Source organism: Panthera tigris, chromosome B3 (genome assembly GCF_018350195.1).
Source record: "Panthera tigris isolate Pti1 chromosome B3, P.tigris_Pti1_mat1.1, whole genome shotgun sequence".
Lineage (NCBI taxonomy): Eukaryota > Metazoa > Chordata > Mammalia > Carnivora > Felidae > Panthera > Panthera tigris.
The window spans coordinates 146,493,861-146,565,949 of NC_056665.1; the positions used below are offsets into that span (position 1 = coordinate 146,493,861).

The 72,089-nt window shown below is 42.4% G+C and overlaps 1 protein-coding gene, 2 pseudogenes and 2 gene segments (V, D, J or C); all 5 read right to left on the reverse strand.

The window, feature by feature from the left end:
* Positions 1-4,162: 4,162 nt before the first annotated feature.
* Positions 4,163-6,187, reverse strand: LOC122239540 (annotated as a pseudogene).
* A 32,176-nt stretch (positions 6,188-38,363) lies between these two features.
* On the reverse strand, positions 38,364-39,183 carry LOC122239743. The segment is given in 2 exon segments: positions 38,364-38,902; positions 39,003-39,183. Coding segments are annotated over 2 exon segments (570 nt in total).
* Positions 39,184-49,193: 10,010 nt separating this feature from the next.
* On the reverse strand, positions 49,194-49,904 carry LOC122239748. The segment is given in 2 exon segments: positions 49,194-49,604; positions 49,690-49,904. Coding segments are annotated over 2 exon segments (360 nt in total).
* Positions 49,905-67,293: 17,389 nt separating this feature from the next.
* LOC122239741 (disintegrin and metalloproteinase domain-containing protein 21-like) lies at positions 67,294-69,838 on the reverse strand. The gene has a single exon (XM_042990762.1). The coding sequence runs from the start codon at positions 69,717-69,719 to the stop codon at positions 67,494-67,496; it is 2,226 nt and encodes a 741-aa protein (XP_042846696.1). The 5' UTR covers positions 69,720-69,838; the 3' UTR covers positions 67,294-67,493.
* A 2,213-nt stretch (positions 69,839-72,051) lies between these two features.
* LOC122239541 overlaps positions 72,052-72,089 on the reverse strand; it is a 689-nt pseudogene continuing 651 nt past the window's right edge.

The following is a 72,089-nucleotide window of genomic DNA, read 5'->3' on the forward strand; positions in this document are numbered from 1 at the left end:
AATAAAAATAATTTTTTCTGTTTCTACATTCAAGAAAAAGAAAAGCGTAAAAGAGAGAAAGAAAAGAAAAATTGACTAGATGAATCGGCTAACAGATTGAAGTAGGACTGAAATTACTTCCTTATCCCCTAGATGTCAGTCTATGTAGCTCTTTATAGTCCATAAAGTAAGTGGCAGTGAGACTTGTATTCCTGAAGAGCCCTGTTGGCCCAGTTGGGCGGGGTTCAGTGTAATGGCTCTGCTGTCCACTAGATGGCGCTTTTAGGCTCCTGGGGTGGATTGTTGCGGTGCTTGTAGGTGCGAATGCACATGCGCGGGAGAAGTGAAAATGGCGCCACTCAGGTACCCAGTCTGTTCTCCTGGATCAGCAATCGCGCACCCATCCTCTGTCTTCAGCCCTTGTCCACTCCTCGCTCCTTCACTCTCCGTGACCAGGCCCCAGGCCGCACCTCTCTCCCAAGTTTTGTCACAGACGTGGCTGTTTTCCCCGGTCCCTTACGTCCAAAGGACCGCAGCTTTGACCTGTTCTGCCCCTCTGTGGGAGGGTCTCACCAGGCAATGTCCGAATGAGCAATGGCCGAGTATCAGCAGCACCTAGGAACGCTTGCTGGACCCTGTTGTTGTCAGTGCCCCGAGACTTTGGCCAGGTGCCAGCCCACCCCAGAAAAAGTTCATGAGAGAGTGTAGCAGCAGCGTTTCATGGATTATGGAAAATCACAACACACGTCTGGCATCAGGCTTCACCCTAAACGACCTTGTTCCAGCAGCAGCGAATGTGGCCGTTTTCCGGGGTCTGCTGGGACCAGAGGGCTTTGGCAGTCTCCTCCAAATGTCCTTCCAGCAGTGCAACTGCCTCTCCCCGTGTGGCCTGAGAACATCCCGGACCCCACTCTGTTCCTGGGATTCTCCCTTCCCACCAGAGCACCTCCAGGTATCGAGCTGTGGAGTTGCAGCCTTTGCATTCCCCTTGTTTACAGTCTTAGTGGAATTTACATACTCTCCTTTCTCCTTTCTCCCTTTTTAGTTGAGTCCCTGTGGCTGTTTCCAATTTTCCACTTTCTCTCCAGCTGCTTTTGGGGAGGGGTGCTTTTCCTTTATTCTCCCCCACTCCCCAGTCTCCGTCCTCTCTCCGCCTGCAAAAGCACCTCCCTTCCTGCAGCTTCGTGCTCCCCAAGGTCCCCTCTCCACGCCACGTACTTGTTGAATTCTGTGGTTCAGGTTGTGCCGATTGTTGTGTTAATCCTCAATCAGTTTTCTAGGTGTGTAGGATGGTTTAGTGTTGGTCTGGCTGTATTTCATGGACGCGAGACACACAAAAGTCTTCCATGTTGTTCCGCCATCTTGTCTCCTCCCCCATTGACTGCCTGATTTTCATTTGAACATTTGAGGATATTATGCCACTTCCTTCTTTCCTGCAGGTTTCTGTGGACACTTCTGCCATAATCTTTTATCTTCCTGTATTCATTAGCAAACTCTTTTGTCTTCATGTTTATAGGTTTTTTTAATCTGTGTATTTTGTGAGTTTTACTATGTTATGTCTCAGAGTCAGCCTGCTTTTTTTTTTTTAATTTTAATGGGAGTTCTCTGTGACTCATAGATGTGGACGTCTGTTTCCTTCACCATTTAGTGGAAATTTTCCACTCTAATGCACTCAGACAAAACTTCTCCCCTTTTTCTCCCTCTCTTCTTCTTCTGGGACTCCTTTGAAAATAATTTTATTACACTTTATGGAGTTGCTGATTCCCTAAGTATACGTATGTGATGCAATGTTTTAATTTTCCTCTTCTTTCCTGCTTCATTTCTCACAAAATTTTATCTTCCATGTCATTTACTCATTCATCTGCTTCTTTCTGCCTTGGGTTCATTATATCCAATCAGGTTCACGTCTCGGTTACAGCATTTTAAAAATTTCAGCCTGACTGGGTTTTAGGTCTTTTCCATCTGTAGTCAGGGTATTCTCATGTCTTCTAGGCTTTCTCAAGCATAGCTAGTATCCTTATGATAGTTTTTAAAAGTTCAGTTTCCTTATGATAGGTATTAAATTTTGTTTGAGGCTTATTATTTATATGTGTTTTAATTATATCCCTGGCAATGTCCTTTATGGCTTTTTCTTTTGGCATGAATTCCTCCATCACTCTGTATGTCCATGTCTCCGCTTTTTTTTTTTTTTAACGTTTTATTTTTATTTTTGAGACAGAGAGAGACAGAGCATGAATGGGGGAGGGTCAGAGAGAGGGAAACACAGAATCTGAAACAGGCTCCAGGCTCTGAGCTGTTAGCACAGAGTCCGACGCGGGGCTCGAACTCACGGACCGCGAGATCATGACCTGAGCCGAAGTCGGCCGCTTAACCGACTGAGCCACCCAGGTGCCCCTCTCCGCTTTCTTAAGTGTTTTAGTAAAATCCTTTTATGTTTTCTGCTTCTAGAGTAGTGTCTTTTTTGAGAAATGTTTACATACTGTTGACAACCTGACATTCTGGAAGCATTTCTTGCATGTGCTGTGTGCACTGTGCTGTCATGTATTGGCTGCTCTGTCCCTCAGGTCAGTCCTCTGCAGAGTTCTCCTTGCCTCCAGGGGAGAGTTTTTCAACTTTGTCCATAGTGTTGTGAGTTTTAACTAGGTGAGTTTGGTCTCCTTATTAAAAGAGGCTAATTCCTATTTCCCCTAGAGGTGAAGCTATGCCTCACTCTATGGTCAGTAGACTTGGTGCCTGTGGGGGTATATGGTGGTCTTTGGAGGGAGGGGTGCAATGGTGGTCTGGGTTCTAGGCACTCTTTCCCTTGTAAGGAAGCACCTGAGGAAGGAAAGGTGGGTATGGCTTGGTGTCAGTGGCTCAGTATCTACTGGGGGGTGTTGTGCTGCTCACTGAATTCTGTCCATGATAATTGGTGGGAGGAAATATTGGCATCAGCTCCTTCTCTAGTCCCTGCAGTTGGAGTTTCCAACCACCCCTGTTCAGGAAGCCCTCACATAGAACAATCTGTACTCATGGGTCCCAGGCTTCCTTCAGAACCCGGCCTTCACCCTGCCTTTGTCCAATCCATTGGCACACCTGGCAGCTCAGGGCTCTTCTGTTTTATCTCAGGAGCTCTAGCTGGGTGTGAGTACACCAAATTGTATGTACTCAATGCGACAGGGACCCCACTGATCCTCTGGGACAGTGTCTTGGTGTGATGTGGTTGGAGCTGGTTATCCCAGAAGGGCAGTTGCATGAACACTAGGAGCTTGGAGTTCATGGTGAGGAAGAACAAGAAGGCAGCATTCAGTTAGCTTCTCTCAGCAGAGGCTCCTATGCTAATGACCAGGGCAGTGCAATGGTGCCTGTCAGCTCTCCTGCCCCATGAGGGGCAATGCCCTGTCTCCCAAATGCACTCCAAGAAGGTAACTGTCTCACCCAATATGACCCAGGGGATCCTCAAACCGCAGCAGTCCCTATGGGCCTTGGGGCTCCTTCTCCCCAGGAGCACTGCTATACCCACCAGCGTCCACCCCAGTGATGGCATGGAGTTCTAAATCTTCAGTTTTTGAACTCGACATTTACAGCAGGCTGACTTGTCATGATTACGTTTATGTGTCATCTTCACTGCGTCATGGGTGTCCAGATTCACGACTGTTTCTGTGTATGTCTGTGATGAGTTTCCAGAAGAGATTGGCATTTCCATCCATGGTTTCTTTCTGCCTGGGCATCACCCATTCCATCATAGTTCTGAGTAGAATCTGATGCAGAGGGAGGAAGATTTCCCTCATTTTTACTTCCCATGTGCTTGTTTGAACTGGAACAATTGGAATTGGTCTCCTCCTGCCCTTGTTCTTAGAGTTACATCATAGGCTCTGCAGGTTCTGAGACTACACACTAGTTCAGAATCAGGTGAGAATTATACCACAGGTTTTCCTGGCTCCCCAACTTGTGACAGTAGATCATGGGATTTCTCCACATATTTTGTCATGGAAACCAATGTGCCTTGGGTTCTGTTGCTCGAGGGAATCCTGACTAATACATGCAGATGATTTATCTCTTGTTTAGAGGAATTGAATAAAGCTGTAGCTCATTTAAAGTCCTGAGTAGCAAAGTGTCATGAAGGAAGTGTCACGTTGTTTGATTGGGACAAGGGCTGGGTGAAGATAATGGGGAGCTGTGGGAGCTTGTGGTCCTGGCTGCACAGGGAGTGCATCTGGGACTCATGTAAAGGTGCAGCTGTTGTGCCTCAGGAAATCTGTAATTCACTCATGTTGAGGGACAGGAGTAAGGAATGCAAACAACTGTGTCTTTGTGCATGTTAGGGTAGTTTTCCTAGGAAAACAATGATCTAATTCACACAGGTAATACGTAAACACAGAATCCTGTGTCCAGAGAGGCTCCCTGGAGAAACTGCTGTGTGGAGAGGAAGCCCCAGACCCTGACAGGAAACCTGCCTGTAACCTCCATCTTCACCTGCTCCTGGCAACACAAAGCAGAATTGTACATAGTGTGCGCCCCCCGGTGGTGCTGATCCCCTCCTGCAGGGAGGTTTGTGTCTGGGCTCCCAGCGAGGTCCCCTCACCCTGTCTCTTGCACAGTAATATGTGGCCTTGTCCTCGGCCTGCAGGTTGTTCATTTGCAGATACAGCGTGTTCTTGGAGTTGTCTCTGGAGATGGGGAGTCGGCCCTTTACTGAGTCTGCGTAGTACGTGCTACTTCCATCATCATAAATATATGTGAGCCACTACACCCCTTCCCTGGAGCCTGGCGAACCCAGCTCATTGCATATCTACTGCAGGTGAATCCAGAGGCTACACAGGTGAGTCTCAGGGACCCCCCAGGCTGCACCAGGTCTCGTCCAGACTCCGTCAGCTGCACGTCACAACAGAAACCTGCAGACACCAGACATCTTGGTCAGGAAACTGTCACACATCCACTGTTTCTCACTCTTATCCACTCACAGACTCAGTGTCTCCCATTCACCATGAATTACCTTTAAAAGGGCAACCAGGAACACCCAGCCCAGCACAAACTCCATGGTGAGATGTCTGTTCTGTCCTGATCAGAGAATGGGAACACCTGGGACTCCCGGGGCTGGGGCTCCTCTCCCAGCTGCAGAGTCTGGGATGGGCTGGTTTTATCTCCATAGAGAGGACCCCATTTGCATGTGCTCTGACATATATATCAAGCTCCAGTCCTAGATTTGATTCTTTAAAAGTGAACTACAGGGTTAGGGACGCACTTGTAGTTTAGTTTGTGTAGATGGTGTTTGACAATATGAATAATTGTATTCAGTGAGTACAGGTGTATTTGCAGTCCTGTGTGCATTTTTACAGGTCTTTCATCAACATAGATCATTTTCACTCTACAAGTATTTGACATACTTTTTGAAGTTTAACCCAAAATACTTTATTCTGTCATTTTCACTTGTATAATTTTGTTATTTATTTTGCATGTATTTTCATGCTGGTGTGTAGAATCACAGCTGGTTTCTTTTTATTTATTTTCTTTGTTCATTTTGCATCCTGCTCTTTTCCTCATTTAAAAAAACTGGTTCTAATATTTTTTGTGGAATCTCTAGGGTTTTGTTATGTTCAAGATCAATGTCACCTGCAAACAAGTAGTTTTCCTTCCACCTTACTGATTTAAATGTCTTTTATTTTTTTTATTCCATATTTTTTTTTCTGGTTACGTCTTCCAGTTGTAGGAGAAGAAAGCTTTCCCTTTTTTCTTCTGGGATTTAGCCAGTGTAAGGATTCAATTGACATAAGACCTATCTACAGGAGAGAATAAATTTCATTTTGTAAGTGCATGGCCTTCCTAATGACATGACACCCAGAGAAAGGACAAAGCAGGTGGCACTTGTGTCTTTCAGACAACAAAACATTGGATTTGGCAAGAGTTAAGTTTGGGGTATTATGTTAGTCACCAAGTAAGTAGGTTTGTTTGCATAGCCTTCTTGTCCCTGTATTCTTTATTGTGGTGCTAACGATGGTTCTTCCCTCTTGGTACACGGGAGGGAGATTTATATCCTGCTGTCAAGGGACGATGGAGAGTCTGAGTGTACTTGGACTCTGTCTCAAGTGACTTTCACCCAAATAAGCAGTGTGACAAGATGACATAGTTTGAGGTGGCATATGTATTCTTCACGTTATCATGGGGAACACTTATGTTAGGGGTGACCATCATTACCTGGCTCCTGATTTGACAGGAAATCCTTCAGCATTTTACCGTTCAATATGCTGTCAGGTGTGGGCTTTTCATAGTGGCCATGATCATGTGGAGGTAATTTCCTTCAGTTCCTTTTTAATTGGGTTCTTTTTAAATGATGAACATGTGTTGATTTTTGTCTAATGTTTTTTTGAATCAATTAATGATGGCTTTGATTCATTCATTCCCTTTGTTAATGGAGGATATCACCTTTATGCATCTGTGTATGTTGAAGGATCCTTGCATCCCTGGAGTGAATCCCACTGGATTATGTTGTATGATCCTTTCAATGTTCTGTTGAATTCAGTATGCTCAGATTTTGTGAAGGAATTTTGCATGTATGTTCATTTGAGATAGTGACCTGTAGTTTCCCTTCTTGTGGTGTCTTCCTTTGGTTTTGGTGTGTAAACAATGCTGTCCTCACAAATTTCATTTGGGACTGCTGTTTTTTTATCAGTGTTCTGTAATAGTTTGAGAAATATTAGCATTAATTCCTCTTTAAATACTTAGTAGAAGTTTTAATAAAGCCATGGACTCCTAGGCAGATTTTTTGGAGGGTGAGGTTTTAGATAGAGAAATCTTATTAATTTTTCTTTTGTTCATTTTGTATTTTTCCATGATACAGTCTTGGTGGCCTACATTATGGCATAAAATATGTAATTTGTTCCTGGTGATCTAATTGTTGGCCTATAAATACCTAAGTTTTTCTTTAATGATCCTTTTCATGTCTTTATTTCAGTTTTGTCTCCATTTTCAATTCTGATTGCATTTGTTTGAGTCTTCCTTATTTCCCCAGGCTACCTATTTGTTTCAAATTTTACATACTTTTCAAAATACAAATTTTTATGTAATTGATTTGTTTTCTGTATTTGTGATAGTCTCTATTTTCTGTCTGCTTTATGTTGTTATGGTATTTTCATGTTTATCTTGTTATGTCAATAAAAATGCCAATGAGTTTTTTAAGGAATCTGAAAAATATACAATTCATATGAAAGCACACAACACATGGAAGCAACAAAACAATCATGACGTCGAGAGAACCTGGAGACATCACACTTCTCTCTTTCTAAAGATATTGCAGAGGTACATTAACCACAACAGTGTGCTGCTGGCATCAAATGAGACATTTAGACCAGTGGAGCTCATTACGGAGCCCAGAAGTAGAAGTTTGCAGATGCAGTGAGCAAATCCTGCACGAGATTTCCAACAATGCACAGTGGGGGGAGGATAGTGTCTCTTAAACGTGGTGTTGACTAGGGGCACCTGTGTGGCTCGGTAAGTTAAGCAACCCACTTCCACCCCGGTCATGATCCACGGTTTGTGGTTTCGAGTCTCACATCAGGCTCCTGCTGACAGCTCAGGGCCTGGATTCTGTTTCTGCCTCTATCTCTGTGCCTCCCTACTCATGATCTGTCCCTCTCCCTCAAAAACAAAGTAAAAAGTAAAAAATAGTATTGATATATACATGCAAAATAATAACATTTGGCCATAATCTTGCTTCATACATATACGTCGACACAAAAAAATCTTAAAATGGATGAAGGATTAAGAAGAACACTTGAACCTAAATGCCTTCAAAGAAAACATGAAAGATAAATATGACATTCACTTGAGAACGATTGATTTGATATAAAAGCAAAGTCACAGAGAACAAAGCAGGCCAGGGGGACTACATCATACCAGAAAAGGGGCAAGCAAATATTTGCAGAGCTAGAAGGCAGTCTATGGGAGGGTAGACATTACAATAAAAAATATTGAAAAGGAGTTAATATCCAAAATGCAGGAGAGACAATAAGGAGTTCTCATTTCCCTGCCATCAGACCACACCTCAAGCTTCCCCCTTTCCCTAATGGAGACCCACCTCCTTTCAAAGTGCTCCTCAGAGGATGAGTCTTAAAAGATGTGCCCGCTAGTGTCTGGGCCTCACATGCACAAGAGGATGGATTGCCCCCAGTGCAGAGCCTGTGCTCAGGGGGCCTGAGAAAGGAACTGCCCCCACCCATCAGTAGCCAGATGCCCTGTCTTGCTGCAGAGGGAGGACCTGACCCTGTGATAGAATCTGTTACCGCAGGATGTTCTTGCTTTACCTCCTCACCGTGTAACACCCCGATATTGTGAGTAAAGAAAGAACAGAATTTGATTCAGAAGACAAAGCTACTGATTTGTACAATGTAGGAACCATAAAGTCTTTTGTCATCTATTACACCCCCCCACCATCTTTTGTCCCTAACTGGGCTGCCACTCATGTCTCAATTCCTGGTGATGAAGATGCATCCCTGGAATGAACATCTGCTCAACTTTCTTGTCAATGCCATTGCACTCTGATTCACAAGTTCTCTTTTCATGTATGCTTGGGGAAGGCAACTAAGTTGGGCTCAATAGTACTCCAAGTTCTTGAAGCCAACTTACATTCTGTGCCTTCACCCAAGGCTGCACTCTTGTTTCGTATGTCCGTGACTTGTCACTGTATTACCAAAGGAGCCAGAGAGCCCTTGCAGACTCCCCCACCCTCCTAAAGCACCAGCCGGTCAGGGCCATACACCCTCCTGTCTTCTTAATGTCCATGGTTGCAAACAGCTACTGCCAACGAGGACTATGTCACAGTGCTTCAAAACTCCCCACAAAGTGTCTTGTCAGTTTTTCACATCCCTCTCACCGGTACAAAAATGCAGTTGCATAAGCTTCTAAGAAAACCTGGCTACTGCTTCCCAAGGACCCCTAACTTCACTGCCTTTGCTCTGTCTCTGTGAGCCCCTCACCCCTACCTGATGCTGCCACAGATTTCTTTTCGTGGCTTTCAGAGTCATTGACCTACTTTAAAGTGTTAATATTAGCTCTGTGCACACCCCAAACTCTCATCTGTCTGAATATCAATAACATGTTTCACCTTTCATTCCATGGAAATGGAGTGGCTGCAGGTATCCTGCGACAACCTGTGCCTCTCGGATATGTCCTCTAACTTTCTTCCCATGAAAATTAGACCTTGGGCCATCAGGCCCCACTGCATGCTTGTACCCCCACAGCTGCTGTCTGGATACATTAGGATCCCACTCACCTCTGTATTACTCTCTGACAAGTTTGTAATTTCCAGGCCCACCACCTACCTACCAGCAGGCCACTGACCAACCCCTCCATCATCTTGTGTCATGTTAACAGTTTAAATTGGGCTATCCCACTCCCCTCCCTAAAAAGGGAGACCCAGGGCACCTGGGTGGCTCAGTTGGTGGGCTTCCTAGTTCAGCTCAGGTCATGATTTCGCAGATTGTGAGTTTGAGCACTGCATCGGACTCTGTGCTGTCAGCTCAGAGCCTGGAGCCTGCTTCAGATTCTGTGTCCCCCTCTCTCTCTGCTCCTCCCAACTCACACTCTTTCTCTCAAAAATAAATAGACTTTAAAAAAATTTAAAAGGGGAGACCCTACTTCATTCCACACGATTGCCCTCAGCTACAGGAATGGTTTCTGGGACATCTGGTGGTCAACCCTGAGTTCTATTTAAAAAAAAAAAATTAACATTTATTTCTTATTGAAAGACAGAGACACAGGGTGTGAGCAGGTGAGGGGTAGATATAGTGGGAGACATAGAATCTGAAGTAGGCTCCAGGCTCTGAGCTGTCAGTACAGAGCCCGATGTGGGGCTTGAGCTCACAAACTGCGAGATCATGACCTGGGCTGAGGTCCATAGCTTAACCAACTGAGCCACCCAGGTGCCCCACCCTGACTTCTGTTTTGTGACAGCTTCTGTATGTGGGGAAACATAGGAGCCACTCAGGCCAGTGTCCCTACTAGAAGTACTCCAGGCGTCCTCTCTGCCTGCTGTAAAATCAGTCTAAGCCACTGCGCTCCCAGGTTTTCCCAAGCTTGCACATCTGCAAAGGGAAAGACCGCCACTATTCACAGGCATTCCAGACCTGCCCTGGAGTCTTCAGGGCTGTTGGCACCCTCTGGAAATCCCATAGGTCCTAACCGTCATGAGTACCAGAGGACAGAGGACATTTTTCCAGCAGGCCTATAATTGCTGCCCTATTATACGCAACTGATCTTTCTGCTAAAATTGCTAACAGTCACTCTCCAGCCAAAACCGTGAGGAGACTGTCACTATCTCTCCAGCGACTGACAGAGCTCACAAGACTGTCAAATACGCAGCCAAGATCAGAGGTCCCTGTCCTTTACTTCACTTTAGAAGCCTTCCTTTTTCCTTGACTTGGACTATTGTTTATCATGTAAGTTCCTCACAATGGGAAAAGACAGGTGGACAGATAATGATCAGATGGGGTGTACATCGGGGTTGAGTGGGCCTCCTGAGACCCCTTTCTTCTCTCCTTTGGTCTTGCACCAACCCCATCAGATGGGATAATTAAGAAACTGAGAGACAGTGGGTTCTTCCCAGGCATCCACTAAACCTCTGACTAAATTATTTCCCAGGGCACTACTTGTAAATCTCTCCAAGTTTTGTATAATATCAGCAGGCCCCAGGGAGTCCCTCTATCCCCTCCCTGCCCATGGGGCTCTCCAGATGGATTTGACAAATTGGCTTCCTGTTTGGTTAATGGCTGCATGTTTGGTGGATGGACTGATGCTGTCTGACTGGACATGCCAATGCCACGACTGTGGTGAAGAATGTAATGCCTGAAATGGTTCCTGGATTTGCCATTCCATTATGGATTTAGCCAGACCAAGGAACTCACTTCAGCACATAGACAAACTACGTACTTGCAAACTTGGGGGTGATAATTAGAATTTCATACCCCACATCATCCTTAATCATCACAGAAGAGGATGATGAGGATATGTGGATTAGGGGAACAGATATGGAACATGAAAAACTAGACACAAAATTCCTTCAGGGAAAATCTGCCTGGAAACTGGCCTGGAACATCCAGAATAATTGTCCTTGGCCCTTAATGAGATTTGGAATGCTCCAAATAGCAGGCAGGGACTGACCCCCTTTGCAACAGTATTTTCGAAAGGAATCCTTAACCCTTTCTTTACTGATTGGGTGAACTTCATGATAACTTATATGACCAAGTTGATGCCATGCATAGCCATGTCCAAGAACTAACAGGTACACTTGGGTCATATCATCCACAGACAATAAGAACATGGCCTCTGCCACTGACTAGCCTTGCCACCCTTTCTACAGAATATGGGACGCTCATCAGGTCTTCAGAGAGCACCCAGTGCCGCCTCGCTGAGAGGGACCTTATGACGAACTCCTAACCGACTACACTGCCATCAGAATAAGGGAAAGATTCTTCTGGATTCACGCAAGCTGCACAAAATAGTTCCAGATCGCCATTGTCAATACCGTGGATGACCATCCCCATGATGACCATAGGTAAGGATTCCCAGAGCCAATTCCCAGGCTTCAGAAGCACATGGCATCACATACTAGGTCACGGATCAAAAAACTGCATTTGCACCTAGTTTTATTTTCTGGCTCTTTCCTGTCAGGAAAAAAAAAAAAACTTTTTAAAATGGTGCCTACCCTTTCCCCCACTATTAAAATACTGACTACATTTCCTGCTCTCCCTCTGAACCTCTATGACTGTCTGTCTTCAGACTGCATCTGCCCCATTCACCTGCGTAGTTATCTCAGCAGGTCAGACACAGACCCTTACACCAGTTTTCCAAGTCCCATCTACAGTAAGTAATCAGTCTGATTGTCAATTGTTTTGACATCGGGATAGCAAGTAAGCCCCCAAAGTAATGTTATTTCCTGCCAATGTAAGCAGGTGAATGCACCATGTGGATGGACAAATGGAAGGGTGTGGTATCCACAACCAGAACAACAATGTCACTCTGCCTTTCCTTCCACTGCATTGATTGGGACCACAACTTTGATGGAAGCTTCAGGATGGTCCTTTGCTCAGGTGAAGTATTGGGAGAGAATATTTCCCTTTGTATGAAGACAGTCATGGTGCTAGGTTCTCTCTCTCGGTGACATAGCAAGGCAATCTGGTGCCAGATGGTCACTAGGTACTCCAGCATAACCCCCATGGCACAAACACTTTCCAGATCCCAAAATGTTTCATTGGCACTCAGACTACCTGTGCATCAAGTGGCATAGCTCAGCCATTTCCAGGTAAGGCTGCCTAACAGCACAAGTCATATGAAAGTAGACCGAAAATCTGGAGTAGCTCAGTCAGGTGACAAAACCCACCTTATAGCTGCTGAAGGACTGCAGGCCTCCCATGTCTCACAAACTTTCAGGAATGTATGATAATTGACCAGTGACAGTGACCATCAATTGCCCAGACCAGTGGGAACTCATGACAGGCTCTACATGAGCTGGTCAGCCTAACATCTTGGCACTCTTTGGACTGTTAGGAATTCCCAAGGCAGCAGGGTAGAGATGTACAGGTTGAGAGCAGACTGTGGCTGGGACTCCTTGGTCATCGATGCTGAATGGGACATACTGGCTAGCTCAGTCATGACAGAGTCTCCCCTGTGGCCCTTGAGATACCCTCAACTGCCTAGACAGTTGGGAATCTGAGCCATCTTATGGACAGCTGGGAGTTTACATTTCGGTAGTCAACTGTAAAGCGCCACCTGTTAGGAGGGGGATTTAATGCCCGTCAAGTGGGCAGACTGAAAGGAGAAATGGTGTGTTTAATGTCCCCGCTCCTTCAGCAAATCTTGAATTATGGGGTGCAATTACTCTGTCCTCTATTGCACACAATATGGATGTGCATATACTGTCTTAATTGGATGTAGGGGGGTGCAATATGCAGTCCTACAGACTCCTGATATATAGTTCCCCCCAGGAAAGCCAGGCACTGGGTTTGTTCCCACTGGCCTTGATGGCATGTGAGGGCATCCACATCATTAACAAGACGATGCAGGGTCAAAGGGGCCATCATTGCTAAAAGGGATTCAGTAAAGATTCTTCCAATAGTGACATTAAAGGGATGTTGAGACCCTTCTACTATCCCTCCCTTTATACCTTGTAAGCTAAAGGGCACCACACTTATATTTGGAGGGGTTCCTGGGAAGCACTGTACCTTGGCTTCAGGGTCAATGAGAGAAATAAAGTGTTGTCTGTGTCTGTGTCCTACACGGTAATTATAGAAGTATATAGGCAATTGTCCCAGGAGGAAGGACATACACCACAAACCTCCGGGTCCCTAGGCAGGGGCTTGGCATCTCCCCACCCACTGGGATCCCAGCACCCCACTATCAGGGCTGTCATGTCCAAAGAAGTGATGGCACCCACCCGAAGGGTAGGAACAGCATTCTCTCGAAGATCCCAAAGAGTCTGATCAAAGTTTCTGACTTGTGTTCAGGCTGTCCTGAGATTAAGTCACTAGGGACCCCTCTTCTCAGAGCTGTGCATAAAGAGAAGTGTGGGCATCATCTCTAGAGCAAGAGATCTGGGTTGAAGTTCCACCCCTTGGTGGGGCACTGCTGGGACCCTCCTGTAGGCTCCTATCTATGGAGGTGGTGATCCCATCAGCATTTGCAGCAAAGAAGTCTTGGGCTTCTTGAAAATTCTCCTTTTCACATCTGGCTATGGCATGCATGCTAATGCCTGCTACACTAAAGCTGGTATTTCCATGAATTGTATTGGCACAAGGCTTAAGATCAGAGTGGTCCTTCAAGAAGAACTCCTTAGATTCTGTTGTCAAGTGCCTCTCCTCCAGGTGGAAATGGACAAGGGCTCATGGGCACATGACATAAGGGAAACAAAACAAAACAAAACCCAAATCCCACACCCATTGAATTGTCCCCATTCTATCTTAGAGTTGGATTGCATCACCTGGCCTTGACCTCTCCCAGTGGGCCTGTGCTGTCGTGCCATAAAAATCCAAGTCTGGAGAATCAGAGCTTCTTTCTTCCTACCTTTGTGGGCTCTGGGGCCCTAGGGAGCCTCTTCCTCAGAGCCTTCCCCTTTTTCCTTGGTGTGTGTCTCTTGCCATGTGCCTTGGGGTGATTGTCAGAGCCTTTTGATACAGTGAAAAGACTGGAAGCTCCGTAGGTTATCTCTAAGTAAACAGGCCATTGATACCTTGAGCTTTTCAGTGATTTATGAATCTGGGGCACTTGGACCAATCCAGACAGCTGTAGTGTGTCAAGCACTTAAAGCAACAGCTTGGAGCCAATTGTGAAGACCCACTAGAGCCAATCAATATCCTTGTCTCCCTCCCTTTCGACAAATGATTCCAGGAAACCTTGCATTTTCATGAGGGTGTAGTGCCTGTCACCATTTCTCTCTTTCACACTGGTCCGTGGATATGCTGGTGTAGTGAAGACCTGGGATAGAAGTTAACTCTTCCCAGACACGTGTGATTAGGCCTCCCACGCTGCAGTGTCCCCATCAACACCTGTCAAATAGGGAGCCATTGTCAACAGCAGTGACGAATACAGCCAGTAGGGGGAGGTTGCCTTGGCTGTGTCCTCCGCCCAGGGAGACATGATGCTCCTGGTAGAGTTGCCTCTGTCACTAGGTAGGCATGGCTAAGCAAACACATCACCAGGGTACTGGCTGCAACACAGTGGACCCAGCAGCTGGCATCTTCTTCGACACTAATCTAGGCATATGGTCTTCGGTGTCCAGCAATATCTCACTTGGAGATGAGTAGGAAATACACACCTCTGGAACCCCAGGACGGTGCCTGATTGTTGGTCTCTGCAGGGAGTCTGACCTTTTATGGCACTGGTAACTTAGGGTAGGGGTTTCTGGCAACACCTGGCATCAGCCCAAAGCAAAGCTACAGACCACCAGCAAGCTCCAGCTCCTTCCCAGAGCAGCTGAGATGTGGGGGTGAGGAACGAGTGAGCCATTTTCAGTGCTAACACATTGTTGGAGGGCACCACCTAGGCCCCCAATCCCATCCCTGGGGACAAATGTGTTGGGGACCCCAGCTGTTGTACAAAATTAAGAACATGTAGACTGTATCCTGCTGAAGGAATAGGGAAGAGCCATTGCTCAGGGGGTGGATAGGCAGCTCCCTAGGCATCTGAGCTCTGGCTTTGGATACATGAGATGCATGGGGCCCTCCTGACTCAAGGTGGGTTTTCCGTGCACCCCCAACAAAGGAAATGGAGGCACAGGATTTATGACTCACAGGGCCCAGAAGCAAGGGTACACAAGGACCTTGGGAAGGGCAGGCCTCCTTCCCACAATCCCAGTGATCAGGGCACAGAAAACAGGGTAGCAAGTACCTGATTACTTGAGAATGGATGGGGCTGAAGTCCCTAACTTTTCACAGGCTCACATCTGTGTGGTTATTCGAGAAGGCTCTCAGAAAACCAGTGGGCATCCTAGGCAGATCCTTATCTAAGGTTAAACTCACTGAAAAGTAGGCAAGAGAAAGAGAGCAGGGATTTACATTGATCAGACTCCAACTGGATACCAGAGTCATCCATAGGCACTTTGCCTGACTTTCTGATTCATTTCATTGGGTGCTCCATTCAGTCTCACGGTCTCAGTCTCCCACATTTGGAAATTTTGTCTCCAGGGAGGCACAGCTTGTGCTAGGTGGAACCTAATGCCAGTCCCCTTCCCTCACAGCCCACAGACACCCCAGTGTGGGACAGGCAGTGTGGGTGGGTGGTAGCCCTCCATTATCCTGAACCCACATTGGGACTGGGGGAAGACAGATTACCTGGAGAATGAGAAAATGTTCAGTGTGCAAGAGCACAGTTTTGGAGACAACTCATGAATTTGTCCCTGAAAGAGCTTGTGTGAACATCTCTTAATTCTGGAAGCATATACCTCAGTTCAAGACCCAGATGCTGACTCAGGTCCTCTGCACATAATGCCGGGCTCAGTTTGGGCTCTTGGAAGCTTAGATATATACGTAGAGGCCACAAGCATGCAGTGTTTAAGTTTTATTTCAGCGTTCTGGTCAGTGAGCCATGAGAGATGTGTGTCAGAGCCGTGATGTGCCTGTGGACCCCTGTGTCTCCTGCAGACCCCCGAAACGTGGATGTCAGCTCTGCAGCCTCATTACTGTATTTTCACACATGTGCCAGTTGGATTGTCTATAGTTGTTCAGCAGTCAGGAGGCTAATTATGGATTGTCGTCAGCAACAATCAGTCCCTTAACTTTCTCGGGGTTGATAATTTGACATTTGTGGCGACACCACAAGGAATGCAGCTCTTATGGCTTAAATGGGACCAAAAACCGCTCTGAGATATAACAGGGATTCATCACTTTGCCTCACTGGCCGCCTTCTTGTTGGAGGGGTCCACTGCCTGTGCTCCCACCAGTGCCTCGTCCAGTGCACCATGGAGGATCCCAGCTTATGTGGCAATGGCAGTTCCTGTTATTGTCGCACGACCCTCTGTGACTGCATTTCTCCGGGATACAGTCATAATTCAGCTGAGCCACACTGCCAGTGCAGTAGGTGTCCTGACAGAGCTTTCCAGAAGCATAGGGGGTACCAGTTCTCACATGACCAATCTCGGTTGTTCCTGTGCTACTATGTGAATTCAGCCGCAAACACCAGAACCCTGAGATCTCAGATGGATGGAATCCAACATGCTCTTGCAGCTGAGGGAGATGCGTGACAATCCTACACTGCAGCCTTCCACACGGCTCGTCTGTGTGGGAAAAGGGTTCAGCGTTGAATTCCCCAGGGTCTTCTGCAGTGTCCATATCGGCTGCTTTTTTGATTTATGGCATAGCAGACTTCTTCACCTTTCCAGAATTTGCAAAGATTTCTTGGCAGCGCATAGTGCGGTCAGTGCAGTTCCCATGATAGCAGCATCCCTCTTCAGTGCATGGGGTTCCATCTTGCCCCTGGAAGTCATCAGGGTACGCCAAGGCCACTCCACAACCCTGCCTTCATCCTGTCTGTGTCGAAACCATTGGCCCTCCTGGCATCTCAGGGCTCTTATGTTTTATCTCAGGAGCTCTAGCTGGGTTTGAATACACCAGATTGTATGAACTCAGTATGACAGTGATCTCACTGATCCTCTGGGAGAGCATCTCGCTATGCTGTGGTTGGAGCTGGTTATCCCAGAAGGGCAGTTGCATGAACACTAGGGCTTGGAGTTCATGGTGAAGAACAACAAGAAGCAGCATCCATTTAGCTGCTCTCAGCAGAGGCTCCTATGCTAATGACCAGGGCAGTGCAACGGTGCCTGTCAGCTCTCCTGCCCCATGAAAATGCACTCCAAGAAGGTAACTGTCTCACCCGATGTGACTCAGGGATCCTCAAACTGTAGCACTCCCTATGGGCCACGGGGCTGCTTCTCCCCAGGAGCACTGCTATGCCCACCAGGTTCCACCCCAGTGATGGCATGGACTTCTAAACCTTGAGTCTTTGAACTGCACATTTACAGAAGGTTGACTTGTCTTGATTACCTTTATGTGTCATCTTGACTGCGTCATGGGTACCCAGTTTCCCCACTGTTTCTGTGGATGTCTGTTAACTATTCCAGAAGACACTGGCATTTCTATCCATGGTTTCTGTCTGCCTCAGCATCACCCACTCTATTAAGGTTCTGAAGAAAATCTGATGCAGAGGGAGGAAGAATTCCCTCATTTTTACTTCCCATGTGCTTGTGTGAACTGGAACAGTGGTCTCCTCTGGCCCTTGTTCTGAGAGTTACATCATCAGCTTTCCACGTTGTGAGACTAGAGTGTAGTTCAGAATTAGATGAGAATTACACCTCTGGTTTTCCTGGGTCTCCAGCATGTGAGAGTGGAAGGTGGGGCTTATCAGTGTGTTCAATTATGTAAACCAATGTGCTTTGGGCCCTGTGCCTCGGGAGAATCCTAATAAATGGAGATGAATTATCTCTTCTTTAGAGGAATTGGATAAAGCTGTAGCTCATTTAAAGTCCTGCGTAGCAACAGCCAGGTGGGAAGTGTCATGTTGTTTTATTGGGACAATGGCTGGGTGAGGATAAGGAGGAGCTGTGGGATCCTGTGGTCCTGGCTGCACTGGGAGTGCATCTGGGACCCCTGTAAATGTTCAGGTGTTGTGCCTCAGGATATCTGCAATTCACTCATATTGAGGGACAGGAGTAAGCAATGCAAAGAACTGTCTTTTGTGGACGTTAGTGTAGTTTTCCTATGACAACACAGTTGCTAATTCAGAGAGTTAGTAGGTAAACACAGAATCCTGTGTCCAGAGAGCCTCCCTGGCAAAACTGCTGTGTGGAGAGGAAGCCCCTGACCCTGACAGGAAACCTGCCTGTAACCTCCATCTGCACCTGCCTCTGGAAACACAAACCAGAATTGTGTATAGTGTGTGCCCCCCTGGTTGTGCTGATCCCCTCCTGCAGGGAGGTTTGTGTCTGGGCTTCCATTGGGGTCCCCTCTCTGTGTCTCTTGCACAGTAATATGTGGCCGTGTCCTCGGTCTTGAGGTTGTTCATCTGCAGATATAGCGTGTTCTTGGCGTTGTCTCTGGAGATGGTGAATCGGCCCTTCATGGAGTCTGCATAGCTTGTGCTCCTTCCATCATATCTAATATATGCGACCCACTGCAGCCCCTTCCCTGGAGCCTGGCAGACTCAGTCCTTGCTGTTGCTACTGAAGGTGAATCCAGAGGCTACAACGGTGAGTCTCGGGGACCCTCCAGGCTTCACCACATCTCCCCCAGACTCCACCAGCTGCACGTCACACTGGACACCTGTAGACACAAGACATCTTGGTCAGGAAACTGTCACACATGCACTGGTTCTCACTCATACCCACTCACATACTCAGTGTCTCTAATTCACCATGACTTACCTTTCAAAAGAGCAACGAGGAAAATCCAGCCGAGCACAAACTCCATGGTGAGGTGTCTGTGCTGTGCTGATCGCAGAATGGGAACACCTGGGACTCCCGGGGCTGGGGCTCCTCTCCCAGCTGCAGGCGGCAGAGGGCCTACCGAGGGCTACAGAGAGGGCACTATTTGCATGTCCTCTGACATATATATCAAGATTCAGACTTAGATTTGATTCTGTAAAAGTGAACGAGAGGGTTGGGGACGCATTTCTGCATTAGTTTGTGTGGATGGTGCTGTGAAAATATGAATAATTTTAATTGGTGAGCACAGGTATATTTGCAGGCACGTGTGCAGTTTTACATGTCTTTCATCAACATTGGTCATTTTCGCTCTACAATTATTTTACATCCTTTTTGATATTAATCCCAAATACTTTTTTCTGTGAAATTTTCACTTCTATAATTTGGTTATTTGTTTTGCATATATTTCCACGCTGGTGTGTAGAATCACGGGTGGTTTATTTTTTATTTATTTTTGTTCATTATGTATCCTGCACTTCTCCTCATTTTTAAAAACTGGTTCTAATATTTTTTGTGGTATCTCTAGGCTTTCGTTATGTTTAAGATCATGTCATCTGCAAACAGGCAATTTTTCTTCCTTCTCACTGTTTAAATGTCTTTTATTTCTTTTTATTGCCAAAGTTTGTGAGTAATTATTTCAGTTGTAGGAGAAGAATGCTTTTCCCTTCTTCTGGGGTTTTACCTGGTGTAAGGATTCAATTGACATAAGACTGATCTCAAGGGGAGGATAAATTTCATTTTGCAAGTGCATGGCCTTCCTAATGATATGACACCCAGAGAATGTACAAAGCAGGTGGCACTTGTGACTTTCAGACAACAAAACATTCGATTTGGCAAGAGTTAAGGCAAAGGTGTGGGTTTGGGGGTATTTAATTAGTCAACAAGTAACTAGGTTTGTTTTCACAGCCTTCTTGTCCCTGTGTTCCTTATTCTGGTGCTAAGGATAGTTCTTCCCTCCTGGAACAGGTAAGGGAGTTTTCCCAAGGGAGATTTATTTCGTGCTGTCAAGGGACAAAGGATGGTCTGAGTGTCCTTGGACTGGCTGTTTCTCATGTGACTTCCATCCAAATCAGCAATGTGACACGTTGATATGGTTTGAGGCAGCATGTTTATTCTTCACGTTATCATGTTGAATACTTATGTTGGGGGTGATCATCATTGTCTGATCTTGATGTAGGAGGAATGGTTTTCGTATTTTTCTGTTCAATATGCTGTCAGATGTCGGCTTTCATAGTGGACATGATCATCTGGAGGTAATTTTCTTCTCCTTTTTTTTCTTTCATTAACATGTTTGTTTTTTTATTTTTTTAAATTTATATCCAAATTAGTTAGCAAATAGTGCAACAATGATTTCATGAGTTGATTCCTTAGTGCCCCTTACCATTTAGCCCATTCCTCCTCCCACAACCTCTCCAGCAACCCTCAATTTGTTCTCCGTATTTATGAGTCTCTTCTGTTTTGTCCCCCTCCCTGTTTTTATATTATTTTTGTTTTCCTTCCCTTATGTTCATCTGTTTTGTCTCTTAAAGACCTTATATGAGTAAAGTCATATGATTTTGTCTTTCTCTGACTGACTCATTTCACTTAGCATGATACCCTCCCGTTCCATCCACATAGTTGCAAATGGCAAGATTTCATTCATTTTGATAGCCGAGTCATACTCCATTGTATTGATATACCACATCTTCTTTATCCATGATGGATTTTTTTTTGAGTGTTGAGTTTGATAAGTTCTTTATATATTTTGAATACTAACTCTTTATCTGATATGTCATTTTCAAATATCTTCCCCCATTAGTCAGTTGCCTTTAGTTTTGTTGATTATTTCCTTGCTGTGTAGAACCTGTTTATCTTGATGAGATCCCAATAGTTCATTTTTGCTGTTGTTTCCCTTGCCTCTGGGGACAATGTTTAGTAAGAAGTTGCTCTGGTCAAGGTCAAAGACGTTGGTGCCTTGTCCTCCTCTAGGATTTTTATGGTTTCCTGTCTCACATTTAGGTCTTTCATCCATTTTGAATTTATTTTTGTGTGTATTGTACAAAGTGGTCCAGTTTCATTACAATTCCATGTTGCTGTCCAGTTTTCTCAACACCACTTGTTGAAGGGACTCTCATTTTTCCATTTGATACTCTTTCTTGCTTTGTCGAAGATTAGTTGACCATATAGTTATGGGTCGGTTTCTGGGTTTTACAATCTGTTACGTTAATCTATGTGTGTATTTTTATGCAGGTACTATACTGTCTTGCTGACTATAGCATTGTAATATAGCTTGAAATCCAGAATTGTGATGCCTCCAGTTTTTTTCTTTTTCATGATTGCTTTGCAGATTCAGGGTCTTTTGTGGTTCCATGATAATTTTATTTCTGAAGTGTTTTTATTTATTTTTGAGAGAGAGAGAGAGCATGAGCATGGGAGGGGCAGAGAGAGAGGGAGACACAGAATCTGAAGCAGAGTCCAGGCTCTGAGCTGTCAGCACAGAGCCCAATGTGGAGCTCGAACTCATGGACTGTGAGATCGTAACCTGAGCCGAAGTCAGACGCTTAACCAACTGAGCCACCCAGGGGCCTCAACCATTATAAGTTTAGAATTATTGGTTCTAGCTCTGTGAAAAATTCTGGGATTAGTTGAGAGGGATATTTGCTTTGAATTACTTGCATTGAATGTCTAGATTGCTTTGGGTAGTATAAACATTTTAACAATGTTTTTTTCTGAGAGAAAATGGGAGGAGGGGCAGAGGAAGAGGGAAGGAGAATCCCAAGCATTTTCTGTGGTGTCAGTACAGGAACCAATGTGTGGCTCGATCTCAGGAACCATGAGTTCAAGACATGTGCCCAAATCAAGAGTCATGGCCTTAACCCATGGAGCATGTAAGCACACCAATTATACTCTTAAGTATAGAGAACAAACTGATGGTTACCAGAGGGAAGGTGAATGGAGGGTTTGGGGAAGTAGGTGATGGGGATGAAGGGGTGCACTCATAATGAGCACTGGGTGTTGTATGGGAATTTTGAATCACCATATGTTACACATGAATCTAATATTGCATTGCATGTTAACTAACTTGAATTTGAATAAAAAAATCAATGTATTTTACGTGTCTACAAATGGCCTTGTTGGCATACAGCCCACTGGGAATCATTTATTCCAAAAACTATACTGACAAAAGGAACAGCTAGAATTTTGAGCCAAGGTATGTTCCTTTCCTTCCCCACCCCACCTCAGCAAATGGAGAATCCAGTGCAAGTACCTGGGACTATAGGCGTGTGCCACTGAGTCTGGCTGCAACCCCCACGCCAGATTGTTGTAGCCAATACACAGGGTTCCCGGTGCCCAGCTCCTGTTCAGAGGACTCTTTTCCAGAGGGACAGAATGTCAGTGACCCCAAGCTGTTTGCTGTTGACGCCAAGCCCCTGCAGGTGCCACCGAGATGTGGGACTCATTGTATGCAGCCCCACTTCCAGGATGGAGGCTTTGCCCTGGGCACAGTCCACTAGGGATGCTGGGAGTCTGGTCGCCCCAGACCTGACTTATATGGCAGGAGCCTCATGCCACCAGGACAAGCAAGCCACAAGGAAATGAAGGTGCCACCCACCCCTAAACTGATCCCTCCTTTTGTCCCCACCTGCAGCTTCAGAGTTTTGCTCAGGGCAGGGGGACCTGGCGCAATCCACTAAACCAAGGTGCAGATCTGTTCCGGTACAACCGAGTTCATTTCCAGCTGAGTGTGAGGAAGGTCTGGGCCTCATGTTGTGGGAGAGTCAGGTGCAGGAGACAAATGGCTTCAGTGGAGGATTCCTAACCTACTCCTGCTCACCAGCAGGAGAGAGCAAGAGCCAGGGACAGTGGAGGGAACAGCTGCTGTCAGAACACATTTGAGATTCTGTTCTCAGCAACTCTCCATTCAGAGGAGTCCGAGGTGGTGAGGTTCAGTCTGTGGAGACTCCATACATCAGAGCATTGTTGAACATAGGACAACATTCAACATGCAGCAGAGGAATTTGTCATGTGGGGGTGGGTCAGAAAGTGATAAAGTCTAACCAAACACTGTCGCCTAGGCTGTCACATCTAGGCTGGCTGTGTGAATGTCTCAGGCCACACCACCTCTGTAGTCTTTGAGACTACTTTCATTCCCTCACATCATGTCTTTGAGGTTATCCTAGTTTCAGGTCTGCATCAATAGTGTCACATTTCTGTGGAAAAGCATCCCATTGATGGAAGTTTTATACTTGGTTTATTCCTTTATATTTAGACCGACTTTTGACTTATTCTTAGCTTCTAACACTAAGAAAGATACTATACATATGTACACACCATTTATTTTCAGAGCATGGGATTTCATTCTGGAGAAAATGCTCGGGGGTGGTATTTCCAGGTTACATGTTAAGTCATCCATGTATAATTTCATGAGTAACAGCCAATGATTTTCCAGATCTGGTGTTCATTTTTTATTCCTACCTGCAGTGTTTGAGGCCCCCAGAGTGCTGGATGCTCACCTGGATGGTGTTGCCAGTGTTCCCTTCATACCTGAGCCCTCAGGGTGTGTGCATAAGGCATCTATTGCATTCTTGATTAGAATTTCCTTGCCAATCGATGGTGTGAAGAGACTTTTCCTGTCCTTACTAATGTGTCTACAACCTCTAGGATGGGATGTTTACTACGCAAGGCTGTGCTTGTTTCATAGAGGGTTGTTTCCTTTCTTCCTATTGACTGTTGAGGGTTCTTAGCATATTCACGATGCAGGTCCTTGGTGGTTATGCAATTTGTGAATATTGTCTCTTCTTATGTACCTTGTCTTACTGCTATTTCCTCATTGGCAGAAAAAAACATCCGATTTTCACAAAATGTAATTATACCATTTCTTCTTATGGGTCTTGTGTTCTGAGCTTTAATTTTGGTTTTCATGATGATTACTTGTGACTAATATCTATTTTGTAATGTTTATACTTGAGAGAGAGACCGAAGATGAGTGGTGGAGAGGCAGAGAGAGGGGAGACACGGAATCTGAAGCAGGCTCCAGGCTCTGAGCTGTCAGCAGAGAGCCTGACAGGATGCTCAAACTCTTCAACTGTGACATCACGACCTGAGCTGAAGTAGATGCTTACAGCGACTGAATCACCCAGGCACCCGACTTATTTCCTGATTTACAATGTAAATAAAAGTCTTTTTTTTCTGGTTTCTCTCAATGTTGAATTGTTCCCTAAGTGGTCTCTGGTGACTTAGTGTTTTGTTGTTTAAGTTTATGGACTCCAGTAACTCAGTTTCATGGCATGGTTTTTTGATAACTATATGGTCAATTCTGTTGTCATGCTGTACTTGAACTTCAAATTTCATAAGAGATTCTGTGTGTGTCTCTTTGGACAGATTGCTCATCACATATGATAGATGTGCTCCTGGGGTCAAAAAACGCGTTTACCTTTCCAGGTGTTGGGCTTTCTCTATGTCTCAGGAGCCATTGAGCTCTGTGCACACAACCTAGTTCTTGACACAGGATTTTCCCTTCACAATTCTATGTAAAACCCTGAAAATTCATATTATGCATTGTCACTGTCAGACACTTCATGAATAGAACACACTGCAATGTTATATCATTTCCTGAAACTATTTCCTAAAATTATTTTACTCTTGCATGTTTGGGGGTATGATTTTTCTTTCTCCTTCAAAGGGGAGTTCATATCTGCATTTGTGGAATTCTTCCAGCTTTCTCATCCCCTAATGCTTTTCCAACATGCTGTACAGTGTTTCACTAAGTGCATATTTAGGTTTATTTGTACTCTGCCACATTCGGTGATAGGAGTGTAAGACAGGCTGAACCATATAGGTGTTTTTTTTGTTGTTGTTGTTGTTGTTTTTCGGTTCCCATGTAAGTGATCTGTCATATTGAATGTTTATAGAAAAGATAGCCCCTCACTTTCATACACCACTAACAGGGGACATGGTCCTTTTTAAAAGAAAAGGCAAAGGAAGACAAGGGAGCTGAGACACAAGGTTGGGGAAAGAAACCTACAGGCTGGCAGGAAGGGTCATCTCTCCAGACTTTCCAGTTCTGCAGATGTGGGTCCCTGCTGAAGCCCAACTTGGGTTCTTGTGCAGGTGTCTGGACAAGCGGCCCATGAGATATGGGCACATAGGATTTGGAAAGGGTTGCTGTAGTTTGAGTTCCAGCCCGCCTGGCACTGCTGTGAAAATTCATGCATATGTTAACTTATGTCCACGACCAGTTAGGGATAAAATGGGTAAATTCAGGAAGTTAGGCTCACTACCTTAGATTCCATGTTCATGAAAATTTGTGACAACATTTCTCCCTTCCTTTTTTTTTTTTTACTACTTTAATTATTAAATTTGTGTTTAAATTTTGGTTAGTTAACATATTGGGTGATATTAATTTCATTAGCAGAATTTACTGATTCATCACTTACATTAACACCCAGTACCCATCACAACGCATGGCCTACTTAAACCCCCTCACCCATTATCCCATCCCCCACACACCTGGCCTCTAGCAACCCTTAGTTTGTTCTCTAATATTAGAGTCTTTTATGTTTTTCTTGCTCTTTTTTCCCTTCGCCTATGTTCCTCTGTTGTGTTTCTTAAAATCCCCATATGAGGAAATCATATGATGTTTGTCTTTCTTTGACTGACTTACTTCGCTTAGCATGATACCCTCTAGCTACATCAACATCTTTGCAAATGGCAAGATTTCATTCTTATTTCTGACTGAGTAATATTCTAGTCTATACATATAGCACATTCATCACTCGGTGGACTTTTGGTCTCTTTCCTCACTTTGGCTCTCATTGGTAATGCTGCTGTAAACATTGGGGCACATGTACCTCCTCAAATCAGAATTTTTGTATTCTTTGGGTGAATACCTCATAGATCAATTGCTGGAGTGTAAGGTCGTTTCATTTTTAAGATTTTGAACTGTTTTCTGGAATGGCCACACTATGCATTTTCACCAAGAGTATAAAAGTGTTTTCTTTTCTCCTCAGCCTCATCAATATGTCTTGTTTCCTAGTTGTTAGTTTTAGACTTTCTGACAGTTTGAGGTTGTTTCTCATTGTAGTTTTCATTTGTATTTCCCTGATGATGAGTGATGTTGAGCATCTTTTTGTGTGTCGGTTAGCCATCTGGATGCTTTGTTTGGAAAAGTGTCTGGTCATGTCTTCTGCCCATTTCTTCACTGGATTAGTTGTATTTTTGGTGTTGAGTTTGATACATTATTTATAGATTTTGGATAGTAGGCCTTTATGAGATTTGTCATTTGCAAATACCTTTTTCAGTTCTGTAGGTTGCCTTTTAGTATAGTTGTTTGTTTCTTTAGCGCAGAAGCTTTTTATTTTGATGGAGCCCCAGTGTTGAATGTTTGCTATTGTTTCCTTTGCCTTCTGAGATGCGTCTACTAAGAAGTGGCGATGTCCAGTGTCAAAGAATTTGCTGCCTGAGTTCTCCTCTAGGATTTTGATGGTCTCTTGTCTCACGTTTAGGTCTTTCACCCATTTTGAATTTATTTTTGTGTATGGGGTAAGAAAGTGACTCGGTTTCATTCTTCTGCATCTTCTGGTCCGGTGTGCCCAACACCATTTGTTGACAAAATTGTCTTTTTTCCATTACATACTCTTTCCTGTTTCAGGCAAGATGAGGGGACCATACATTTGAGAGTCCATATCTGGGTTAACCTTTCTGTTCTATTGACCTGTGTGTCTCTTTTGTGCTTGTAGCATACTGTCTTGATGACTACAGCTTTGTAATATAGCATGAAGTCTTCAATCACGAAGTCTCCTGTTTCTTTGTGTAGCATAGACATGTCAATAATATCTGCTCCTTCAATCCTTAACATTGACTGTGTTTCCATTTCTTTCTGTCATCCTCAGTTTCTTTCATCATGTTATATAGTTTTCAGAGTATAGATCTTTGAACTCTTTAGGTATCCTATTATTTTTCGTACAATAGTAAACGGGATGGATTACTTTTTCTTTCTTTCTTTTTTTTTTTTTTTTCATTTGTCTTTCTGTTTCTTCACGATTGCTGTATAGAAATGCAATAGAATTCTGTATGTTGATTTTTTATCTTGTGGCTTTGCTGAATTGGTGTATCAGTTCTTGCAATGTTTTGGTGGAGTCTTGGGTTTTCTATGTAGAGTGTCATGTCATCTGTGAAGAGTGGAAGTTTGACTTCTTCCTTTCCAATTTGAATGTCCTTGTTTCTTTTTGTTGTCTGTTTGTGTGGATAAAGCTTCCAGGAATATGTTAGGTAGAATTATGAGAGTGGGCATTCTTGTGTTCGTGACATTAGAGGAAATTTGTTTTCCCAGTGAGGATATTAGCTGTGGGGTTTTCATATATGGACTTTATGGTGTCGAGGTATTTTTCCTCTATCCCTTGTTGAGGGTTTTTATCAAGAAAGGATGTTTTACTTTGTCAAAAGTTATTATTATTTTTGCCTCGATTGAGAGGGTCATCTAGTTGTTATCCTTTCTCTTATTACTGTGATGTATTACAGTGATTTATTTGTGAATATTGAACCACCCTTACAGCCAAGGAGTAAATCCAACCCTATCATGGTAAATGATATTTTAATGTATTGTTGGATTCGATTGGAAAGTATTTTCTTGAGAATTGTTGCATCCATGCTCATTAGGGCTAACAGCCTGTAAGTCTCGTTTTTAGTGGGGTTTAATCTGGTTTGGAACCATGGTCATACTGACCTTATAGAATGAGTTTGGAAGTTTTCTTTCCGTTTCTATTATTTGGAATAGTTTGAGAAGACTAGAATATTCTATTCTACTTAAATAGAATATTTACACTCTAATTATCCGGTAGAATTCACCTGTGAAGCCATGAAGCCCTCGACTTTGTGTGTCAGTAGGTTTTTGATTACTGATTCAATTTATTTGCTCCTTTCAGTCTGTTCAGGTTTCCTATTTCTTCACATTTAAGTTTAGTTAGTTTATATCATTCTGGTAATTTATCCATGTCTTTCAGATTGACCAATTTTTTGGCATATAAATTCCAAAATATTTTTTTATAATTGTATTTCTCTGGAGTTAGTTGTGATCTCTCCTCTCAAATTTGTGATTACATTTACTTAGTCCTGGAGGAAGATGGCAGTGTAGGAGGACGTTGGGCTCACTGGGTCCTGCTGATCACTTAGATTCCACTCACATCTGCCCAATTTACCCAGGAAACCACCAGAAGACTAGCAGAATGGACTCTCTGGAGCCAAGCATAGACGAGAGGCCCACAGAAGTGGATAGGAAGGTTGGAGAGGCGGTCCACGCTACATGGACTGGGTGGAGGGAAAAAGGCAGTGGAGGTGCAGCCAGCCCACCCAGCAAGGCAGAGCCCCCGAATCTGGCTTGCAAAAGCAGAGGGGCTGGATGGAGTGTGTTCTGACAGCCAGTGGGAATTAACATCTGGAATGTTATAATTCAACTGCGCTGCTCAGAGAGCGGGAGGGCTAAAGGACAATGGGAGAGAGAGTTGTTGAGCCCCACAGGATAGAGCTCAGCTTGGCGGGGAACAAAGGCACAGGGAAGAGCCATTTCCCTTGCCCATCCCCCAGCCAAAATCCCAAAGGGAACCAGTTCCTGGCACGAACTTGCTTGCACCGCACAAATACCCAACGCTGTGCTTCTGCGGATCCATCCCTCCAATGGGTCTGCCTCCCTCCCAGTGCCACAGGGCTCCTCCTGAAGTGGACCACCAAAGGAAAAGCGAGCTGAACCTGCCCCTCCCGCCCCTGTGCATCTTGTGGATCCATCCAGGCTAATATGGCAGATCCCATCAAAGCAGCGCCCAAGCCTGGAAGTGTGCAAGTAGCCCAGAGGCCACACCACTCCACAGTGAGTCCTGCCCCTGGGAAAGGGGAAGATAAGGTACACAGTAGTCTGACTGTGGCCCCAGCGGTGGGCTGGGGGCAGATATCCGGTCTGACTGCAGCCCCGCCCACCAATGGAAGTTACTCCAGACAGCACAGGGGAAGAACCCTGCAGTTCCGCGCCACACCAGAGACTCTCCAAAATGATGAATCGGAAGAATTCTACCCATCAGAAACTGCAGGAAATAGCGACAACTAATGAACTGATCAAAAACAATTTAAGCAGTATAGTAGAAAATGAATTTAAAATAATAGTCATAAAATTAATCGCTGGTCTTGAAAAAAGTATAGAGGACAGCAGAGAATCTACTAATACAGAGATCAAGGGACTAAGAAACAGTCAGGAGGAGCTAAAAATGCTATAAATGAGCTGCAAAACAAAATGGAGGCGACCACAGCTCAGATTGAAGAGGCAGAGAGAATAGGTGAATTAGAAGATAAAATTATAGACAAAGAAGAAGCTGAGAAAGAGAGATCAAAAAATCCAGGAGTATGAGGGGAGACTTAGAGAACTATGTGACATAATTAAATGAAATAATATATGCATAATTGGGATTCTAGAGGAGGAATAGGCAAAGGTGCTGAAGGTATACTTGAAGGAATTATAGCTGAGAACTTCCTTTATGTGGGGAAGGAAAAAGGCATTGAAATCCAAGAAGCACAGGGAACTCCCTTCAGATGTAACCTGAATCGATCTTCTTCATGACATATCATAGTGAAACTGACAAAATACAAGGAGAAAGAGAGAATTCTGAAAGCAGCTAGAGATAAACATGCTCTAACATATAAAGGGAGACCAAAAGACTAGTGACGGATCTCTCTACTGAAACGTGGCAGGCCAGAAAGGAATGGCAAGAAATCTTCAGTGTGATGAACAGAAAAATAATGCAGCTGAGAATCCTTTATCCAGCAAGTCTGTCATGTAGAATAGAAGAAGAGAAAGAGGTCTTCCCAAACAAAGAAAAACTGAAGGAATTCATCACCACTAAACCAGCTCTAAAGAGATCCTAGGGGGGATCATGTGAGACAAAGTACCAGAGACATCACTACAAGTATAAAACCTACAGATATCACAATGACTCTAAACCTATATCTTTCTATAATAACACTGAATGTAAATGGACTAAATGCTCCAACCAAAAGACATAGGGTATCAGAATGGATAAAAAAACAAGACCCATCTATTTGCTGTCTACAGCAGACTCATTTTATACCTGAGGATACCTTCAGATTGAAAGTGAAGGGATAGAGAACCAACTATCATGCTATTGGAAGTCAAAAGAAAGCTGGAGTAGCCATACTTATAACAGACAAACTAGACTTTAAAGGCTGTAACAAGAGATGAAGAAGGGCATTATATAATAATTACAGGGTCTATCCATCAGGAAGAGCTAACAATTATAAATGTCTATGAACCAAATACGGGAGCCCCCCAATATATAAAACAATCACAAACATAAGCAACCTTATTGATAAGAATGTGGTAATTGCAGTGGACTTTAATACTCCACTTACAACAGAGCACAGATGATCTAGACACAGGATCAATAAAGAAACAAGGGCCCTGAACGATACACTGGATCAGATGGACTTGACAGATATATGTAGAACTCTGCACCCCAGAGCAACGGAATATACCTTCTTCTTGAGTGCACATGGAACCTTCTCCAAGATAGATCATATACTGGGTCATAAAAGAGCCCTTCATAAGTATACAAGAATTGAGATCATAGCATGCATACTTTCAGACCACAATGTGATGAAACTTGAAATCAACCACAAGAAAAAGTCTGGAAAGCCTCCAAAAGCATGGAGGTTAAAGAACGCCCTACTAAAGAATGAATGGATCAACCAGGCAATTAGAGAAGAAATTTAAAAATATATGGAAACAAATGAAAATGAAAATTCAACAAACCAAATGCTTTGGGATGCAGCAAGGGCAGTCCTGAGAGGAAAATACATTGCAATCCAGGCCCATCTCAAGAAACAAGAAAAATCCCAAATACAAAATCTAACAGCACATCTAAAGGAAAAGAAGCAGAACAGCAAAGACACCCCAAACCCAGCAGAAGGAGAGAAATAATAAAGATCAGAGCAGAAATAAACAATACAGAATCTAAAAAAACTGTAGAGCTAATCAATGAAACCAAGAGTTTTTTTTTTTTTTGAAAAAATAAACAAAATTGATACACCTGGAGCCAGTCTTCTCTAAAAGAAAGGGAGATGACCCAAATAGATAAAATCATGAATGAAAATGGAATTATTACAACCACTCCCTCAGAAACACAAGCAATTATCAGGGAATACTATGAAAAATTATATGCCAACAAACTGGACAACCTGGAAGAAATGGACAAATTCCTAAGCAGCCACACACTTCCAAAACTCAAACAGGAAAAAATAGAAAGCTTGAACAGACCCAAAACCAGCGAAGAAACTGAATCAGTTATCAAAAATCTCCCCACAAATAAGAGTTCAGGACCAGATGGCTTCCCAGGGGAATTCTACCAGACATTAAAGCAGAGATAATACCTATCTTTCTCAATCTATTCCAAAAAATAGAAAGGGAAGGAAAACTTCCAGACTCATTCTATGAAATCAGCATTACTTTGATTCCTAAACCAGACAGAGACCCAGGAAAAAAAGAGTACAGGCCAATATCCCTGATGAATATGGATGCAAAAGTTCTCAATAAGATACCAGCACATCGAATTCAACAGCATATAAAAATAATTATTTACCATGATCAAGTGGGATTCATCACTGGGCTGCAGCGCTGGTTCAACATTCGCAAATCAATCAATGTGATACATCACATTAATAAAAGAAAAGATAAGAACCATATGATCCTGTCAATCGATGTAGAAAGAGCATTTGACAAAATTCAACATCGTTTCTTAAAAAAAAAACCCTCAAGACACTCGTAATAGGAGGAACCTACTTAAGCATCATAAAAGGCATTTATGAAAATCCCACAGCTGATATCATCCTCAATGGGGAAAAACAGAGCTTTCTCCCTGAGATCAGCAACACGACAGGGATGTCCACTCTCACTGCTGTTGTTTAACATAGTGTTGGAAGTTCTAGCATCAGCAACTAGACAAGAAAAGAAAATCAAGGCATCAAAATTGGCAAAGATGGAGTTAAGGTTTCGCATTTTGCAGATGACATGATATTATATATGGAAAACCTGATGACTCCACCAAAAGTCTGCTAGAACTGATACATGAGTTCAGTAAAATCTCAGGATACAAAATCAGTGTACAGAAATCAGTTGCATTCTTATACACTAATAATGAAGCAACAGAAAGACAAATAAAGAAACTGACCCCATTCACAATTGCACCAAGAATCATAAAATACCTTGGAATAAACCTAACCAAAGATGTAAAAGATCTGTATGCTGAAAACTATAGAAAGTTTATGAAGGAAATTGAAGAAGATATAAAGAAATGGAAAAACATTCCGTGCTCATGGATTGGAAGAATGAATATTGTTAAAATGTCAATACTACCCAAAGGTATCTACACATTCAATGCAATCCCAATCAAAACCGCACCAGCATTCTTCTCGAAGGTAGAACCAGTATTCCTAAAATTTGTACGGAACCACGAAAGGCCCCGAATAGCCAAAGTAATTTTGAAGAAGAATACCAAAGCGGGTATCACAATCCCAGACTTTACCCTCTACCACAAAGCTATAATCATCAAGACAGCATGGTATTGGCACAAAAAGAGACACATAGACCAATGGAATAGAATAGAAACCCCAAAGATAGACCCACAAAACTAATCTAGACCTGCGAACTAATCTTTGACAAAGCAGGATACAATATCCAATGGAACAAAAAGAGTCTCTTTAACAAATGATGCTGGGAGAACTGAGCAGCAACATGCATAAGGATGAAACTAGACCACTTTCTTACACCATTCACAAAAACAAACTAACAATGGATAAAGAACCTGAGTCTGAGACAGGAGACTCAGACTTTCTCCTAGAAGAGAAAGCAGGGAAAAACTCTGACCTCAGCTGCAGCAATTTCTTACTTGACCCAACCCCAAAGGCAAGGGAATTAAAAGCAAAAAGGAACTATTGGGACCTCATGAAGATAAAAAGCTTCTGCACCACAAAGTAAACAGTCAACAAAACTAAAAGGAAACCAATGGAATGGGAACAGATATTTGCAAGAGACATATTGGACAAAGGGCTAGTATCCAAAATGTATAAAGAGCTCACCAAACTCCCCACCTGAAAAACAAATAATCCAGTGAAGAAATGGGCAGAAAACATGAATAGACACTTCTCTAAAGAAGACATCCAGATGGGCATCAGGCACATGAAAAGATGCTCAAAGTCGCTCCTCATCAGGGAAATACAAATCAAAACCACACTCAGATATCACCTCATGCCAGTCAAAGTGGTCAAAATGAACAAAACAGGAGACTATAGATGCTGGAGAGGATGTGGAGAAACGGGAACCCTCTTGCACTGTTGGTGGGAATGCAAACTGGTGCAGCCGCTCTGGAAAACAGTGTGGAGGTTCCTCAAAAAATTAAAAATAGACCTACCCTATGACCCAGCAGTAGCACTGCTAGGAATTTACCCAAGGGTTACAGGAGTGCTGATGCATAGGGGCACTTGTACCCCAACGTTTATAGCAGCACTCTCAACAATAGCTAAATTATGCAAAGAGCCTAAATGTCCATCAACTGACAAATGGATAAAGAAATTGTGGTTTATATACACAATGGAATACTACGTGGCAATGAGAAAGACTGAAATATGGCCTTTTGTAGCAACATGGATGGAACTGGACAGTGTTATGCTAAGTGAAATAAGTCATACAGATAAGGACATATGTTTTCACTTCTATGTGGATCCTGAGAAACTTAACAGACGACCATGGGGGTGGGGAAGGCAAATAATGGTTGGAGAGGGAGGGAGCCAAAACAGAAGAGACTCCTCAAGACTGAGAACAAACTGAGGGTATATGGGGGGTGGGACGAGGGGAGGTTGGGTGATGGCCACTGAGGAGGGCACCTGTTGGGATGAGCACTGGGTGTTGTATGGAAACAAATTTGAAAATAAATTTCATATTAAAAAAATTTACTTCGTCCTTTCTCTTTTGTTTTTGCTAAGTATGGCCTCGGTTTATCATTTTTAGTTATGCTTCCAAAACCCCGCTTATAGTTTCATTGATCTGTTCTACTGTTTTTGTTTGTTTCTTTATCATTTATTTCTGGTCTAGTGTTCTTTATTTACCTTCTCCTGCTGGCTTCAGCGTTCATTTTCTGTTCATTTCCTAGCTTGTTTAGGTGTAACATGGTTGTGTGTTTGAGATTTTTCTTCTTTCTTGAGTTTGGCCTGTATTGCTATATATTTCCCTCTTCCAACCAGTTTTGCTGCATCCAGATGGTTTGGCACTGGCATGTTTCCGTTTTCACTTGCTTCCATGTATTTTTTACTGTTTCCTTAATTTCCTGAAAATCTCATACAATCTTTACTACAGTGTCTTTAACTTCATGTATTAGTGGTGTTGCCAAAGGTTTCTTGTGGTTGACTTCAAGTTTCATAGTGTCCTGGTCTGAAAATATGCTTGGTATTATGTCAATCTTTTTGTACTTGTAGAGGGCTGATTTGTGACATAGTATGTGATCTGTTCTGGGGAATGTTCTATGTGCACTCAAAAGGAATGTGTATTCTGCTGTTTAGAATGGAATGTTCTGAATATATCTGTTAAGTCCATTTGGTCCAGTGTGTCTTCCTTAGCCATTGTTTCCTTATTGATTTTCAGCTTAGATGATGTGTCCATTGTTGTAAGTGGAGCGTTAAAGTTCTCTATTATTATTATTGTATTATTATCAATTAGTTTCTTTATGTTTCTTATTAACTGATTTATATATATCAGTGGTTACAATTTTAGCATATAAAGATTTAAAGCTTTGTATCTTCTCATTGGATAGGCCAGTTTATGATGATATACTGCCTTCCTCATCTCTTGTAACAGATTTTGGTTAAAATCTAGTTAGTGTCATACGTGTATGGTACTACAACCTTCTTTCGACGTCCGTTAGCATGATAAATTGCTATCCCCCCCCCTCACTTTCAATCTACAGGTGTTTGGGTTGAAGATGAGTCTATTGTATGCAGTGTATAGAAGGTCTTGTATTTTTTTATCCATTCTGTTTTCCTATGCCTTTTGATTGGAGCATGTTGCCCTTTTACATTCACAGTGGTTATTGATAGATATAAACTTAGTGCCATTGTGTTACCTCTCACGTCACTATTTATGGAGATTTTCTCTGCTTATTTCTAGTCTTTGTTTCTTTTAGTCTTCCTTACCCACTCAAAGAGTCCCATTTAATATTTCTCAAAGGGTTGGTTTAGATGCCACGAACTCCTTTGGTTTTTGTTTGGGAAATTCTCTCTCTCCTTGTATCTGAATGACAGCCTTGATGGGTAAGGATTCTTGGCTGCATATTTTTGAATTGGGCATGTTGAGGATATCATGCCACTCCTTTCTTGCCTGCAGGTTTCTGTGGAGACATCTGCCATAATCTTTTATGTCTTCCCTTTTTAGTTAGCGACTTCTTTTGACTTGCTGCTTTTAGCGTTTTTCTTTCTATGTGTATTTTGTTAATTTTACTGTTATATGTCTCTCTGTTGCCAGCTTTTTTTTTTATTTTAATGGGAGTTCTCTGTGACTCATAGATGTGGACGACTGTTTCTTTCCCCAGTTTGTGGACATTTTCCACTATAATGCACTCAGATAAAACTTTTCCTTTTTTTTCTTCCTCTCGTTTTGCTCAGGGACTCCTTTTTTTTTCACTATATGAAGTTTATTGTCAAATTGGTTTCTATACAACACCCAGTGCTCATCCCAAAAGGTGCCCTCCTCAATACCCATCACCCACCCTCCCCTCCCTCCCACCCCCCCATCAACCCTCAGTGTGTTCTGTTTTTAAGAGTCTCTTACACTTTGGCTCTCTCCCACTCTCACCTCCTTTTTTTTCCTTCCCCTCCCCCATGGGTTTCTGTTAAGTTTTTCAGGATCCACATAAGAGTGAAACATATGGTATCTGTCTTTTTCTGTATGGCTTATTTCACTTAGCATAACACTCTCCAGTTCCATCCATGTTGCTACAAAGGGCCATATTTCATTCTTTCTCATTGCCACGTAGTACTCCTTTGTGTATATAAACCACAATTTCTCGGGGACTCCTTTGAAAAGAATTTTATTTCACTTTTTGGAGTTGCTGAGTTCCCGAAGTATACGTTTGAGATGCAATATTTAGTTTTCCTCTTCTTTGCTGCTTCATTTCCCCCATAATTTTATCTTCTATGTCACTTACTCATCTGCTTCTTTCCACCTGAGGTCATTATATACCATCAGTTTCACATTCCGTTTATAGCATTTGTAACGTTTCAGACTGACAAGTTTTTAGGTCTTTTCTATATGTAGACAGGGTATCCTCCTGTCTTGTTTGCTTTCTTGAAGCACAGCTAGTGTCCTTATGATAGTTTTTAAAAATTCTTTTTACTTATTATAGTTTTTAAAAATTCTGTTTGAGGCATATTTGTTATATGTGTTTTAATTATATCCCTTACAATGACCTTTTATCGTTTATTCTTTTGGAATGCATTCCTCCATCAGTCTGTATGTCTGTCTCTGCTTTCTTAAGTTTTCCAGAAAATCCTGTTATGTTTTCTGTTTCTAGAGTAGTGTCTTCATGAGAAGTGTTTACATACTGTTGAGGACCTGATATTCTGGAAGCATTTCTTGCATGTGCTGTGTGCACTGTGCTGTCATGTATTGGCTGCTGTGTCCCTCAAGTCAGTCCTCTGCAGGTTTCTCCTTGCCTCCAGTAGGGAGTTTTTCAACTTTGTCCAGTGTTGTGTTTTAACTAAGTGAGTTTGTTCTGACTGTTAAAAGAGGCTAATTCCTATCTCCCCTAGAAGTGAAGCTTTGCCTCACTATATGGTCAGTAGACTTGGTGCCTGTGGGGGTATATGGTGGTCTTTGGAGGGAGGGGCGTGGCGCTGGTCTGGGTTCTAGGCAGTCTTTTCCTAGTAAGGAAGCATCTGAGTAAGACAAGGGGGGTGGTCTTGGTGTCAGTGGCTCAGCTTCTACTGGGGGGTGCTGTGCTGCTCACTGAACTCTGTCCATGCTGATTGGCGGGAGGAAATATTGGCATCAGCAACCCCTCTAGTCCCTGCAGTTGGAGTTCCCAGCCGCCCCTGTTCAGGAAGCCCTCCCACAGAGAGAAAAATCTGTACTCGTTGGTCCCAGTCAGAACCCTGCCTTCACCCTGTCTGTGTCCAAGCCATTGGCCCACCTGGTGGCACAGAGCTCTTATATTTTATATCAGGAGCTCTAGCTGGGTTTCAAAAGTCCAAACTGTATGAACTCAATATTAGAGGGACCCCACCGATCCTCTGGGAGAGGGTTTTTCTGTGCTGTGGCTGGAGCTGGTTATCCCAGAAGGGCAGTTGCATGAACATTAGGGGCTTGGAGTTCATGGTAAAGAACGTCAAGAAGGCAGCGTCCAGTTAGGTGCTCTTAGCAGAGGCTCCAATGGTAATGACCAGGGCAGTGCAATGGTGCCTGTCAGCTCTCGTGTCCCATGAGAGGCAATGCCCCCTCTCCCAAATGCACTCCAAGAAGGGACTGTCTCTCTCTATGCCAGCCAGGGGACCCTCAGATCGTAGTGCCCCCCCCCCATTGGTCTCTGCTCTCCTTCTTCACAGGAGCACTGCCATGCCCACCAGGCTCCACCCCCGTGAGAGCATGGACTTCTAAATCTTTAGTCTTTGAACTCCACATTTACAGGAGGTTGACTTCATGATTACCTTATTTTAATCTTGACTGTGTCATGGGTGCCCAGATTAACCACTCCTTCTGAGGATGTCCGATATATATTTCCAGAAGAGATTGGCATTTCCATCCATGTTTTCTTTCTGCCTAGGCATCACCCATTCCATTATAGTTCTGAGTAGAACCCGTCGCAGAGGGAGGAAGAATTCCCTCATTTTTACTTCCCATGTGCTTGTTTGAACTGGACATTGGTCTCCTCTTTCCCTTGTTCTGAGAGCTACATCATCAGCTCTGCAGGTTCTGAGACTAGAGTATTTCATAATCAGGCGAGAATTACACCATTGGTTTTCCTGGGTCCCCAACTTGTGACAGTAGATCATGGGACTTCTCAACATATTTTGTCATGGAAACCAATGTGCTTTGGATTCTGTTGCTCAAGGGAATCCTGACTAATACATGGAGATGATTCATCTCTTGTTTAGAGGAATTGAATAAAGCTGTAGCTCATTGAATGTCCTGAGTAGCAAATGCCAGGAGGGAAGAGTCACGTTGTTTGATTGGGACAAGCGATGGGTGAAGATAATGGGGAGCTGTGGGATCCTGTGGTCCTGACTGCACAGGGAGTGCATCTAGGACTGCTTTAAGGTTCAGCTGTTGTGCCTCAGGAAATCTGTAATTCACTCATGTTGAGGGACAGGAGTAAGCAATGCAAACAACTGTGTCTTTGTGGTGTTAGTGCAGTTTTCCTATGACAACACAGTTGCTAATTCAGAAAGTTAATAGGTACGCACAGAATCCTGTGTCCAGGAACTGCTGTGTTGAGAGGAAACCCCAGACCCTGACAGGAAACCTGCCTGTATCCTCCCACTGCACCTGCTCCTGGGAACACAAAGCAAAATTGTGCATAGTGTGCGCCCCCTGGTGGTGCTGATCCCCCCTGCAGGGAGGTTTGTGTCTGGGCTCCCAGTGAGGTCTCCTCACTGTGTCTCTCGCACAGTAATATGTGGCCGTGTCCTCGGTCTTGAGGCTGTTCATCTGCAGATACAGCGTGTTCTTGGCGTTGTCTATGGAGATGGTGAATCGGCCCTTCACGGAGTCTGCGTAGCCTGTGCTACCTCCACTACCACTAATTCCTGCGACCCACTGCAGCCCCTTCCCTGGAGCCTGGCGGACCCAGCTCATTCCATATCTCCTGAAGGTGAATCCAGAGGCCACACAGGTGAGTCTCAGGGACCCCCCCGGCTTCACCAGGTCTCCTCCAGACTCCTCCAGCTGCTCGTCACACAGGACACCTGCAGACACAAGACATCTTGGTCAGGAAACCGTCACACATCTACTGGTCTCACTCATATCCACTCACATACTCAGTGTCTCTCGTTCACCATGAATTACCTTTTAAAAGAGCAACGAGGAAAACCCAGCCCAGCACAAACTCCATGGTGAGGTGTGTGTGTTCTCTGCTGATCACAGAATGGGAACACCTGGGACTCCCGGGGCTGGGGCTCCTCTCCCAGCTGCAGGGTTGGAGCTGGACTGGTTTAATCAGCACAGGGAGGGCCCTATTTGCATATCCTCTGACTATATATCAGGCTCCAGAATTAGATTTGTTTCTAATTTAAAACCAGTGTTTGAGAGGCACTTCTAGATCACTTCTTGCAGAAGGGACTGTGACAGTATAAATAATTCTAATCTGTGAACACAGTGATCTTTTCATCTGTGTTTGCCATTTTACATGTCTTTCTCCCAGCACATCATGTTTGGTATGCTATTTTACTTTTTAGTGAAATTTAATCCTAAATACTTTATTTTGTGCCATATATTTTAATGTGTGTTTATTTTTGTGTGACAGATAGAGGGAAGGAGAGAGAGATCAGAGAGAGAGAAGGGGACAGAGAATCCCAAGCAGGCTCTGCACAATCATTGCAGACCCTGCCTTAGAATTAAACTCAGGAACCATGAGATCATGACCTGAGCCAAAATCAACAGTAGGCCCTTAACGGATTGAGCCACACAGATGCTCCATTTTGTGCCATTTTCAATTGTGTGATTTTGTTATTTTTTTCATTATACTATGTTTTAGGTGTGTGGAAATACAACATATTTTTGTATGTTGATTTGTACCCTGAACTTTTCCTGAGTTTATTAGTTCTAATACTTTTTTTATGGAGTTTCTAAGATTTCACTATAAGTTCATGTGATTCTCAAACAAATAATTTTCTTCTTACTGATTTGCATGTCTTTATTTCATTTTCTTACCTAACTTTTATGGGTACATCTTCAACTTGTAGGACCAGAAAGGTTTTTCCTTCTTTGCTTCTGTGTTCTTTGTCTGGTCTAAGGATTCAACTGACATAAGACAGATCTACAGAAGACAATAAATTTCATTTTGCATGTGCACAAGCTTCCTAATAATATGATACCCAGAGAATGAAGAAAGTACGTGGCACTTGTGCCTTTTAGAATAAAAAACAATGGATTTGTGAAGAGTTAACAAGACAGAGATTTGGATTTGGGCAAGTCAATTAGTGAGGAATTAACAAGGCTTGTTTGCACAGCCTTCTTGGTGCTAAAGTTCCCATTTCTGGTGTAAGGATGGTTCTTCCGTTCTGGTAGAGGGAAAGGAAGTTTCCCAGGAGAGATTTATTTCCTTCTCTCAAGGGGACAAAGGAGGGTCACAGTTTCCTTAGACTAGCTGTTACTCAAGTGACTTTCCTCCAAATAAGCCATGTGACAAGATGACATACATTGGGTGCCATATTTTACTGGTCTTCATGTTACCATGCGGAATACCTATGTAGGGAATGAGAATCCTTGCCCGGCTCCTAATATGACAGGAAAAGCGTCAGTTTTTCACTGTTAAATATGCTGTCAGGTGTGGGCTTTTCATCTACGGCCACAATTTTGTGGAGGTAATTTCTTTCTTTCCCTCAGTTGCTGAGATTTTTTAATAATGACAATTTGTTGAATTTTTTCTAGTTTTATATGTATCAATAGATGATGATCTAGGTGATCAATAGATGTGACTGCATTGTCACATATGACCCTTTCATTGTGCTGTTGCATTTACTATGCTAGGAATTTTGTATGTATGTCCATCTGAGATACTGGCCTTTAGTTTCTCTTCTTAAGGTGTCTTTTGATTTCACATCATAGTAAGGTTGGTCTTGTAGATGAGTTGGGGCCTATTCCTTTCTTTTCAGTTTTTGGTAAGAGTCTGAGAGGTATTGGCATTAAATATCCTTTATATTTTGATACAATTCATAGATAAAGTCCTCTGTTACCAAGCTGAATTTTTTTCTTTAGGGGCGGGATATGATTAGATTATAGATTCAATCTTACTTGCTTTAATTCTGTTAATTTTCTATTTCTTCATGTACAGTCTTGTGGATTGTATAACTCTAGAAACTGCCTAGTTGCCCCTTAGTTATCTAATAATGGGTCTATAATTATCTAGGCCTTTTCTGTTATTGTTCTTCACTTCTTTGGTATCAGTTATGTCCCCTCCTTAATTCTGGTTGTATCTGTTTGAGTTTTACTTATTTCCTAGTAGAGATGCTTTTTCAATTGCATTTAGCTTTCCAGATATCAATTTCGATTTGTTAATTTTTTGTATTATTACACTCCTTATTCCTTTTATCTGTTCTAATAATTTCTAATGTTAGTTGAGTTAATAAAAATGCCAATGAATGTATCTGGGAAATTCTTATTTATATGGTACCACAAAGCACACGGAAGTGAGAAAACAATCCTGAGAAAGAAGAACAAACCTGGAGACAGCACACGTCCTTCTTTCTAAGTATATTGCAGAGGTACATTGTCTATAACACTGTGCTACTGGCATACAGTCAGACACACAGACCAGTGGAGCAGGTTACAGAGACCAGGATGAAATGTGTCTGGATGCAGTCAGCATATCCTCCATGAGATTTCATAGAATTAAAATTAGGGAAAAAATGGCCTCTTTCACAAATGGTTTTGAATTCCAGTGAGTAAAATAATGACATTTGGTCCTTATCTTATACCATACAGATATGTAGACTCCCATTCAGCTGCGATTGCCCCCTTGTGGTCCCCGTGCTCCTGTTGTTTCACAGACCCCTGCAGAGATACAGTGACTCCTTTATTCCCCTCCCCGTTTATGCAACAGGCAAGGGTGAGACCCTTGCATCATGAGCACTGCAGACCCTGCTGTTCACAGGATGACTCCTCCTACATATTTTCCATCTTTGAACCCTTCACTCTGCTTCTTGCCTATAAATATACAGTTATATTTCCTTCAATCATTGGTGAGCAACAATCTTGAATAGTTATCCTTATCAGCTGGCAAGAGTCAGAAGAACTTTTCATTTGATAATCGAGAGAAGGAAAAGAAAGATTTTTGGGCTCAGAAATTCTACTTTCATGAAACTGGGATAAATGTGCTCAGCTTCAAACATGCACCACCTTTAAGAAAAAAGGAAGTGTCAATCCCAGGGACACGTTGGAGTCTGAGATTCAGAGCATTCTGTCTTTGAACGTAACGGGTTTCCCCAGATTGATAATCAAATTGTTTCTTGTTGGTGATGCACTTCTAAATTACACTGTATTTCTTCTGGGATAGGAATGTCAATACCTGTTATGTTATGGTTACCATGCAGAAGCATTCAGAAAACAAAAATGGTTTTCTAGAAATGCAGGTCGGCTGATGGAGAGAGTTTCACCCCAGGATGGAAGGTACCACAGTCTCACCCTACCCAAGCTACATGGTTAGATTTGGGGTTTTAGAGGTAGTGAAATTTAGGTACGTTTTGGACTTGACTTAATATGTAATGATTTGACATGTTGCAGGATTTGGGGGTGTGGTAATGTGAGTGTCATGTGGGAGGGAGGTGAACTTTCCCTGACATCAGTGTGGACTGTGGTCATCTATGTCATTCTTGAACCTGTGTAGAATAACTTATGTGGCCAAAGGGACTTGTCACATGAGATTAATTTTGACACATTGATATTACTGCCATGTGTATGAGTCTGGGGATGGAGTTCAGGACACAGATGGGCAGTCACCAAATGTCCGTCTCGGAACTAAAGATGAGTAGGTCCTGAAGACAGCACATCTGTGGGAGGGAATACCTTGAGAATTGTGGGATGAAACCCCTCATCACCAGGCACAGACACTTTCTTGCATGAAGTTCAAGTCTCCCTCTGGATCTGAGTGTCTAACTGAACCCAGGTGGATATGCATGGATGTCCCCCAAATGCTCTGAGGTGAAGAGAAACGGTAAGGAAAGAAACATGAAGAAAGACAGATAACAACAAGAAAAGACACATAAAGGTGTCATTGCCATTGAGAGAGGACTTCTGGGGATGACATGCATCCTGTTTTCTGCAGCCTTGATGGGACGATGTTGGACACTAGCCAGTGGAGGTCGGGGGCAGCCCTACAAACTGGGCTCTGGGATGTAAGACCAGAACCATAGCCACCCCCAAAGCTGACCGTATTGTGGACAAGTGACATGACTCGGGAGGTCCCTCACCTGAGGGTAAAGAGATGTTCTGGCCACCCTGTGGCCCCCCACCCTCTGAGGTCACTCCCTCCAGATGTTATACATTCACAGCTTCTATTGTATGTGAAATGTACCCTCTCTCAGTAAGGCGATGGTCCACTGCTGGTTCTGGGAGGATCCATCCTTGTGACCTTATCTCTGGTATAAACCTCTTCTCTGTCTTCTAAGAATGAAAGCAAAGTTCCCCTTAACATGCATCTAAAATCCAATATTGTGCCCTCACTTGGATCCAATTATTTTTTGGTGTAAATCACTAGTGAAATTGTCATCTGTTTGGAGATTCCCTTCAGAAGCAAGTACTGGAATACATGGGTGGTGTCAGGTGGTGTAGACCAGTGGAACAGCACATGGTAACCATGCATCCTCAAGGCTGAGCTTGTTCCCTAGTGAGGAATGGGAAGTACAAGGAATGCCGGGTGACACTAGTCTGTGCTTTCTGAGTACCCAGCAGACCTGGGTGAATGAGCCTGGTCCAGGAGCAAGGACGTCTATGCACAGGCAGTACATAGATGCTAGCTGTCTAGACAGACTGCCCATGAGATGTGGTCACAGAGAAGCAGGGAAGGGCAGCTGGGGTTTGAATTCCCACTCACGTGGCACCAACATTGGGAATCCTGAGTATGTTTGTTAATTAATGTCCACTACCAGTTAGGGATAAAATGGGTAAATGCAAGTTGTTAGACTCACTGCCCTAGATCCCATTGGTTATGACCATTTGTAACAACTTTTGTCCCCTTCCTTTTTTCCCCCTGTTTTTTAATATATGAAGATTTTATTTATTTACATCTTTGTTAGTTAACATGTAGTGTAGTTTTAGTTTTGGGAATAAAATTTAGTGATTCATCACATACATTAACACCCAGTGCGCATCACAAGTGACCTACATAATCTCCATCACCCGTTTAGCTATTTGAATCAGAATTTTTGTGTCCTTTGTGTAAATACCTTGTAGAGAAATTGGTGGGACATAAGGTAATTCTATTTTAACTTTTTAAACTCTTCTCCAGTGTGGTCACACCACTTTGCATTCCCACCAAGAGTATAGGAAGGTTCCTCTGTCTCCACATCCTTGCCCATATCTGTTGTTTCCTGAATTGTTCATTTTAGCCATTCTGACAGGTGTGAGGTGGTATCTTATCATGATTTTGAATTGTATTTCCCCAATGATGAGTGATGTTGAGCATCTTTTCATGTGTCTCTCAGCCATCCAGATGTTTTCTTTGGAAAAGTGTCTGCTCATGTCTTTTAACCATTCACTGGATATTTATTTGTTCTTCTGTGTTTGTTAAGTTCTTATAGATTTTGGATACTAACTCTTACCATGTATGTCATTTTCAAATATCTTCACTCCTCTGTCAGTTGCCACTTAGTGTTGTTGACTGTTTCCTCCACTGTGCAGAAGCTTTTTCTCTTGATGAGGTCCCAATAGTTCATTTTTTGCTTTTGTTTTCCTTGCCTCTAGAGGCGTGTCTATTAAGAAGTTGCCGAGGTCGAGGTCAAAGAGGTTTCTGCCTGTTTTCTCTTATAGATGTCGATGCTTTTTGGTCTTACATTTAGGTTTTTCATCCATTTTGAATATATTTTTGTGTTTGCTGTAGGAAAGTGTGCCAGATTCATTCTTCTGCATGTTACTATCCAGTTTTCCCAGCACCATTTGCTGAACAGACTGTTCAGCACATCTGGTTCTCTATTCTGTCCCATTCATGTATGTGTCTATTTTTGTGCCAGTACCATACTATCTTGATGATTACAGCTTCGTAATACAGCTTGAAGTCTAGAATTGTGATCCCTCCAGGTTTGGATTTCTTTTTCAACATTGCTCTGCCTATTCGGTGTTTTCTGGTTTTATACAAATTTTAAAATTCTTTGTTCTTTTTCTGTGAAGAATGTTGGTGTTATTTTGGTAAGGATCACATTGAATGTGTAGATTGCTTTGGGTAGTATTGATATTTGAACAATATTTGTTTCCCAATCCATGACCATGGAATGCTCTTCCTTTGTGTCTTGTGTAATTTGCTTCATATGCTTTCTATAGTTTTTAGCATACAGATCTCTAACATCTTTGGTTAGGTTTATTCCTAGGTATGTTATGATTTTTGGTGCAATTGTCAATGGGTCTGATTCCTTAATGTCTCTCTTTCCTGCTTCATTTTTGGTGTATGTATATAGTGCCAATAACTTGATGTTGTCTTTGTATCCTACAACTTTTCTGAGTTTTGTCTCGTCCTAGAAGTCTTTTGGTGGAATCTTTTGGATTTTCCACATAGAGTATCATGTAATCTGCAACGAGTGAACGCTTGACTTATTCCTTTCAAATGTCTATGCGTTTTATTCCTTTTCCTTGCTTTATTGCAGAGGCTAAGCCTTCTATTACTACGTTGAACAAAATTAGTGACAGTGGATATCCCTGTCATGTTCCTGACCATATGTGGAGAGCACTCAGTGTTTCCCCATTGAGGATGATGTTAACAGTGCGTGTTTTGTATATGGCCTTTATGTCGTTGAAGAATTTTCCATCTATCTTTACTTGCTTGATGGTTTTTATCAAGAAAAGATAGTGTAGTTTATCAAATGCTTCTCTGCATTTATTGAAAGGATCATTTGGGTCTTCTCCTATTATTGATATGGTGTATAACTTTGACTGATTGTTAATATTGATCCATCCTTGCACCCCAGGAATAAATCCGACTTCATCCTGGTAAATGATTCTTTTAATGTACTGTTGGATTCAATTTGTAAGTATGTTGTTGATAATTTTTGCATCCATGTTCACCTGGGCAATTGGTCTGTAATTCCCCTTTTCTAATTCTTCCTGTTGAAATTTTGGTAGTTTACATGTTTCTGGGAATTTATTCATTTCTTCCAGGTGGCCTAATTGGTTGGTATATAGTTTTTCATAATATTCTCTTATAATTGATTATATTTCTGGTGTTGGTTGTGATCTGTCCCATGAAATTCATGATTTTGTCTCTTTGGGTCCTTTTTCTTTTCTGTTTGAATAATCTGGTCCAGGAAGTTCAATTTTATTCATTCTTTCAGAAAGCAACCTAAAAGTTTTGTTGATCTGTTCTACTGTTTTTGTTTCTTTCTATGCCATTTATAGGTACTCTATGATTGTTTACCCTCCTCGTCTGACTTTAGGCTTCATTTGCTCTTCCTTTTCTAGCTTCTTTAGGTGTAAAGTGGTTGTGTGTTTAAAATTTTATTTTTATCGTGTTAGGCCTGGACTGCTATCTACTTCCATCTTAAACCTGCTTTTGCTGCATCCCACAGGATTTGGACCGTCAACGCTAACATTTTCATTTGCTTCCATGTATTTTTATTTCTTCTTTAATTTCCTGGTCAACCGCTTTATTCTTCAGTGCAATGGTCTTTTACTCCAACTATTAGTGGTGTTTCCAAATTTTTCCTTGTGGTTGACTCCAAGTTTCATAGTGTTCTGATCTGAAAATATGCATGCCATAGTCTCAATCTTTTTGTACTTGTAGGGGCTGATTTATGACCCAGTGTGTGATCTATTCTGGAGAATGTTCCATGTGCACTCGACAAGAATGTATTCTGCTGCTTTAAGATGGAATGTTTTGAATATATCTGTTAAGTCCATCTGCACCTGTGTCATTCAAAGCCATTGTTTCCTTCTTGATTTTCTTCTTACACTATCTGTTCATTGTTGTAAGTGGGGTGTCCCCTACTTACAAGTGAAAGTCCCCTACTACTAGTGTATTATTATCAATGAGTTTTGTTTTATGTCATTAATTGCTTTACATATTTCAGTGCCCCAATTTGTGGTCATAAATATTTACACTTGTTAGTGCTTCTTGTTGGATAGACCACTTTATGATATAATGCCCTTCTTCATCTCTTTTTGCAGTCTTTGTATTTTAAATCCAGGTTGCCTGACATGAATATGGTACTACAGCTTTCTTTTTTTGTCCAGTAGCATGATAAATTGTTCTGCAACCCCTCACTTTCAATCAACAGGTATCTCTAGGTCTCAAAGGAGTCTTTTATAGGCAGAATATACATGGTTCTTGTTTTTTTAATCCATTCTGATACTCTGTGCCTTTTGACTGGACTTTTTAGTTCATTTACATTCACAGTGATTACTGAAAGATATGATATTAGTGTAATTGTGTTATCACAATGTTTCTGTAAAGTAATTTTTTTTCTGGAGATTTATACTATTCCTTTCTAATGTTTGTTGCTTTTGGTCTTTCTTTCCCACTCAAAGAGTCCCCTTTAGTATTTCTTGCAGGGTTGGGTTAGGGGTCAGAGACTCCTTTAGATTTTGTTTGTCTGGGAAGCTCTTTATCTCTCCTTCTTCTCAATGACAAACTTCCTGGATAAAGTATTCTTCCCTGCCCATTTTTTTCCCATTCAGCACATTGAATGTATGATGACACTCCCTTCTCTCTTGGTAAGTTTCTGTGAATGGAACTAACCTTATTTGCCTTCCCTTCTTAGGGACTTCTTTTCTCTTGCTGCTTTTAGGATTTTTCCTTTATCTCTCTATTATGTCAATTTTCTATGATTTCTCTTGGTAATGGCCTACTTTTGTTGATTTTGATAGGAGTTCTCTGTGCCTTCTGGATTTGGATGTTCATTTCCTTCCTTGGGTTAGGGCAACTTTCAGCTACAATTTGCACAGATAAACCTTCTGTCCCTTTTTCCCTCTCTTCTTTTGGGACTCCTATGAAAGGAATTTTACTACACTGTACAGAGTGGCTGAGTTCTCTAAGTCTACATCCATAACCCAAGAAGTTAGTTTACCCTCTCTTTTCTGATTCCTCATTTTCCATAATTTTATCTTCTATATCACTTAGTCATCCCTCTGCTGCTTCCACCCATTATTATGTGCCGTAAGCATCATGTCTCTTTCATAGAATTTTTAAATTTCAACGTTGACCAGTTTTTATGTCTTTTATCTCTGTGGTATGCATATATGCATATCTTGATGTCTTCTATGCTGTTCTCAAGCCCATCCATTATCCTTACTATTGTTGTTTTCAGTTCTGTTTTAGGCCTATTCCTTATATCTGTTTTGATTAGATCCCTGGATATGATCCTTTCTTGTTCTCTCTTTGGGGATGAATTCCTCCATATTCTCATATTGTCTAGGTCTCTGTGTTCTTCTGTGTTTTAGAAAACCTGTTATGTTTTCTGCTTCTGAGAGTAATGGCTACATTAAGAAGAGTTCATATGCTGTACGGAGACTGGCGCTTCAGGAAGGGTTTGCGGTGAGTGCTGTGTGCACTGTGTTCTTGCGTTTTGGTGTCTTGGTAAGTGGGCATCACCCAATCCATTACGGTTATGAATAGAATAAAAATAAAAGTGAAGCAAATTCTCTCATTTTTACTTCTTGTGTGCCTGCTTGAGCTGTAACATTGGCTTCCTCTTGCCCTTGGAGTGAAAGTTAAACCATCAGGTCCCCACATTATCAGACTTGACACTAGTTTGGAATCAGATGAGAATTACACCTTTGACTTTACTGGGTATCCAGCATGTGATAGTATATCATGGGACTTCTCTTCCTATTTAGTCATGTAAGCCAATGTGCTTTGTGTTCTGTTCCTCAGGATTATCCTGACTAATACATGTAGATGCTTTTTCTCTTGTAGTTTCAAGTATTTGAAGAAAACTGTAACACATATAAAGTTCTGAGAAGCAAAGTGACATGAATGAAGTGTCATGGTGTTTGACTAGGACAAGAGCAGGGTGAGGATAACGAGGAACTATGGGATCCTGTGGGCCTAGATGCAAAGTGAGCGCACCTGGGACTCCTGTAAATGTTCAGTTGATGTGCATCAGGCTACATGTAAACCATCGATATTTAGTACAAGGTTAAGCAATTGTAAGAGACTCTATCTCTTGTTCATGTAAGTATAGTGTTCCTGGTAAAACAAACTTTGTAAACCAGACCCGAGTAGGTAAGCACAGAATCATGTGTCCAGAGAGGCTTCCTGGGGGAAACTGCTGTATGGAGAGGAAGCCCCAGGCCATGGCACAAAACCTTCCAACAACCCCTACCTGCACCTGCTCCTGGGAACACAAACAGAATGGTGCATAGTGTGCACCCCCTGGCGGTCCTGATCTTCTTCTACAGGGCGGTTTGTGTCTGGGCTCACACTGACAACCCCTCACTGTGTCCTTGCACAGTAATACATGGCTGTGTCTGCAGACCTCTGACTGCTTAGCTCCATGTAGGCTGTGTTTGTGGATGTGTCTGCTGTCAGAGTGAGTCCGCTCTGGAACTTTTGTGCATAGCTTGTAGAATCATCTTCAGGGTCAATGCTTCCCATCCACTCAAGCCCTTGTGCAGGAGCCTGTCGCACCCAGTGCATATAGTAATCAGTGAAGCTGTATCCAGATGCTTTGCAGAAGATCTTCACTGATGCCCCAGGCTTCCTCACTTCAGCCCCAGACTGCACCAGCAAAACCTGGGAGTGCACACCTGTAGAGAGGGGACAAGAGTGGATGAAATCAATGTTGACTGGTCCTGGTCCTCTCCTGTGTCCAGGGACTTGGCTGACCCTTACCTGTCGCCACTGCCACCAGGTAGAGGATTCTCCAGCTCCAGTCCATTGTGAGGGGATGTGTCTCAGGGTCTCCGGTAGAGGATGGCGTTGTACGGTGATGCTCTCAGGGCACAGACACACCCATACTTAACCTAGTGCTCTGAGGACTATTTGCATAGCCATGAGACAGAGTATTTCATACACAGGACCAGAACCATCTGGAGACGGTCCCAGAGACCGTGTACATTGGGACTCAGAGAGCACCAGTCTAATCCTTGTTTGAGGACATGGGTCCTTGGCCAGGTTCCTGAACTGTGTGCAGACTGAGCTCCTGCCACTGAGTGATAAGACCTTACAGAAAATTCTCCCCATTGTGGAGCAGTATTGAATGAGGCAGAGACCACCTGAACCTGTTGTTGGCTCTGATATCTGAACGTCTTATTCCTGGAGAAGCGTGTCTCCAAACTGCTCCACAAAATCGGGTAATAAATGCATCCTGGCTTCCATCTCTTAGATGAAGATATGTAAAAGCCCTGGACTAGCAGCGTCTTCAAGTGTCTTCTCACTGCCTAAGTTCATTAAATGCTCTGATGGAACAGGATATTTAAACACCCTTTAGCATCCATCATCCTGCTCATATTTTAGATTGCTTTCTGGAAAAGGAAACACTGGCTTCTGACAGGAAAGCCTTCCTCACCGCTTGTGAACCTACTCACCTGGGGTAGCAGCCTGGTGCTGGGTAGTATTGAAAGCTCCCTGCAGTCTAGGCCTGGCCCTGCAGGGAGGTTCCTGTCAAGACTCACAGGACATTTATTCCAGTGTCTCTACTCCAGCATTACATGGTGGAGGGGAGCAGAATGTGCCACCCCAAATATGCCGCTGGAATGAAACATGCTTGAGAAACAGCCAGTGCAGAGACGCACTGAACATCCTTTGTTCCCTAAACAGAATATAAATCTCCTATGTGAAATACACCCTTTTTGTACCAGGAGGGGAGAAATGTCCTTAGCACCAGAAAAAGGAATTTTGGCCCCAGAATTCTGTGCAGAGAAACCTTAGTTCTTCACTATTGTAGTAACACTAAGCACATTGAAGCTCTCACTTTTTCCCCATTGAGGATGATATTAGTGTTGGGTCATTCATATATGGCTTTTATGATCTCGAGGTGTGCTCCTTCTATCCGTACTTTCTTGAGGGTTCTTATCAAGAAAGGATGCCGTATTTTGTCGAATGCTTTCTGCATCTATGGAGAGGGTCATATGGTTCTTGTCCTTTCTTTTATTGATGTGATGAATCACGTTAATTGCTTTGCAGATATTGAACCAGCCCTGCATCCCAGGTATAAATCCCACTTGGTCGTGGTGAATAATTTTTTTAATGTATTGTAGGATCTGGTAGGCTAATATCTTGTTGAGGATTTTTGCATCCATGTTCATCAGGGAAATTGGTCTATAGTTCTCCTTTGTAGTGTGGTGTCTGTTTGCTCTTGGAATCAAGGTAACTCTGGCTTCAGAAAGAGTTTGGAAGTTTTCCTTCCATTTCTATATTTTGGAACATCTTCAAGACAATAGGTGTTAACTTTTCCTTAAATGTTTGGTAGAATCCCCTGGAAAGCCATCTGGCCCTGGACTCTTGTTTTTGACAGATTTTTGATTACTAATACTATTTCCTTACTGGTTATTGGTCTGTTCAAATTTTTATATTTCTTCCTGTTTCAGTTTGGTAGTGTATATGTTTCTAGGAATTTTCCCATTTCTTCCAGATTGCCCATTTTATTGGCATATAATTGATCATAATATTCTCTTACTATTGTTTTTATTTCTGTTGTGTTGGTTGTGATCTTTCCTCTGTCATTCTTGATTTTACTTATTTGCATCCTTTCCTTTTTCTTTTGGATCAAACTGGCTAGTGGTTTATCAATTTTGTTCATTCTTTCAAAGAACCTGCTTCCGGTTTCATTGATTTGGTCTACTGTTTTTTTTTTTTTGTTTTGTTTCGATAGCATTAATTTCTTTTGTAATCTTTATTATTTCCTGTTTTCTGCTGGTTTTGGTTTCTATTTGCTGTTCGTTTTCCAGCTCCTTAAGGTGTAAGTTTAGGTTGTGTATCTGAGATCTTTCTTCCTTCTTTAGGAAGGCCTGGAATGCTATATACTTTCATCTTATGACCACCTTTGCTGCGTCCCAGAGGTTTTGGGTTGTGGTGTTATCATTTTAATTGACTTCCATATACTTTTTAACTTCCTCTTAACTGCTTGGTTAGCCCATTCATTCTTTAGTAGGATGTTCTTTATTCTCCAAGTATTTTTTCCTTTCGAAATTTTTTCTTGTGGTTGATTTTGAGTTTCACAGCATTGTGGTCTGAAAATATGCACTGTATGATCTCAATCTTTTTGTACTTACTTAGGGCTGATTTGTGTCCCAGTATATGGTCTATTCTGGAGAACGTTCCATGTGCGCTGAAGAATGCATATTCTGATGCTTTAGGATGAAATATTCTGAATATATCTGTTAAGTCCATCTGGTCCAGTGTGTCATTCAAAGCCATTCTTTCCTTGTCGATTTTTTGTTGAGATGATCTGTCCATTGCTGTCAGTGGGGTGTTGAAGTCTCCTAATATTATGGTATTACTATCAGTGAGTTTCTTTATGTTTGTGATTAATTGATTTATATATTTATGTGCTCTCCCATTTGGCACATAAATATTTACGATTATTAGGTCTTCTTTGTCTATAGACCCCTTGATCATGATATAATGCCCTTCTGCATCTCTTGATACAGTATTTTTAAGTCTAGATTGTCTGATATAAGTATGGCTACTCGGGCTTTCTTTTGTTGACTATTAGCATGATAGATGGTTCTCCATCCCCTTATGTTCAATCTGAAGGTGTCTTTATGTCTAAAGTGGGTCTCTTGTGAACAGTGTATAGATGGATCTTGTTTTCTTATCCATTCTGTTACCCTGTGTCTTTTGATTGGGGCATTGAGTCCACTGAGGTTTAGAGTGAGTACTGAAAGATATGAGTTTATTGCCATGATGATGCTTGTAGAGCTCGAGTTTCTGATGGTGTTCTCTGGTCCTTTCTAATCTTTCTTGCTTATATATGTATATATATATATATATATATATATATATATATATATATTTTTTTTTCCATCTTTTGTCCCCTGAGAGAGTCCCCCTTAAATTTTTTTTTCAGGGCTGGTTTAGTGGTCAAAAACTCTTTTAATTTTTGTTTGTCTGGGAAACTTTTATCTCTCCTTCTATTTTGAATGACAGCCTCCCTGGATAAAGAATTCTAGTCTGCATACTTTTCTGATTCAGCACACTGAATAGACTCCGCCACTCCTTTCTGGCCTGCCAAGATTCTGTGGATAGGTCTGCTGCAAACCTGATCTGTCTTCCCTTGTATGTTAGGGACTTTTTTTCCTTGCTGCTTTCATGATTCTCTCCTTGCCTGAGTATTTTGTGAATTTGACTATGGTATGCCTTGTTGCTGGGCAGTTTGTGTTGAATCTAATGGGGGTCCTCTGTGCTTCCTGGATTTTGATGTCTGTGTCTTTGCCCAGGTTAGGAAAGTTTTCCGCTATGATCGGCTCACATAACCCTTCTACCCCTATTTCTCTTTCTTCCTCTTCTGGGACCCCTATGATTCTGATGTTCCTTTTGAATGAGTCACTGATTTCTCTAATTCTTAAATCATGCTCTTTTGCCTTAATCTCCCTCTTTTTTTCTGCTTCATTATTTTCTATAAGTTTGTCCTCTATATCGCTGATTCTCTGTCCTGCCTCATTCATCCTTACCACAGCTGCATCCATCCGTGATTGAAGTTCAGGTATAGCATTTTTAATTTCATTCTGGCTATTTTTTTTTTACTTCTCTTATCTCTTCAGAAAGGGATTCTAATCTATTTTTGACTCCAGCTAGTATTCTTATTATCATGATTCTAAGTTCTGGTTCAGACATCTTGCTTTCACCTGTGTTGGTTAAATCCCTGGCTGTCGTTTCTTCATGGTCTTTCTTTTGGGGTGAATTCCTTTGTTTTGTCATTTTGAAGAGAGAAAAGGAATTAATGAAGTAGAAATATTGAAATAAAACAAAGTTTCAAAAAAAATTAAAAATTAAACACACACACACACACACACACACAAATGTAATAGTTAATGCTAGATCCTAGGTGTGTTTTGTTTAGGTGTTGAAAGTGGTTTGACAGATTAGGGGAAAAAAAGGGGGCAAAGTAAATCATTTGAGAATTTGAAACAATGCATACACTGATGTAGAGTAAAATGGGTAGATGGGAGTAAAATAGAATTTGAAATTAATATAGACAAAAGTATAGTATATAGTAGAAAAAATTAAATAAAAATATTTTTAATAAAAATTATGAATTTTTTGTTCTGTATTTAAGAAAAAAGTAAAGAAATGAAAAAGAGAATAAAGATAAAGAAAAGAAAAAAAAGAAATAATTTGATAATTTGAAAAAGTGAATATACTGTAGTAGACTAAAGTAAAATGATGGAAATAAAAGGGAATTTGAAAACATTTACATAAAACTAAAAAAAACATAGTAATGACAATTAAATAAGATTATTTTGTAAATATGAAATTGATTGTCAAATAGGTTTCTATACAACACCCAATGCTCATCCCAACAGGTGTCCTCCTCAATACCCATCACCCACCTTCCCCTCTCTCCCACCCCCCATCAACCCTCAGTTTATTCAGTTTTTTAGAGTCCGTGATGGTTTGACTCCCTCCCTCTCTAACTTTTTTTTTCTTCCCCTTCCCCATGGTCTTCTGTCAAGTTTCTCAGGATCCAAATAAGAGTGAAAACATACGGTATCTGTCTTTCTCCATATGACTAATTTCACTCAGCACAACACTCTCCAGATCCATCCACGTTGCTACTAAAGGCCACATTTCATTCTTTCTCAATGTCAGGTAGTATTCCATTTTGAATAGATACCACAACTTCTTTATCCATTCATTAGTTGATGGACATTTAGACTCTTTCCATAATTTGGCTATTGTTGAGAGTGCTGTTATAAACATTGGGGTACAAGTGCCCCTATGCATCAGCACTCCTGTTTCCTTTGGGTAAATTCCTAGCAGTGCTATTGCTGGGTCATAGGGTAGACTTATTTTTAATTTTTTAGGAACATTCACACTATATTCCAGAATGGCTGCACCAGTTTGCATTCCCACCAACAGTGCAAGAGGGCTCCCGTTTCTCAACATCCTCTCCAGCATCTATAGTCTCCTGATTTGTTCATTTTCGCCACTCTGACTGGCATGAGGTGGTATCTCAATGTGGTTTTCATTTGTATTTCCCTGATGAGGTGTGACGTTGAGCATCTTCTCATGTGCCTGTTGGCCGTCTGGATGTCTTCTTTAGAGAAGTGTCTATTCATGTCTTCTGCCCATTTCATCACTGGGTTATTTGTGTATCAGGTGTGGAGTTTGATGAGTTCTTTATAGATTTTGGATACTAGCCCTTTGTCCGATATGTCATTTGCAAATATCTTTTCCCATTCTGTTGGCTGCCTTTTAATTTGGCTGATTGTTTCCTTTGCAGTGCAGCTTTTTATCTTCATGAAGTCCCAATAGTTCATTTTTGTTCTTAATTCCCTTGCCTCTGGAGATGTGTCAAGTAAGAATTTGCTGTGGCTGAGGTCAGAGAGGTTTTTTCCTGCTCTCTCCTCTAGGGTTTTGATGGTTTCCTGTCTCACATTCAGGTCCTTTATCCGTTTTGAGTTTATTTTTGTGAATGGTGTAAGAAAGTGGTCTAGATTCATTCTTCTGCATGTTGCTGTCCAGTTCCTCCAGCACCATTTGTTAAAGAGACTGTCTTTTTTCCATTGGATATTCTTTCCTGCTTTGTCAAAGATTAGTTGGCCATACATTTGTGGGTCCAAGTCTGGAGTCTCTATTCTATTCCATTGGTCTATGTGTCTGTTTTTGTGCCAATACCATGCTGTCTTGATGATTACAGCTTTGTAGTAGAGGCTAAAGTCTGGGATTGTGATGCCTCCCACTTTGGTCTTCTTCTTCAATATTTGGCTATTCTGGGTCTTTTGTGGTTTCATACAACTTTTAGGATTGCTTGCTCTAGCTTCGAGAAGAATGCTGGTGCAATTTCGATTGGGATTGCAATTTTGATTGTGTAGATTGATTTGGGTAGTATTGACATTTTAACAATATTTATTCTTCCAATCCATGAGCATGGAATGTTTCCATTTCTTTGCATCTTCTTCAGTTTTCTTCATAAGCTTTCTATAGTTTTCAGCATACAGATCTTTTACATCTTTGGTTAGGTTTATTCTTAGGTATTTTATGAATCCTGGTGCAATTGTGAATGGGATCAGTTTCTTTATTGGTCTTTCTGTTGCTTCACTGTTTGTGTATAAGAATGCAACTGATTTCTGTACATTGCTTTTGTATCTTGCGACTTTTCGGATTTCATGTATCAGTTCTAGCAGACTTTTGGTGGAGTCTATTGGGTTTTCCATGTGTAGTATCATGTCATCTGCAAAAAGTGAAAGCCTGACTTCATCTTCGCCAGTTTTGATACCTTTGGTTTCCTTTTGTTGTCTGATTGCTGATGCTAGCACTTGCCACACTATGTTAAACAACAGCAGTGAAATATCTCAATTTTTCCCCATTGAGGATGATATTAGCTGTAGGCTTTTCATAAATGGCTTTTATGATGTTCAAGTGTGTTCCTTCTATCCTGAGTGTCTTGATGGTTTTTACTGAGAAAGGATGCTGAATTTTGTCAAATGTTTTCTCTGCATCGATTGACAAGATTATATGGTTTTTATCTTTTCTTTTATTAATGTGATGTATCACACTAATTGATTTGCGAACGTTGAACCAGGCCTGCAGCCCAGGAATAAATCCCGTTGATCATGGTGAATAATTCTTTTTATATGCTGTTGAATTTGATTTGCTAGTATCTTATTGAGAATATTTGCATCCATATTCATCAGGGATATTGGGCTGTAGTTGTGTTTGTTGCTGGGTCTCTGTCTGGTTTAGGAATCGAAGTAATGCTGGCTTCATAGAATGGGTCTGGAAGTTTTCCTTCCCTTTCTATTTTTTTGGAACAGCTTGAGAACTAGAGGTATTATCTCTGCTTTAAATGTCTGGTAGAATTCCCCAGGGAAGCCATCTGGTCCTGGACTCTTGTTTGTTGGGAGATTTTTAATGACTGATTCAATTTCTTCACTGGTTATGGGTCTGTTCAAATTTTCTATTTCTTCCTGTTTGAGTTTTGGAAGTGCATGGGTGCTTAGGAATTTGTCCATTTCTTCCAAGTTGTCCAGTTTGTTGGCATATAAATTTTCATAGTATTCCCTGATCATTGCTTGTATTTCTAAGGGTTTGGTTGTAATAATTCCATTTTCATTCATGATTTTATCTCTTGGTGTCATCTCCCTTTTCTTTTTGAGAAGGCTGGCTAGAGGTTTATCAATTTTGTTTATTTTTTAAAAAAAACAACTCTTGGTTTCATTGATGTGCTCTTCAGTGTTTTAGATTCTATATTGTTTATTTCTGCTCTGACCTTTATTATGTCTCTTCTTCTGCTGGGTTTAGGGTGTCTTTGCTGTTCTGCTTCTATTTCCTTTATGTGTGCTGTTAGATTTTGTATTTGGGATTTTTTCTTGTTTCTTGAGATAGGCTTGCATTACAATGTATTTTCCTCTCAGGACTGCCTTTGCTGCATCCCAAAGCATTTGGATTGTTGTATTTTCTTTTTTGTTAATGTTTATTTATTTTTGAGAGAGACAGAGACAGAATGCGAGTGGGTTAGGGGCAGAGAGAGAGGGAGGCACACAATCTAAGGCAGGCTTCAGACTCTGAGCTGTCAGCACAGACCCGGACGTGGGGCTCAGACTCACAAGCTGGGAAATTGTGACCTGAGCCGAAGTTGGAATCTCAACCGACTGAGCCACCTTGGGCCCCCCTGGAGTGTTGTATTTTCATTTTCATTTGTTTCCATATATTTTTTAATTTCTTCTCTAATTGCCTGGGTGACCCATTCATTCTTTAATGGGGTGTTCTTTAACCTCCATGGTTTTGCAAGTGTTCTAGACTTTTTCCTGTGGTTGATTTCAAGTTTCATAGCATTTTGGTCTGAAACTGTGCATGGTATGATCTGAGTTCTTTTGTCCTTATGAAGGGCTGTTTTCTGACCCAGTATGTGATCTATCTTGGAGAATGTTCCATGTGCACTCGAGAAGAAAGTATATTCTGTTGCTTTGGGATGCAGAGTTCTAAATATATGTTAAGTCCATCTGATCCAATGTATCATTAAGGGCCCTTGTTTCTTTATTGATCCTGTGTCTAGATGATCTATCCATTGTTGTATGTGGGGTGTTAAAGTCCCCTGCAGTGATCACATTCTTATCAATAAGGTTGCTTATGTTTGTAATTATTTTATATATTTGGGTGCCAGCATATTCGGTGCATAGACATTTATAATTGTTAGCTCTTCCTGATGGATAGACCCTGTAATTATTATATAATGCCCTTGTTCATCTCTTGTTACAGCCTTTAATTGAAAGTCTAGTTTGTCTGATATACGTATGGCTACTCCAGCTTTCTTTTGACTTCCACTAGCATGATAGCTATCCATCCCCTCAATTTCAATCTGAAGGTGTCCTCAGGTCTAAAATGAGTCTCTTGTAGACAGCAAATAGATGGGTCTTGTTTTTTTATCCATTCTGATACCCTATGTCTTTTGGTTGGAGCATTTAGTCCATTTACATTCAGTCTTATTATGGAAAGTTATGGGTTTAGAGTCATTGTGATATCTGTAGGTTTCATGCTTGTAGTGATGTCTCTGGTTCTTTGTGGTCCTTGCAACATTTCACTTACAGAATCCCCCTTAGGATCTCTTGTAGGGCTGGTTTAGTGGTGATGAATTCCTTCCATTTTTGTTTGTTTGGGAAGACCTTTATCTTTCCTATTCTGAATGACGGACTTGCTGGATAAAGGATTCTTGGCTGCATTTTTCTGTCCATCACATTGAAGATTTCCTGCCATTCTTCTCTGGCCTGCCAAGTTTCAGTAGATAGGGCTGTCACTACTCTTATGGATCTCACTTTGTAAGTTAGAGCATGTTTAGCTCTAGCTGCTTTCAGAATTTTCTCTTTATCCTTGTATTTTGCCAGTCTCATTATGATATATTGTGCAGAAGATCGATTCAAGTTACATCTGAAGGGAGTTCTCTGTGCCTCTTGGATTTCAATGCCTTTTTCCTTCCCCAGATCAGGGAAGTTCTCAGCTATGATTTGTTTAAGTACACCTTCAGCCCCTTTCTCTCTCTCTTCCTCTTCTAGAATTCCTATGATACAGATATTGGTCCATTTGATTGCATCACTTAGTTCTCTAATTCTCCCCTCATACTCCTGGATTTTTGTCTCTCTCTTTTTCTCAGCTTCCTCTTTTTTCATAATTTTATCCTATAATTCACTTATTCTCTCCCCTGCCTCTTCAGTCCATGCTATGGCCACCTCCATTTTATTTTGCACCTCATTTATAGTATTTTTTAGCTCCTCATGACTATTTCTTAGTCCCTTGATCTCTGTAGTAATAGATTCTCTGCTTTCTTCTGTGCTTTTTTTCAAGCCCTGTGATTACTTTTATGACTATTATTCTAAATTCTTGTTGTGTTATATTGATGAAATCGTTTTTGATCAATTCATTAGGTTTCGCTACTTCCTGGAGTTTCTTTTGAGGCGAGTTCTTCCGTTTCACCATTTTTGGTAGTCCCTGTGGTGGCTCCAAACTGCAGAGCACTTCCCCTGTGCTGTCTGGTGTCACTTGTGTTGGTGGGCGGGGCTGCAGTCAGACCCATTGTCTGCCCCCAGCCCACCGCTGGGGCCACAGTCACACTGGTGTGTACCTTATCTTATGCTCTCCCAGGGGCAAGATTCACTGGGGAGTGGTGTGGCCCCTGTCTGTGCTGCTTGCACACTTCCAGGCTTGGCGTGCTGCTTCCATAGGATCTGGCATATTAACCAGGGAGGATCCACAAGGTGCACAGTGGCGGGAGGGGTAGGTTTAGCTTGCTTTGCCATCAGTGGTCCCCTGTGGTAGGGGCCCTGAAGCACCAGGAGGGAGGCAGACCCGTCGGAGGGATGGATCCACAGAAGCACAGTGTTGGGTGTTTGCGTGATGCAAGCAAGTTTGGTGACAGGAACTGGTTCCCTTTGGGGTTTCTGCTGGGGGATGTGAGAGGGAGATGGCGCTGGCCACTGCCTTTGTTCCTGCCGAGCTGAGCTCTGTCTTCCGGGACTCATCAACTCTGCCTCCAGGTGTTCTCTTACTCTCCCCGCTCTCTGAGAGCAGAGCTGTTGACTTTTAGCACCCAGATGTTAAGCCCTGCTGGCTGTCAGAACTCACAGAGTCCGGCCCCTCAGTTTTTTCAAGCCAGACTTTAGGGGCTGTGCCTTTCCAGGCGGTCTCCCCCTCCACCACTCTGGCTCCCTCCCAACTGTCCGTATAGCATGCACCGCCTCTTTGCCCTTCCTACCCTCTTCCATAGGCTTCTTGTGTGTGCTTGACTCTGGAGAGTCCGTTCTACTAGTCTTCTGGAAGTTTTCTGGGTTATTTAGGCAGATGTGGGTGGAATCTAAATGATCAGCATGATAAGGTGTTCTCCTAAGCCTCCATCTTCCCCTCTCTCCCCAAATAGGAATATTTTTAATAGAATTTGAAAGTAAAAATGAAGTTTTGTCTCTTGCCCCCCAAACGCAGGCTATCGGACAGCCAGCGAGGCATCTGAACGCCCTTGCTGTGGTTCAGATCCTTCTTGGGAAATACCACCTCAGAGGAGATGTAGCACCATGAGGAATGATCTTGAGAACCTTTGACAGGAGCCAGCACTGCCCAGAATGCACACAGAAAGAGGGACACACTTAGGGTGACCTGGCCCTCTGCCAGCCTCATGCCTCTGCTCAGGGACATCTGCCAGGGAGAATGGATAAATGGAGGATCCTCAGCAAAGCCAGATCTAGACCATCTGACAGAACAGAGGGCTGTGCTGGACAGTCATCACCCTACATCTGGGGGCCACCTGTGGGGTTAGGTAACAGTTACAGGGTGTGGCATTGGGTGACCCTGCACATCAGTTTAGCTGGGGCACATGTGGCAGAGGCAGGCAGGCCCTGTCCAAGCATGCTCACATGGACATAGTAGGGACTTGGACCCAGAGACATGGCTCTATTCAACACATTCCATCTTTCCCTTAGCTACTTGAATACAGAATATACGATTTTAACACCCTGAACTTCTCTACCACTTCCATGTTCTGTGGTACTGCTGGTTCACTTTCTATGGATGACTACTTTTCCTCATTATGGAGACCATTGCTTCCTACTTCCTTGGGATGTGGAGGTAGACATCAATATTACCTTTGTACGTGTTGAAAAACATTGCTTTGTAATTTTACTTGTCTTATTCTGGTTGGCTATTAGTTTGCAAGCCATTTGATCCTTTTGGTTGTTACTTTGAAGATTCCTCTGGTTTACTGAGGAAACATTTCCCAGTATTCTGTGTCATGATTGGTGAAGTACAAGGTAGTATTTTAGTATTTTCTCATGCCAGCTGGTGAGAACAGAAAGTACTCGTGACCATGTGTGAGCTCCAGGATTTTTTTCCTCTAATCCTTTATTGTGATTCTTTCCTGGCTTCTGGCAGTTTCCTCCTATGCATGTGGGGTTCCCTCCTCAGCTGGAGACACAAAGGGGCCGTCTGCTGGTGCCCAACTTGAGAGGAAGAGTGAATGTCCCCACTAGTTTTAAAATGCCCGCCTTCCTTTTACACAAAAACCAGGTAGGGATACCATAACACACCTAAAAACTACATGGGCAAAAATCTCCTTGACCTTGGCCTTGGAAATGATGTTATGGATATGACTCCAAATGCACAGTCAATGAAGACAAAAGTCAGTGAGTGACAACACATCAAACTAAAAATCTTCTGCTTAGGAAAAGACGCATTCACCAAAGGAAAAGACATTTTACAGGGATGGAAAAAAATTGTAAAACGTGTGATATGATGTTCATATCCAAAATTTTAAAAAAGCTTATTTTTCTGAATATTATAACAAGCAACCCAATTTTTAAAAAATTGGGGAGTAGAGGACTTGAAAGGGCATGTTTCCAAAGTCCATGTACAAACGTCCAGCAAGTGCATTAAAAGGTGCTCAACGTCACTCATCACCAGAGACATGCAAATCAAAGCCACAATCCCATGACACTTCACACCTGTTATTATGGCTGTTACCATCAGACAAGAGATAACAAATGCTTGTGAGCATGTGGAAATAAGCAAACCTGGTACACTGTCCCTAGGAATGTAAACTGGTGAGGTTACTACTGAAAGCAGTATGGAGAATTCTCAAAAAATTAGAAACAAAAGTATGGTTGTGCCCAGCAATCCCATGTCTGAATGATATATACAGGGGATGAAGTCACTACATCAGAGATATGTGCACCCCATGTTCATTGCAGTCTTATTCTCCATAGCTGAGACACTGAAGAGACCTAACTGCTCATGAAGGGATTAATAGATAAAGAAGATGTGAGATTAGATAGATAGATGGATGGATACAGAGATAGATAGATAGATAGATAGATAGATAGATAGATGATAGATTTCATCCATATAAAAGTTAATCGTGCCATTTGTGACTACATGGATGAAGCTTGAAGACATTATGCTAAGTTAAATTAGTCAGACAGAGAAAGACACATTCTGTAAAATCACACTTACATGTGGAGTCTAGAAACATCAAATTCACAGAAACAGAGTGTGCAATGGTGGGTTCCAGGGACTTAGGGGCAGGGAAAATGGGGGGGCATTGCTCAGTGTGTCCAAACTTCCAGTTAGAAGATAGACAAAAAGCTTCCATGGGTCTAATGTATAGTAAGATGACAATAATTAATATACATATTGTATATTGAAAGTTGCTTTATGTTCTTACCATAATTAGCAGAAGAATGTCTTGACTAACTTCAACTTGGTAAACATTTCGCATTATATACATGTATCAAGGCATCACATTGTACACCTTAAACTTACATAATGTTATATGTCGATTATATCTCAATAAATCTGGGGCCAAAAAAAAAAGGTATTCCTAGAAGACATTCCTATACACATTTGGCTAGTAATAATTTAACGATGCATGGACATGACTGCAAATCATACAATATGTGATATTAACCCTAAAGATGTTTTATGCACAGAGAAGATTTCATACAAGTGTGCATGTGTCTGTGTTGGTGGGAATAATTTCATGTGATTCTTTACACTCATAGAAACAACAGCCATAACAACAGGTGTTAGGACCCCGGTGCTAAGTAGAGATCATAGCATTTTTGAAGAAAATTAAAGGCATTATGGCCAGGGGATAGATCATGAGCAATTTGGGATGTAAAACAAAACAAAACAAAACAAAACAAAACAAAACAAAACAAAACAAGAGCGGTGAACACTTTTCCTTATTGTGATTGGAACATAACATAAGATCTGTGTTTTCTTTCTACATCTCACAGGTTTGGACTCCATTTCCCATATGAATGGCTTCCTTTGTGCTTAGTTGATATTTTGCAGTGACACATTTTCATTTGCTTCTTTGTTCCTTTTGTGCACATTCTTTAGATAGATCCTTTGGGTTTACCATGCCCTTACACAAAACACTTTAAAGCCGTAACAGTCTATTGTCAACTGATAACTACTTAAATTCAATCCCATGGACAAGTACACTTTAACAGCTCCACACCACTCCCCACTGTACTGATGTCACAGGCCACATCTGTATGTATTTTGTACCCATGAACATTGATTTATAGTCACACTTGATGCTTTTGTCTTTTGAATCTCACAAAAGAATTGGAAGGGTAGTAGAGGGGTAATGTCAGCCTCATAGCAGCCTAAGATGTCCCTGTGTTGTCTCTCACACCCCTCCAAAACTTGGCATCCATCCACAAACAAATGTGCATTTTGGGGCCCTGTGGGATCCAGCTCCATATGCCAATGGACCCCTGAATAGTCTTCCCTACACATGCATAGGTGAACATACCTGAGTGTGGCTTTGGAGTCTACAGTGACCCCTGAACCTGCTCCACCTTTCTTGTCTGTGGTCTCCGAGGTTCTGGGAAACAGTCTTAGTTGATCACACATGGACTGGAGTCTTTGTGGAAGTCCAACTTTCCAAAGAAAGTGAAAACTCTAACTTTAAATGATATCTTCATTCCCCCCATCCTTGTGCATTGTAGCATTATTTACAAGAACCAAAACACCCTATGTGTCCTCAGACAGAAGAATGGGTAAAAAGAAGTGTGGCCTGTATGTACAGTGGAATTTTATGATTCGTCCGTAAGAAAGAATGAAAATTTGCCCTTTGCGACAACATGGGTGGATCCTGAGGGCATCAGGATAAGTGAAGTAAGTCAGACATGTGGGAAATCAAATAGGTATGTCCTGGTGTAGGACATTACAGGGAACACATTGCAAAGCAGAACACTGCTTTCTGGCTTTGCTGAAAACAGCAGGCAATGCTTTGCTTGTGTGGTTAATGTGTATCTAGGAGTCACTAACTTCCCTTATCTCATTAACGTATATCTAGGGAGCACTCATCACCCTTATCTAGTTCATATAGACCTAGGGGGCACTCGCTTTGCTTATCGATTTAATGTAAATCTAGGGGACACTCAGTTCCCTTATGCAGTTAATGTAATTCTAGTGGGAACACTAAAGTTCACTTATTTAGTTAATATTGATCTAGTGCAACTAGTTCATCTAAATCTAGGGGGCACTGCGCTGATTTAGTTGAAATAAATTTAGGGGAACTCACTGTGATTATCTAGTTAATGTAAATCTAGGGGGCACTCAGTTCCCTTATGCAGTTAATGTAAATCTAGGGATCATTCACTTATCCAGTAAATTTTTATGTAGTGGGCACTCATTTCACTCACCTAGTTAATGTGAATTTATGGGGCACTCATTTCACTTATCTAATTAATGTAAATCTAGGGGGCACTCATTTCCTTATCTTGTTAATGAAAATCTACGGGACACATTAGGTAAGCACACTTTGCTTATCTAATTAATGTATATCTAGGGCGCATTCAATTTGCTTATCTAGTTAATGTCAACATAGGGGGAACTCACTTTAATTATCCGGTTAATGTATGTTTAGGGGGCACTCACTTTGCTTATCTAGTAAATGCAAATCTTGGGGGCAAGCTACACTTCCCCTAGATAGTTAATATAAATCTGGGGAAACCTCACTTTGCTTATCCAGTATATGTATATCTATGGGGCACTCTCTTCCTTATGTAGTTAATATAATTCTAGGGGCACTCACCTCACTTACCTCCTTCATGTATATATAGGGGGCACTCACTTCCCTTATGGAGTTAATGTATATGTAGGTGGCACTCACTTCACTTTTCTAGTTAATATAAATCTAGGGGGCAGGTTAAACTTTGCTTATCTAGTTATGTAAATCTAGGGGTCACTAACTTCACTTATCTCGTTATTCATCTAGGGGGCACTCACTTTGCTTCTCTTGTTAACATACCTCTAGAGGGCAGTCACTTTGCCAGTCTAGTTAATGGGTATCTAGGGGGTACTCCACTTTGCTTATTTGGTTAATGTATACCTAGGGGGCACTCAGTTTATGGAGTTAATGTATATGTAGGGGGCAAGCTACACTTCACTTACCTAAGTGATATAAATCTAAGGGGCACTCACCTTGCTTATCCAGTTAATGTAAATTTAGGGACACTCACTTAGCTTATCTAGTTAATGTAAATCTAGGGGGCATGCTACACTTTACTTATTTAGTCAATATAAATCTAATGGGCACCTGCTTAGCTTATCTGATTTGTGTATATCTGAGGGGGCACTCACTTTATCTAGTTAGTAAATCTAGGGGGCACACTACAGTTCACTTATCTAGTTAATATTACTCTAGGGGGCACTCACTTTGCTTAGCTCATTATTGTAAGTTTAGGGGACCTTCACTTCTCTGATCTAGTTAATGTGTATCTAGGGGGACCTCTGTGCACACACAATGAACTTTTGTTTCTTTCCCCTGTTAATCCAGGTCCTGTGAACTTAGTTCTTGGTCCACAAGAACATTTGGTGGAGAATTTCTTCCTCCCCTTCACCTTTCTAGGCTCTAGGTTCAGCCACATTCTGCTTGTCAGCTCAGACCCAGCACTATACTTGAAGCCCACATCGCTGTGTGCTGGTGTGTAGACTCCCATCAATTAGTGGGTGTGGCCTGTTGGTGCTAGATCCTCCACAGGACCCATTCTTACTTTATCCTGAAGGTAAACTCACGTTTCCAGCACATGTATGGTGTTAACTGAATAGGTCTGCATCTGTAACACGTGTGTCCAAACAGGCAGAAGGGCTGATGTTACTCCACAGTTCACTTAGCATCCTTCTGTAGTTTACTGAGGAGGTGGCCAGGGCACCTGTTTGGCCCTCCTTCCCAAACATTCCTGGACGCATTCTTGCTGGGAACATGCAGTGTGGCTGCACGGGAATTTCAGGAGGTGCTGGGAAAGTATGATTACCTGGTTGCCCTGGAACGTGAAGAATATGTGTACACATGGCAGTCTAATACTTTGTGTAACCATGTGTCTTTGAGACAAAGTGCATGCATGGGGACACATTGGTATGACTTACAAGACTATCTGCACCAACAAGGATTCTAGGTATGAACTGAAGTGAAAATCCTGTTATGTGCTTCATGTGTTTTACATCTATTGGTGAATTATGGATACATTCTTATTCCAAAGTAATTTCTGAAACAGTTACTATTTAGTTCTGAAAATTTCCTAATCAATTACTATTAAAAAGTTGTATATTTTCAATTCAGAAGAAAATAAACAGACTTTAATATCACTATTATGATTTAAAATACATTCTAGACAACTGTAAAAATAGTAAAAAATGTTTAGAAAAAGGGTCCCTAACTTTCCACAGGCTCAACTCTGCAGGACTTCTAGGAGGTTCTTGGGAGAACCAAAGTGGAAATCCTAGGCAGACCCTCATCTAAGGATGAACTCACTGAAAAATAGAGAAAAGAAGGAGAAAAGGGGTTCATATTCATCGGGCTCCCTCAGAATGCCAGAGACATCCATAGGCACTTGTGCCTACCTTTCTGATTCATTTCACTGGGGGCTACTTTCAGCCTCATAGTCTCAGTCTCCCACATTCGGAAATTTGCTCTCCAGGGAGGCACAGCTTGCACTGGCTGGGATCGAATCCATGTCCCTTTCCCTGACAGCCCACAGACACCCCAGTGTGGGACAGGCAGTATGGGTGGGTGGTAGCCCTCCATCACCCTGAACCCATATTGGGACCAGGAAATGAGAGATTACCTGAAGAATGAGACAAAGCTCAGTGTGCAAGAGCACAGTTTTGGAGAAAATTCATGAATTTGCCCCTCAAGGAGCTTGTGGCAACTTCTCTTATTTCTGGAACCAGAAACCTCAGCCCAAGACACAGCTGCTGACTCAGGTCTTCTGCACAGAGTCTTAGGCGCCGTTTGGGCTCTTACAGGCTTACACAAATACATAGAGGCCACAAGCATGCAGTTTTCAAGTTTTATTTCAGAGTTCTGCTCAGTGACGCATCAGAGACCTGGTGTCAGGTCCATGATGTGCCTGTGGACCCCTGTGTCTCCCGCAGACCCCCGGAAACGTGGATGTTAGCTGTGCCGCCTCATTACTGTATTTTCACAGATGAGCCACGTGGATTGTCTATAGTTGTTTAGGGGTCTGGAGGCTGAATTATGCATTGTCTTGATCAACAGTCTCTTCCGTAACCTTCTGTCTGTTGATAGTTCTGACATTTCCGGCAACACCAAAGAGGAATGCAGCAATTAAGACATAGATTCTAGCAAAGATCACTCTGAGATACACCACGGATTCACGACTTTGCCTGACTGACCGCATTCTTCTTGGAGGGGGTCCACTGTCTGTGCTCCCACCAGTGCCTCGTTCAGTGCACCGTGGAGGATCCCAGCCTACGTGGCAATGGCAGTTCCTGTTATTGTTGCATATCCCTCTGTGACTGCATTTCTCCGGGATACAGTCATAGTTCAGCTGAGCCACACTGCCATTGCAGTAGGTATCCTGACAGAACTTTCCAGGAGCACAGGGGGTACCAGTTCTCACATGACCAATATCGGTTGTTCCTGTGCTACGATGCGAATCCAGCCCAAAACACCAGAACCCTGAGATCTCAGACTGATGAAATCCCACATGCTCTTGCAGCTGAGGGAGATGCGTGACGTTACTACACTGCAGCCTTCCACACTGCATGTCTGTGGGGGAACAGGGTTTAGATTTGAATACCCCTGGGTCTCTTCTGCAGTGTCCATATCGGCTGCCTTTTTGATTTATGGTATAGCAGACATTTTCACCCTTCACAGCATTTCTGCCAAAGATTTCTTGGCAGTGCATAGTGCGGTCAGTGCAGTTTCCATGATAGCAGTAGCCCTCTTCAGTGCACGGGGTTCCATCTTGCATATAGAAGTCATCAGGGCACTCCACGGACACCCCACGGCAGTATTCTGGAAGATCACATATATTTTGGATTGGCCTGCAGAGTGTCCCAGCATCGGAATAGGTGCAGTTTGTACAGCATCTGCCTGTATTACATTTGCTGCCAGGGGTTAGAATACAATCAGTCGTACAGCAGGGATTGTTGTAGCACTGCTTGAAGGAGCCACAGTCACACTGCTCACCTGGCTCCACTACATAGTTTCCACAACGATCGTGAGTCAGGCTTTTATTGAAATAGGAAAGTCCTGAGTCAAATATGCACTCACAAAAATTATTCACCACTACATGCTGCATATGAATGAAGGAACAGTTACTGAAAGAATCTGTCATAATAGGGTATTGATTCATAATGCAGGTAGACCTCCTCTGGCATGCACAAAACTGATTGTCATAAAAAATACCAATAGATAATGCAATTTTTTGGGCTACTAACACAGACAACAATAAAAAATGTCTGCCTAGAGAAGCAAGCGAGATGATGGATTTTGATCCGCATACCGCATATGGGGCTGGCTGAAACTGAAGTTCATGTGGTGCATCTTTGTTCATAAGTAAAGCTGTATGTGGTTTAAAAGCAACAAACAAGTGTCTCTGAAAGTAGATATGAATCGGACTCCCTGGCACCCGAAAATTGTTCAAGACAACTGGATCTTCCAGATTATAAATGACCATGGAGGAAATATAGTGCCTTACATCAATCCCTTGAAGCATTGAGTCAGTCAAACTAACAAGCCTTATGAGGAATCGGGCACATTTTGACACGTTGTTGAACACACTATACATTGTTTTGGAACCGAGAACAAGTCCTTTCAAAATCCCATGATGGGATGAATACAACTTACTAGAGATCCTGGGGGCTGCACTGATATTTGCTTGAGAGAACAGGGGGTTCCTAACCTCCTCATATCCCAGGTTATAAGTAGGTCCCGTTGCATTGGTGTCTGCCACTATCTGAGAAACCACATGTTCAAACCGTTGGGAATGGCTGAGGGGTCTGATTTCATAGGCAAGGTCATCCAACTTCATGATACCTTCAAGGCCCCCATAGCACGTGTCCATGGTGACCATGGAAAGAGGAATCTCCTCCAGGTAGCCGAGGTAGTAACAGTCTGGAGGGATGAAGGGGTAGTCCATCTGCAAGGCTCCCTGATCATCCTGAGTCATCATCAGCAAATGTCTGGACCAAAAGAGTTTCTTGTGCCTCATGTGGATAACATGGCTCTTTCCCCCAAAATGCAGGCTATAGGACAGCCAGCCAGGCATCTGAACGCCCTTGCCGTGGTGCAACTCCTTCTTGGGAATTACCACCTCAGAAGAGATGTAGCGCCATGAGGGACGACCTTGAGAACCTTGGACAGGAGCCAGCAATGCCCAGAGCGCAAACAGCAAGAGGGGTGCCCTCAGGGTGACCTGGTCCTCTGCCAGCCTCATGCCCCTGCTCAGGGACATCTGCCAGTGAGAATGGATAAATGGAGGATCCTCAGCAAAACCAGGTCTAGACCATCAGACAGAACAGAGGGCTGTACCAGGTGGCCAGCACCCTACACCTCGGGGCCACCTGTGGGGTTAGGTAACAGTCACAGGGTGTGGCATTGGGTGACCCCGTTCATCAGTTCACCTGGGGTGGATGTGGGAGAGTCAGGTGGGCCATGGTCAACAGTGCTCACATGGACATGGGTAGGGACTTGGACCCAGAAACACGGCTCTATTCAACACATTCCATCTTTTCTCCTTCTACTTGGATACGGGATATGCAATTATAACACACTGAACTTCTCTACCAATTCCATGTCCTGTGGTACTGCTGGGTCACTTTCTCTGGATGACTGCTTTTCCTCATTATGGAGACCAATGCTTCCTACTTCCATGGGATATGGAGATAGACTGTCAATTTTACCTTTGTACGTATTGAAAAACATCGCTTTGTAATTTTACATGTCTTATTCTGGTTGGCTATTAGTTTGCAAGCCATTTGATCCTTTTGGTTGTTGCTTTGAAGCTTCCTCTGAGTTTACTGAGGAAACATTTCCCAGTATTCTGTGTCATGATTGGTGAAGTACAAGGTTGTATTTTATTTTTTTCTTATGCCATCTGGTGAGAACAGAAGGTACTGCTGAACATGTGTGAGCCCCAGGGGATTTCCCCTCTAATCCCTTATTGTGGTTCTTTCCTGGCCTCTGGCAGTCTTATCCCATGCCAGTGAGTTTCTCTCCTCAGGTGGAGATAGATGCAGGGGAGTTGAGGTTACTTTGGCAGCTTGCACCATGGAGGCTGCACATGATCGAAAATGGTATCCACCATGGAACTCCCTTGTTTAAGTACCGTCTAGTCCTTTAAAACCCCCTGAGTTGGGTAGAAACCCTCAGAGTTGGCTTTTGGAGAAGAGTCTGCCTTTTCTCTGGGTGGCTGGCCTCCTAAATAAAGCTCAACTTCTTTTCCCATCAAAACTAAAACTTTGAACATTGACCTTTCCAGAAATACTCAGCTGAATTTGGGATTTGATAACAATAAAATGGAGAGTGGAATGGCAGTTGTCTGGGGCTGGCAGGGTGGGGAAATGAGGAGTAGATCTCAAGGGCTATGATTTTCTGTTATGCAAGATGATTAGGTTCTAGAGGGGTCTCCACATTACCCCTGTAATTAACAGTACTGTACTGTACGGTTCAAATTTTGTGAAGAGTGTTGGTCTCATGTTCAGTGAGATCCTAACACAAAACACAAGTGGAAGACACGAATTTTGCTTCTCACATGACAGTATGCTGAACGGCATGGACACACTCTCTACTGATAATGTGAAAATAATTTAAAAACATTTACATAGTTTGAATACTAACCCTGAGGATATGTCATTTACAAATATCTTCTTCCATTCCATCGTTTGCCTTTTACTTTTGTTGATTGTTTCCCTCACTGTGCAGAAGCGTGCTATTTTGAGGTAGTCCCAATAGTTCATATATGTATGTATTTAATTTTCTTGTTTTATTTTTAATTTAAATTCAAGTCTTCAGTCTTTGAGCTCCACATTTACGGGAAGTTGTCTTGTCATGATTAACTTTATGGGTTATCTTGACTGAGTCATGGGTGCCCAGATTCACCACTGTTTCTGTGGATGTCTGTGATGTGTTTCCAGAAGAGAGTGGCATTTCCTTCCATTGTTTCTGTCTGGGCATCACCCATTCCATTAAGACTGTGAATAGAATCTGATGCAGAGGGAGGAAGAATTCCCTCATTTTTACTTCCCATGTGCTTGTTTGAACTGGAACAGTGGTCCCCTCTGGCCCTTTTTATGAGAGTTATATCATCAGATCTCTACGTTCTGAGACTAGACCCTAGTTCAGAATCAGACATATTACACCACTGGTTTCCCTGGGTCTCCAGCTTGTGACAGTAGATCATGGGACTTCCCAACCTCTTTAGTCATGGAAACCAATGTGCTTTGGGTTCTGTTCCTCAGGAGAATCCAGACTAATACATGGAGATGATTTATCTCTTGTTTAGAGGAATTGAATAAAGCTGTAGCTCATTTAACGTCCTGAGTAGCAAGTGCCAGGAGGGAAGTCTCACGTTGTTTGATTGGGACAAGGGCTGGGTGAGGATAATGGGGAGCTGTGGGATCCTGTGGTCCTGGCTGCACAGGGAGTGCATTTGGGACTCCTCTAATGGTTCAGCTGTTGTGCCTCAGGAAATCTGTAATTCACTCATGTTGAGGGACAGGAGTAAGCAATGGAAACATCTGTGTCTTTTGTGCATGTTAGTGCAGTTTTCCTATGACAACAGGTATCTAATTCAGCGAGTTAATAGGTACGCACAGAATCCTGT

Excerpts from the sequence above, each read along its gene's own strand:
- LOC122239741 (XM_042990762.1), bottom strand. The coding sequence starts at position 69,719 with ATGTCCCTGAGCAGGGGCATGAGGCTGGCAGAGGACCAGGTCACCCTG.